At 36.8% G+C, this 58,073-nt stretch overlaps 3 protein-coding genes across 4 annotated transcripts in view; 2 read left to right on the top strand and 1 right to left on the bottom strand.

Annotated features, from left to right (window-relative positions):
- The first annotated feature begins 4,151 nt into the window (after positions 1 to 4,151).
- Positions 4,152 to 8,589, top strand: LOC132111573 (NIPA-like protein 3). Its single transcript, XM_059518988.1, has 11 exons — positions 4,152 to 4,367; positions 4,611 to 4,679; positions 4,919 to 5,090; positions 5,511 to 5,570; positions 5,809 to 5,954; positions 6,155 to 6,251; positions 6,419 to 6,554; positions 6,656 to 6,744; positions 6,870 to 6,933; positions 7,494 to 7,588; positions 7,671 to 8,589. Exons 1-11 carry the CDS (start codon positions 4,296 to 4,298, stop codon positions 7,850 to 7,852), a joined length of 1,182 nt encoding a protein of 393 aa, XP_059374971.1. The 5' UTR covers positions 4,152 to 4,295; the 3' UTR covers positions 7,853 to 8,589.
- Positions 8,590 to 9,366: 777 nt separating this feature from the next.
- Positions 9,367 to 37,094, top strand: rcan3 (regulator of calcineurin 3). 2 transcript variants are annotated; one of them, XM_059518985.1, is made up of 5 exons: positions 9,367 to 9,570; positions 10,873 to 11,074; positions 31,618 to 31,791; positions 32,527 to 32,698; positions 34,754 to 37,094. In XM_059518985.1, the coding sequence occupies exons 2-5, from the start codon at positions 10,877 to 10,879 to the stop codon at positions 34,906 to 34,908; spliced, it is 699 nt and encodes a 232-aa protein (XP_059374968.1). In that variant the 5' UTR covers positions 9,367 to 9,570; positions 10,873 to 10,876; the 3' UTR covers positions 34,909 to 37,094. The 2 variants fall into 2 exon arrangements, with proteins under 2 accessions (XP_059374968.1, XP_059374969.1); XM_059518986.1 differs by lacking the exons at positions 9,367 to 9,570; positions 10,873 to 11,074 and adding an exon at positions 15,777 to 16,044.
- Positions 37,095 to 47,649: 10,555 nt separating this feature from the next.
- The window catches only part of LOC132111571 (protein Jade-1-like), a 14,978-nt gene continuing 4,554 nt past the window's right edge, over positions 47,650 to 58,073 (bottom strand). Inside the window, exons 3-11 of the mRNA XM_059518984.1 lie at positions 56,228 to 56,298; positions 55,933 to 56,090; positions 55,654 to 55,838; positions 55,338 to 55,549; positions 55,074 to 55,241; positions 54,860 to 54,976; positions 53,711 to 54,244; positions 50,671 to 50,788; positions 47,650 to 50,528 (exon numbers count right to left, since the gene is read on the bottom strand). Of these exons, the coding sequence (XP_059374967.1) occupies positions 49,612 to 50,528; positions 50,671 to 50,788; positions 53,711 to 54,244; positions 54,860 to 54,976; positions 55,074 to 55,241; positions 55,338 to 55,549; positions 55,654 to 55,838; positions 55,933 to 56,090; positions 56,228 to 56,298 (2,480 nt within the window). The 3' untranslated portion in view covers positions 47,650 to 49,611. The remainder of the gene's footprint in view (positions 50,529 to 50,670; positions 50,789 to 53,710; positions 54,245 to 54,859; positions 54,977 to 55,073; positions 55,242 to 55,337; positions 55,550 to 55,653; positions 55,839 to 55,932; positions 56,091 to 56,227; positions 56,299 to 58,073) is intronic.

Genomic DNA, 58,073 nt, shown 5'->3' with positions numbered 1-58,073 from the left:
TGCGCGGCACTCAGGTATACGATGCGTAAGCATGCGTAGGACGGTGCCCAGCGCTATTTGGCCAATAGGATTGGCGGGATGGTATAGGGCTTCAGACATTCGTCACACCGAAAGGTGTTCCCGTACGGTGACGTCACCGCAGCATCTCGTTCCCTATTCAGGGAGCCGTGGTTACATACATAACCGAGATGTTTTACCACTTCCCCTCACCGCTGTCAGACGTGATCAAACGTTATATTGAACTAACGTAATAGGGTATAAAGTTAGCTAACTCTGCAAAATATATATATATATATGTTAAGACTTCTTTTTTCTAATTCCAAACACGATGGATGAAACTGAATTAAGAGAACAGATTTTACAATTAATAGGGTGTTCGTTACTAGCTTTATTCACCTCCAATCCTAGCCTAATCTGTTATCTGATAAATATCTGATAAAATCTGATAAAATCCCTTAAATCTATTCACTTAATGAGAAATAATCTACTAGAAGGTTTTAATGTACAATTTATTGTTATTAAGATTCACTGATAATATACAATCTTATTATTTAAACGGTTTGTCCTGCTGCATCTCTACGGCGCGGCATCGGTTTACTGCTACTTCCGGGAACTATTTAGAGGCTCCACGAGCCGCCATTACTGTAAAAAAAAAAGCGTTCCATTGGAGTCAATGGAGTTGTCGCAACTCTCTCTCTATATGGCTCTGCTCCCCATGTAGGGGTGGAAGGAAATGAAGTTGTGGATATGCTAGCAAAAAAACTCTACAAAGCATGAAACCATAGATGTACGAGTACCAATAAGTAGAGCAAAGGTCAAAACCATCATAAAGCAACAAAGCAATTTTTCTTTTCTTTTTTCTCCACCTCTCCTTTGATGTCAGTCTACTCACACTCCAGGCTAGTAGGTGGTAGTGATGGCAAAATCGAGGCCTCGTGAACCAATGAAACAGTTGAACCAAATGTGCCATTTTGTTTCGAGGCTTCGAATCAATCCGACACCTGTCTCAACGGTGACACCTAGTGGTCACTTGCAGGTGTTGATCTGAAACAACCTTGACGAGCCATTAAAAAAATGTGTTGTTTTTTTATTATTATAATGTTCTAATATGTGAAGCTTGTAACCTATAGGCTCCTCACTGTGCATGATGTTATTTTGGTCATGAAAAATGAATATTAATAAAAGAAATCAAGCCACAATGTCTCACTTTTTTAGAGATTTTTATTCAAAAATATTAATTTATCTGCTGTGGAAGGACTTAGCCTACTTCTTTTTTTACAGATAATTTCTCCAGCCTTTGAAAAAATCCTCTCACAAGGGACACTTGTTGCTGGCATACAAAGATATTTTTTTGCAAGGACATACAAATGAGGAAAGATTACTGCTCTCTCTTTCCAGTAAGTTAGTGGATCATGGGCAAATTCTGGGCAAATACGCATCGTTGATGTATTTTTTCACTTCCACTGTGGCATCAGCTGTAGCATTGTGTATCATCTTGGTTTGATGGATGCGAGTATCAAAAAGTTCCCATAAACTGTCCTGTGTTTCTACTGGTGTTGCTGTTGATGGTGATGGTGATGATGATGATGATGGGTGTGATGTTGACATTTCTGGGTCTGAATAAAAATGAAAACAGCAATTAGTAACAAATCCTAAACTGACGGCATATATGAAGGATATATTATATTACATGATTCAGATTACATAACATAACACAGACTGAAACTGCTCACCAGGATTTGTGTTTGAACGCATCAGTGAAGCACACTCCAGTGTGATATGCTTTTCAGCTTCCTGGGCTTTGGCAGCATTTCCAAATGCCACATTTTTGAACCTTGGGTCCAGCAGTGTAGCCAGTGCCAAGGATCTAAAACTCTCATAACCTCCACATCTGGAGTGCAGACCTTCTTGCAGATGTGAGCCTATGAGCCAAAACAGGAGAAACACATATTTATAATAATGACAATAATATGACAGTTATGGCCAATCACATGGGTAGTATGGTCATTGTGGCCTACCTAATTGAACAGTTGATTCCTGCGTTGCATTTCCTTTTTTCTGTGCAAGCTTGTGTTGCAACATCCTGTACAGTGGTATAAGCTTTGAAGCAGACACTCTCTTTTCCTCTGACATCTCTGTTGTTGCGAGTTTGAATGGTTGCAGTATTGACAATGATTATTCAATAATGTCATAATCAATACTTGTCAGGGGAGCAGTATCATTGTTTAAGTTGTAAAGTGCAGCAGCCACTGGTTCACGTTGGTCATACAAGCGCTGTAGCATGTCAAAAGTGCTGTTCTATCTCGTGTCAACCTCCTGTATCAGTTTCAGAGTTGGTCTTCCCATCAAGCTCTGCATCTCCACAAGCTTGTCCTTTGCTTTGCAGCTGGATCTGAACAACCCCACTATCTTTCTGGCCTTCTGGCGTATTTCATTGATGACTGGGGTTTGATCTAGTGCCTTTTTCACAATCAAATTTAAAGTATGAGCAAAACATGGGACATGGCGAAGGTGGAGTAGCTGGGCACTTAGGATCATGTTAGATGCATTGTCAGTCACCATGCACTGAACTTTGGAGGTTATTCCCCACTCAGCCATTAGCAAGGCTTTAGCCTCCATGAGATGCTGGGCTGTGTGGGTTTGGTAAAACCTCCTTACACCCAGTACAACAGTTGCCATTTTTGCCTCTGGTGTTATGTAATGGCAAGTCACACCAAGATATCCATCCATATTAATGGAGGACCACATGTCAGCTGTAAGGCTAACAAATTCGGCCTTTTGTAGGTCCTCCATTGTCTTCTCCTTGGCTTTGTTGTACTTTTCGCTGACCATTATTTTAAGCACCTTCCAGGATGGGAGGACATAGCTTGGATCAAGCTTGTTCACAAATGCCCTGAATCCCTCATCGTCCACGATGGTGAAGGGCTGCAGATCCTTCACCACCATGTTTATAAGAGCCTCATCCAATTCCCTCTGTCTGACTTTTAAAAGAGAAGACAAAACATACTTTCAGACAAATACATTGGAAAAATACAGCTTCAATTAGTGCACATCTATTAAAAGTATAGCCTACTGGTTCATTATTTGGAAACCTTCCAGTGTTTATAATCAGTGCTTTATATAACTTATAAACTTTATAAACAGTGTCCCAAAAGGTTGTAATTATATTTCAATTATAATTATATCCCAAACAATGCATACCTTGCTTAGATGGCCCAGCAGTGTCAGTAGCAGGCCTAGGTACAGGGGGAATGCCATCCTCTGCACCCTGCAAAATGGCAGGATGAGTGCTCCTCAAATGGCGCATCATGGATGATGTATTGTTGCAGTAGGCTAGCTGCCGATCACAATACACACATCTCACTTTATTTGGGGTTTCTAAATGGAAATGCTCCCACACCACAGATGTACGGCATCTCTTCTGGGGAGCTTCCATTTTATCTATCTATCCAAATCTATCTATCTATATATGAATCGATCTATGTATCTAGATATGTATCTATAATCTATGTATCTATATATGTATCTATCTATAATATATGTATTTATATATGTATCTATAATCTATCTATATATGTATCTATCTATAATATATGTATTTATATATGTATCTGTAATCTATCTATATATGTATCTATCTATTAATCTAGCTGTCTATATATATTTATATCTATGTATCTATTAATGTGTCACTATATGTATACTCTGTCTGTCTCTAGCCTCTCAGTCAATGTGTTGTGTAAATTTAAATGTAAGTCTAAATTGCCTATAACTAATCAAATCGCACTATGTCACTATATCACCAAAAATCCGCTATCTCAAAGTCAAACTCCTCTCACAAAAACCCACGAGGTCAAAATGCGTTTATTTCACTTTTATACAGATGTGCGATTGTGTGGTCTGTTGCCGACCGTTCCAATCAAACGCTGATTCGGCGGACCACACCTGATGAAACAATTAGTGAAACACTTCGAGGCTTCGTTTGGTCATAGTCACGTGACATGGGTGTTTCGAATCACGCTTCGGATCAGTGTTTCGACACATCTGCGCTTCGGGATCTCGCAAAGCTTCGGAACGACTGTTTCGCTTCAGCCATCCTTAGTAGGTGGCGGTAATGCACATTTGAGATGAGTTACCAACCGTCATTAAACCTGAAAGAAGAAGAAGAAGAAGGAACGGGGTTTCGAAAATGGCGATCCACGTAAACCGCAGCCAAAACAGAGGAAAGTAGAGCTATCTTTCGTCCAGACTGGACCGAGCTGTGAGACGGGCTCGGTGATGCGTGTGTAACGGAAATGTCATCTGATTTAAGGATGAACGGGGTGAGGATAGCGCGAGAGGAGGGTGTGACGGCAGACTCTTACACCGTGAGTTTATGACGATATGTTTTCAATAAAACTCAAAGTAGAATAAACATAAACATACTCACACATGTCCTGGAAGGTTTCAGTTACAATAAACATCTATAAATTTTAACAGGACTTTCCCGATGGTTTACGGGATGATTACGTGACCTGTGTTTTGTTTTTATGCACTGAATGTTGTAAACAATTATCCTGTCTCTGGGTGACACTTCAAAGTCGTAACGTATCTTTGTGATTTATCCACAGGAAAACCTCATTGGAACATTATTAGCTATCTTTGGAAACCTGTTGGTCAGCATCTCAGTCAGCATTCAGGTAACGTTAACGTTAAGTGTATATTTGCAGCCTACACTTATAATTGCATTGTGATTCAGGGTCAGGGTGTGTTCGTTACACCCTGTCAGGTGAAAGTCAGACACTTGTATTTACTTCTCAACACCTTGTTTTATAACTCAGCTGTTGTTTGTTACCGTATCCAAGGGAGTGGGTTTGATAAGAAGGTGTAAAAGACAAACACATGTCATCATGACTGATGTTTTTTTTTTTCCTTGCAGAAACAAAGTCACGTGACGTTGGCAGGAAATAAAGACCCCAGTCAGTACTACTACAGTAAGAGCTGGTGGTCTGGTCTGGTGCTGATGGTTCTGGGGGAGGCTGCCCTGTTTGTGTCTTACGCATTTGCACCGCTCTCTCTCATAGCACCACTTAATGCCGTGTCTGTCATATGTAGGTATTCATCATCTGTAATTCTGTTATGTTGCCTTTACTTCCTTACACTGTTTTTACTGTTTCACATATTCGATATAACCCAAACATTAATTGTATTTTATAGGTAATAAAGCTCTGAAGGAGTATTATTTTATTATCATGCTATTATATATCTATTATAGTTTTTATAAATATTTAGAATTAGTTTCTTTTTACATTGTCAGTTTAAGTGTATTTTTGACTTTATTTAATTCTTTTTTTCTTTAAATATTGTCTGCGTATTTTTTTATTCTTTTTTTTTTCAGTTGTAGTTTTAGTAAATCAAGTTAAATTAAACGAAAGTGAGAAATTTCTTTAGCAACTAGTTGAAATAAGATATTTGTTTACACTTTCTTTTATTTCAAGTAACAAGAATGATTTGTATTTTGGTCTACACAGCAAGCTCCATCTTGGGTTTCCTGTTTTTGCGGGAAAAGTGGAAGGCACGGGAATTCTTGAGTGAGTCATGCTCATCTCTCTGAGTACATGTATAGGAATAAAAGAAACGAATTTCTGAAAAATCATACTGATTGCTTTCAGTTGCATAACTTTTGTAAAATGCTAGCCTTTTTGAACTCTAGGGATAATGGCATAGCAGTAAGCCTAAGCAACAAGTAACTACTTTTTAATAAATTGTATTGGTAATACAATAACTCAAATACATAGCACTAAAACATCCCTATGCTTGTCTTTGTAGAGCGCTACATCTTGACTTTCCTGGGCTGTGCCTTGACGGCAGGCGGTACTTACCTCTTTGTGACGTTTGGACCAAACTCTCACGAGAAGCTGAATGCGGAGAACATTGTAAAACATGTTATTGGTTGGCCCTTCCTCTTATACTTGGTAATACACACCCTCATGATTAGAAAGTTGTTGTGTGATTACAAATGGCCAATATCAAACCAAAATTATTTTACAAAGATATCGCTTTGAAATACAGTGCACGTTATTTTTGACGGGTAGAATTGGAATTTGTTTTGAAGACTGATAGATAACTTGCCAAAGTCATTTTATTTGAACAGTTAATTTGTTTTTTTTTCTAGCTTCTAGGTATCATCACGTTCTGTCTGGTGCTGTATTTCTATAAACAGCGCGATGCCAACTACCTCGTCCTGATTCTGCTGCTGGTGGCACTTCTTGGTAGGACAATAACAGATTTGTTGTTTGCAGAGCCCATTGTGTGCATGAAACATTACTCCACAAGCAGCAAAGTAGTTCTTTTGACATGAAAGTAATGCACTGATAAACAAGTCATTGTCTTTTTTTTACCTTATAAATGTACCATTCCCTTGACCTTTACCCTTTAGGTTCAGTGACTGTAATCACAGTGAAGGCAGTTTCAGGGATGATAGTGCTTAGCATCTTGGGTCCTTTACAGCTGTCTTATCCCATTTTCTATGTCATGTTTGTCTGCATGGTGGCAACTATCGTCTTTCAAGCATCGTAAGTTCTCTTTGTTGTTGATATTCTGTTGTAGGACAGTGAGCTTGGAGTGAAATACTGTATTTTTAATCTGACTTTTTTTTTTTTTTTTTTTTTATCAGATTCCTAGCACAGGCGTCTCACCTATATGATTCCTCTCTCATTGCCTGTGTGAATTACATTTTCTGCACAACATTTGCAGTCGTGGCAGGTAGAACTGTATGAAATGTATTTCTCTATCCCTGTCTTGATTAAGCCGACAAGATTTTCATTTTCTTCTTTCAAGTCTTCATTTTGTGTTCGCAGTCTCATTCTCATCTGTTTCCTTTAAAACAGGGGCCATATTTTATCAGGAATTTAACCACGAAGATGTTCTGCACATATGCATGTTTCTTTTGGGGTAGGTTTTATGATGCATTCTAGGCACATACACCACCATTTAACAGTTTGGGGGAGGTGTTGTGTTGTTGAAAGAAGTCCATGTTCACCAATGTTACATTAATATAATCAAAAATACAGTAAAACCATAATACTGTAAAAAATCTTTTACGTTTTTTTTTATAGTGTAAAAGTCTTTACTGTCTCTTTTGATCAATTTAATGCATCCTTCCAGAATAAAAAATAAATTCTGAATTTAATAATATTTGAAAAGGCTTATTTTGTATTATTTCTACGAAACCATGAAAAAATAAACTACGAACTATGAAAAAAAGAGAAATATTTATATCCATTGACAGACTAAATTTTAGATTCAGTTCATCAAGGTGGAAAATGCTCACTATATTACTACTAAGTGAGTACTATATAGTACAATGTATCACATCCGTGTGAGGAAGAGAATTATTTGGTCATGAAATTCCACACAAGTTTGTTTCCTTAGCAGTAGCAGTGACACAGACTAGCAGTGAGACCTTTGGAATCTAAGATTTGTTAACATTTGTCTTTATAATATTCCTGCAGATGCGCTATATGCTTTCTTGGAGTGTTCCTGATCACTAAAAACAAGAGGAATGTCAAAGCCTTTGAGCCATATGTCACTATGGACATGGCAAGAGGTATGGCTTGTGATATTTCATCAAGCTAAACAAATAATCATCCTATTAGATTAAACACCTTTTCTGTTTTCTGTTAACACAGGCATTCCAACCATTCACAATAAAGGCTGGGCTGTGCAGCTCGATTATAATGGCTCTTTTTCTTACGGAGCACTTGAGAACAATGATAGTGTGGCTCCTGTACCGCTTTCAGTGGACCAAGAGCTGTCCGTCTCTTGCAGCCCTGTTAGCCCACACCAACCATCAGAGCTGAAAAAAGACTGAGGGGAAATGTTTGAAGTGCAATTAAGACTAATGCTACCGTGTGCATTACTGATTTGATTGTTGAAAGCACTCATAGAACACAGTTTCAGAATATTGGACCATTTTAGAACTTCTGTATTTCTCTTGTCTGATCCTGAGCCAGGAAACCAAGCTATAAGCCTTTCATTGGTGGCGTTGATTTTAACCTGAGGTACTGGTATGTTATCTTTGTTTGATACTCGTATCTGTAATCAAAGCTAATATTACTAACTTGAGAACCTAAATATACCTCAGAAGATGTTTTGGATTCTGCTACTGCTTTGTACCAGATATACTATAGTCCAGCTTTATCAACCAAAGGCCAATGACTAATATAGATTGCACAAATCTCAGCTAGTTATATACAAATATATATTTGGTACTGGCTCAAATTACTGTTTTCTCAAGCTCATGAAAACTGCTCTCTTTCATTTCATTTCCAAGTCTTCAGGCCTGAATATCTGCTGTGCCTATTATTTATTTCCTGTGCTTTTATGAAGTGTACCAAATAGCCTTTTTTTGTACAAGTCTGCATGTTTGTGGGTAATACATTATATATCAGAACACTGCTGGTGGTTGAAATGTACAGATGCCTTCTGTAAAAAGTTAAGAAACACTGGCTGATATTTCCTCATACATACCAGTGTTTTGACTAATGTGGTAAAATATGTTGTTGGTTTGATGTCTTTTAACACAAGTAATCATTAATGACGTTTTTTATTATACCATTGATCATTGTTAAAAAGATGGGGGGGAAACTTGACTGTCTAAACACTGAGTTGAGAGGTAATTTTGAGTTTTAATTAATTTTTATTGTTTTTACGTAATGTTTATGTTATTATAGCCGTTCCACAAGGAAAATAATAATGCCTTAAATCAAAATAAATAATGAAAAAAAGACCAAACTTGTTTTTAGTTAGCATGGTCCAAATCATGTTGAACCAATAATACATGCCTTATCATAACTGCTTGTTCTTTGCTCTGTAATTAACACTGGAGTATACAGGTAGTTTATAGCTGACAAATATATTAAAGCATTAATTCTCAGTTCTATTGCTGTGGACTGCTGTGTAGTAGAGTATTTAACTGGAAGTTTAATGTTAGTATCACGAGGACTGACTTAAAATTCGAAAGCTAATCACTAATAATCGTTGTTTGTGTACTATGTATTAAGAAACATTTATGTACAGTAAAGCCTTGGAGTCTGCTTGTGCAAGTCAAGATAACAGGCGGTGAAATTATCAGTGGTCTCGACATTGAAAATGTTGCAATGACCATGTGACAGTAATTTTCATCTGATATACTGCTATATGAAGGATTTGTAATTACAAACATTCAAAATGAGTTAATTAATGTGGTAAAAATGAATATGTCAAAGATAATCCATAACGCTCTCTGATGTGATACACCAAACAGGGCAGGTTAAATCCTCTGTCACACGTCATCGATCCCTGCTGTCAATCTTCCGCGAACTCGAAGCCGATTGGCTGATCATGAGATAAACCTAAATGTCATTGGTGCTCACTGTCACTTTTGTCGTTTTGATAGCATACAACGAATTTACTGTTTAAATGAAAAGACGTATTTCTAATTCAGATTAACAATATTCCATCGTTGTATTAAAGTGTATGTGCCGCGGATCTAAAAGTGTATGGCCTCTTGCCCAGGCATCGATTTCGAAACAGTTGCAAAGATTACTGGTAAGTGAGCTATAAAGCTTACATTATCATGGTATTATATTTGACTCTGATTGACTTGTTTTGAAATTTACGTCAAATAAAAGTGCAGAATTAATAGACATATATGTTTACTACAATAATGCTGTCAATGTCATCTTTACTATTTAAGCATGCTAACGTTAATCGGTTTGTTATGAAATGTAGAGCAGCAGCGATGTTCTGTTATTATGTGTATATTATTAATTTTTATCTCTATGAATATGCAATACGCATCACACCTTTGCATCCTGTCCAAGTTAGCGAACACACTTTCTATTTTAGACACGATTATAATAAGATTACACCCATAATATACACAATGTAGTCGTGTAACGGCCAGTAGATGGCGCTATAGCACCCAGCATCTGAAATCTGAAAGTTAGGCACGTTCACTTGTTAAAGATATTGTGTATCAAGTCACCTTTCATGACATTCCCAAACATTATGACTTTCTTTCTGTCAAACACAAAATGAGGCAAGATGTTCACGCTGATAGTTTTATAAATGAAGCATTTTTCTGAACAAAAAATAAATAAATAATAATAATTACTATCATACATTTTTACCATGATTTACTGAAGACACCCAACAAATGTCATTCAGTGTATATAACAAAAAAATCTTATCAGGTATATTTAGAACAAGAATCATTAAATGGCATTAAAAGACTGTATTCAAGGATCACTTTACAGCCCCAAAAACCATTAACTGTAATTTATTTTATCTTTTCCTATCTTTGCCACTATATATATATATCAAATGATTAAAAACTTCTGGCTGACAAATACGTAAAACCTAGTGGTTTCATGGATAGTGGAAAGACCCACAAGAAAATTATATATAAAAAATATATATATATGTGTGTGTGTGTGTGTGTATATATATATAAATATATATATATATATATAAATATATATATATATATATATATATATATATATATATATATATATATATATATATATATATATATATATATATATATTTAATTTATTGCCACATGGTCATTGTTATTAATAATCACCTTCCTGTCAGATTATCAGTCATCAGATCTTTAGTAAACGCTGCAAGTGTATTGCAAAAACCAGCACTCACAGATCATGGTTTCACGTCATGAACGATATCACACAGATCACATGGAATACTTTTATGATGTTTTTATGGCATTTTCTCTTTTATAAGTGTTTTTCCCATACCAAAAAATATATCCTTGATTGCCTCAACATTTCGAATGACTTGTGTCATTTGTTCTATTTGTTCTAATGCTGTCTTCTGGTTGGGCAGTGGAATGATGCGTGAGGGTTGGAAATTGTGGAGCAACAGCTCAGAGGGTCACAGCAGCGATCCCGAAGAGGATGATGAAGAAGAGATGGCATTCGGAGAGATTGAGGAAGACTCCGAGGAGATGATGGACTTGAGTGATCTACCTACAGCTCTGTTTGCCTGCAGCGTGCATGAGGCCGTGTTCGAGGAGGACAGGCAGAGGGTGAGAACAATTTTTTTTTTAATATTTCTGTTCCCATTTGCATAGTAAAAAAAAAAAAACAGCTTATGGAGAAGCAGTACGTTTATACAAAAGTTCACCCCAAAATTAAAATTCTGTTACCAAAAGTGTTTTTCTTTTTTCCATTATCAAGTCATCATCGTTTTGGACCTCACTAACATTGTATGTACAAAAACAGTTCTACAAAATATATTTTCCAAGGAAGACAATTCATACATGTTTGGAAAGATGTTTTTGCTTGAATTCCTTTAAGGGTCTATCTGAGCTTGAGATGAGGCATTGTGGGATAAAAGGCTTTCTCTCCCACTCAACACACTCCGTTCCACAGGCTTTGAGTGCTTGCTAGGTGTCTTGGTCTTTGTCAGGAAACTCTAGTTTTCCAAATCGGGCATGTTCAAAGCTAATGGAGGTCTTGTGAGCAGTACATTTTAACCTACATTCAGAAGCCAGCACTTTAAGGCCCCGAGGACAACATCTGACATTCACACTACATTGCCTCAGTGTTCATGGAATATTTTTGCTGCCTGTTGAAGCTGTAACCTTTTACCTGAGGAGTGGCAGGGACTGAGAAGAGCTTTTACTTCCCCTGTGGTAGAGGAGATAAGCAGAGATGTGATTTCCCAGCAGCGAGAGAGAGAGAGAAGCAGAGTCACTCAGGTCACTGGCTTAAAATAGAGCGTACCTGCTTCCTTCTGAAAACCTCTTGTGCTTCTCTGAAAATATTAAACCTGAATACTTAATTGTTGTGTTGGGAACATAAATGAATATCTTGTTTGTGAACACACTCAGCAGTAGAACTAAAACCTGCTTCCTTATTTTCAGCTTAGTCTCTACTTGTTCTTTGTCTTGATCTCTTGGCATCATATCATGCATTTGATACTTTCCCCCCCGAGGTCCATTTATAATATTAGTTAAGGTTTTTATTTTTCAATATAATTTCTTAATCCCATGTTTTAAACAACTGCATCATTATAAAGCATTATGTTGTGACACAAGGCAACTTGTTCTGAAATGTGCTGTACAAAATGTGAAGGTCAGACTGAAATGATCGGGGACTGGTTTTCTGACATATAGAGGAGGGTTTGGTTGACCTCTCCACATTTTTATCTTGAGAAATAATACTATTTTTCCTCCCTACATGTCCTTGCATACTGATCTTGCATGCCCAGCCATCATTTTGTGTGATGAATGTTAATTATTTCAGGGTTCTGAGACCAGAAATCCAAGAATTTAGGAACAGGTTGTTTTTGCTTAGATTACTGTTCAAAGGTTTTTTTTTTTGTTTTGTTTTTTTTTATACAGTGTCACATGATCCTTCAGAAGTCATTCTCATATCCCGATTTTCTGCTCAAAAAATTATTTATGTTCAATAGAACAGCATTTATTTGAAATATAAATCTTTTTTAACTGTGACACAGTTACACTCATCACCGTAACATTCTAAATGTCTTTACGGTCACTTATTTTTTTATAATCTTGCCCTCTACTGAAGCTCGTGACTAGCTCTTATTCACATCTACACTTCCAAAATCGCACATTCAAAAGAAATAAAAGTCTTTACTCTGTATTATTAAAAAAATAATTATTAATTTCTTACTTAATCTCTTTTTGACCCGGACTTTTAAATGGTAGTATAAATACAACCTAAAAATAACCATAAGCAAATATTTTGTATAGGTTCCTATTAGGCTGTCACACAAACATCCCTTCAACATTCTTGGAATGTTTTGTCTTGTTTTGAAGAAGTAAGGAACCATTTAGTAAAATATTTTCCATGTACAGTAGGTTTAATAAATGGTCTTTTTACACTGCCATACATTTGTTAGTTCATATTTTTTCATATAATTATTTTTCTTTTTTTTTTTATGAAAATTAAATTTTTTCTATGACATAATTACTTTGTAAGTTCAGTAAGTTCATTTTGTGTATTTGAATAGTATATTTGGTTCTTTGTCCTGAGGGTAAAAAAGATGGATAAAACAGTGAGGGCTAGAGGTTACCCATAATGCCTTTCACTCTGTGACCCTGTGTACTGCCCTGAAGATTGTGTGTGTCTTGTAGTAATGAGTGCAGTTATCCAGAGCAGCCATGAAACTGTGAGTGACAGTGAAATGATATTTTGGCAATCACTTTGTACCATTTATCTAGAGATGGGTATTTGAAATCACACTTCTCTCTTGTCAAAACACCTCACAGTTGAAGTGAATGTATTGTACACATCCCTGAGGACTAAAAAGGGCTCTGTCTCTCTTTCTGTTTGAAAAGCACAGAAACGCTCTTTACCTTCAGCTCTTGAGATAGACTGAATGTGATCTGTGTCTTTGGGTGGAACTGTGAGCATCTATGTTGGCAAACAGCTGCTTCAGAAACCAGAGCTTTCACAGACACACCGAACCCACCCACTCACAAATTCTTGTTTACTTTGTGTGACTGGCACAAGAGAAGCTTTCTTTCCCTTCTTGTCTGTTTTTCTCTCACGCACATATGCATACACACACACACACACACACACAAAAACACATTTCATGAGTCTTTCATTTGGTTGCGTCTGGCAGTCTGGCGTTGTTGTTTCATTAAGACTGTTGACCTGCTTTGGTGGCACGTGCCTCAACTCGACTTGCGACCTCTCCTCCCCTCTCTGTCCACTGTGCTGTGCAGGGTCAAAATCCTGCTGCCTGCCTCAGCATTGAGACTCTTCAAGTGAGAGTCAAAACAATGGATCTGCCACGTATCCTTAGATTAGAGTCTATAAATAATCTCTTTAAAAACTCACCCAAGAGATCAGGTTGTTGAGAATGATAGATTTGATAGATAAATGCATGATACATAAAGGATCATTTAAATTCAGCAGTCATACAAAATCATCCATGCTGAATTTAATATATTTTAAAGTTTAATTTATTCTTGTGATGGCAAAGCTATATTTTTGGTCTTGTGTCACATGAATCTTCAGAAATCATTCTAATATGCTGATTTGATTCTCAGGAAACATTTCTTATTATTATCTATGTTGAAAACCGTTGTGCTGCTTAATATTTTTTGTGTAAACCCTAATACATTTGTTTCAGGATTCTTTCTTTAAGTTACAGTTGATAATAAAACAACATTTGGCCCAGTATTTGTTCCATGTTGCATGTTGTCTTATCCTTTTTTTGATCATGTTAATAGTTTTGCTTATTGTTGGGCCATTGCACTTCACTTTGATTTTAACAACATTTTTGTTAATTTTGTACAATAAACAGTTTTGCTTCTGTGTTGAGTCACCACTTGATGTCCAATGTAAAACTTGGGTCCTAAAGCAAAACCACCTCCTTAAATGACACGTCCACAGATTATTTATTATATAATAAGATCATAAATAGATATACTGCATTGCTCATTTCAGTGCTGTTGTGAGCAGTCCATGGACCTGCTGCTGACCCATTGATGAAAAAGAATTTGCGAATAGCGTAATGAGAATATCATGCTGTTATTATTCAGGACATTATGTGGCTCGTTGACATAGGGGATATTTTGGTGTTGTGTATAAATGAGTTCCAGAGTGGAAAACTCCAGTGCATTGGAAATACTGTAAACTGATCTGTTTTGTATCCTTTTTACCTTTATTTTCTACATACTGCTTTTGATTATTTATCTTTTCAGTTATCCTTTTATTTCAGCCTGTCTGTCATATTACCTGACTTGCAGCTTTCTTTTAAATCCATCTCTTCTGCATCCACCCCATATCTGCTGCATCACTTTTTACTCCTCCTTAGTGCCTGCACTCTCCTGCACCTGAACTCTCTCTCTCATCTTTCTCTGAATCTCTCTCTATCATTTTTCTCTTTGTGCTATAAATAGCTTGCCCTAGTTTGTGATAGCTGCAGAAGTGCCAGGGGCTGGTATGGCAACACATGAGTGAGGTAGACTGGCAGTCTTTACACATGTACAATTGTAAGTCATGATGGTGCAGTGTCTCTGCAATGCTGTGTGTGTCTGTGTGTTTTGAGACTGACCATTCAAAGCATAGTCTCTTGCACAAATTGTCATCTAGAATATTCCTTCACTGCACTTAAGTGAGTTTCATCATGTTTTGTTTGAAATACAAGTGTGGGAGTGCTTTGATGTATATGTGATTGAATAATAACAATGGTTTAGTGTTTTATGTCTGAAAGCAATTTATGGTGCACTCTTAAAGAGACAGTGTAAGAAAAAGTCAGTGAAAAGGGAAAAGGGTGATGGTAATTTTCTGCAGGACATTGGATTTATGGATATTTCCTTTAAAACACAACATTATGTTGCAAAGGATGCGACTTTTGGTAACGTTAAATTTCAAAACACTATTAGATATATTATGATGACATTGACATAATACTTAGAATTAACTTATTTAAAATTTTCAAGAATCCCAAACCCTTTGTTTTGTCTTCCTTAAGAGTCTTTAGAGGTCTCTGTGGCACCTGGAACTATTTCCCGTACTGTAATGTTAAGTTACAAATCAGAAAAAGCAAGACAACAATGACTGCATAGTTTGTTGGCAAACCCAACCGATCTGCGGCGTTCTGAGTTCGCTTCTCCGAAGAGCGCGCCGTCTGCTCATCAGAGAATCAAGCGAAGATGGTGACGTCAATGTGGCGGATGAGCGCTCTGATTGGTCAGTAGGGTTGAACCTGAGCACTGAGCAGCCTTCACGCGCTCACAGAACAGCATCTCACAGTCAGAGTCAGCCGGAGAGTTAGAGTCAGTCAGCTCTCCAGCACACCAAAGACTTTCAGTCTCAAACAGCCGCACAGATACAAAAGGAAGGCGTTAGAGAAAGAAACGAAGAATAGGGTATAAAAGACCAAATTTCTTTCTTTATCTTTTTACAAGCAGCAAAAGAGGGAATGCCATCGATAAACATGAAACTGAAGATGTTGACGCTCATCGCCTGCGATGTAGACACTGAGGTGTTTACGTCCGACAAAATGCAGGTACTCCAAGTTTATCTATAAATAAACGAATACAGAAGAAAATAGGCTAATAGATGCACGCTGTTTATGAACGGTCTGTGTCTGTGCGCGAGGAGCGCTTTCACTGCATGAGCGCGGTCTGTGTGACGTTGCAAGCAACAATTCATTGCTTCTCATCGCTGGAATTTCTCTCAATGAATCCGCAGTTCACATTAACATTCTGCTGCATGCGCACCGATGGCGTCAATGCTCTGAACGACCCTCGATGCGGAGCAGCTCCAGACGGGCTGCGCCACCCGTTTGTATGGACACTTTAAGTTACATGCTTAAAGGGTTAGTTCAAACCATAAATTACAATTCTGTAATCATTTACTCACCTTCATGTTGTTCCAAACCCTGTATGACTTTCTTTTGTCTTCTCTGGAGCAGAATGAGAGCTGTTTCACTTTCATTGTAATGCTCAAAATCTGTCAGTCCATTACATTATTCCTAACATCTCCCTTTCATTTGGGGGGGGGGGGGGTGTACACATCCACCCATCATACTGTGATAATCAATGATAAAACTTAGTTTGTTTTGTAATTGATATTGGCACTTAAATTGCATATAGTATTTGTTAGAATTTATCATTTGGAATTTGTCCAGAAGTAGGGCACTCAGACACACTCTATGTATTCTAGCATGAGCCAGTGCAGTTTTCTGTGCAGTGTGCAGCATCGAAAATGCAAAGAGGCATTTTTATGTCAGGAATCGTAGATTTAATATTTAGGATTATATTGGTAGGTACATATAAGTCTGCACCTTTCTAGCAATAAAGATGTTTTTTTTTTCTTTCTGTTACACCTTGACTCACTGAAACAAGCGAGCAAATGCTCAAATGTTTTGGATGGAAATGCATGTATGGTGTTTCTGACAATTGCTCAAATGAGTGGCAAAGGAGGCATATGATACTAAAATTAAATAAGTGCCAATAAGCGTGCAGTGTCAAATTGTCAACCTAGTTTATGTGTTTTCCATATTTGGTCCGTGTTTCTGTGCCGTAAACTGCAAATAGAGACCTGCAAACAGGTGTTTGTGCAGTTACTGCAGAGGCTGCAATGGCTCTGCTTTCCCTGCAGTGTGCTGCTCTGAGTGAGAAAAGACAGGAGGGAGAGAAGACAATTAAAAAAATGTATTAAGAAAATCAGTGTCTGAAAATTTCACCATGTGTGTATTGGTTCTAATCTGGGTTTTTGGCTCGATTTGAGTGCACAAGAGATTATAAAATACAGCACGTGGGCTACAGTCACTGATTACACTGATCTCTGCACAACAGCTTGGTTTTGTTTTTTTCTTTTTCTTTTTTATCTGGTGCTCAATTTTTATTCATTTAGTCTTTGCTCGGGAATTCTCATTGGACAGGAGCATTGAAAATTCACTGAATGTGTGTTAGAAACAGATAATGTAGTCATCTGAAGCTTTAACTGGTTTCAATAGTGGATAAATTAAGGAATTAGAAATTATTCTCTGATAGGTTTATGGATACATGTCGCTTTTGGTTTACAGTAGATAAAATGACGGATAGGTTCACACAGTCAGTTAACTTTTCATCTACATTTGTCAGACTTGTTAGTGGAACAACTGGGATCTGAGTGCATTCATTGGAACAGGTGTGGCCTACAATGTGTGTGTCTGTGTGTGTGTGTGTGTGTGTGTGTGTGTGTGTGTGTGTGTGTGTTCAGTGGAAAATGATGTGCTATGGAAAATATGCAGTACATTCAATCTGAAGGTTATGGGCAGGACTCTCAACATTCACGCATAACCGCACACATACACGTCCCCTCTAACACATTGATGGCATGTTTATTGAAGCGATAAACGCATGACTTTTAAAGTTTTACAGGATTTTTGCGTGTTTGTATTTTACTTTGCACTGATTCCCATAAGCAGGAGTGAATATCCACCAGGCATGATCAGTAGAGTTAATGTGCATTGCAGCTGTCAGAACTTGCCACCATTCAATGCTTTTTATTTGTTTATTCTGGCTTTTTAGCCATCTGTGATCTGTATGTCACTGGAAGGTGGTGACACAGGAATCGAAGAGTTCTGAAGTGACAGATCTACTCCATGTGCCATTAAGCAAAGCATTTAACCCCAGTGGCTCCCATGAGAGGCTTTCCTTACAATAAGTAGGCTGCCCTTTGCAAGAAAGCAAAATGACAGGTAATAATGTTCCTGTAGCTCAATTGGTAGGGCACTGCGCTATCAAGCGCAAGGTTGGGGGTTCGATTCCCCGGGAACACATGATATGTAAAAATTGATAGCTTGAATGCACTGTAAGTTGCTTTGGATAAAAGTGTCTGCTAAATGCTTAAATTTAATTTAATTTAATTTAATAATGGTCACGACTAAAGTCTTTCAACTGATGAGCCTTTCCAGCTTTGAATAAAAAAGTTCTATTTGCTGGAATGATTGGTCCTGTCACAAGCAGTAGATCTAGAGAGAGAAATCTCTCTAATATCTAGAAACCAGGCCCAGGGTTAATCAATAGGTCAGTAACATGATGCTAATTTTATTGTGCCTTGTCAATGTTTTGAATACACCTAATTTGTAATGAGCATATTGTTAATTTCTGAATTATATTTTTTAGGGAGAAATAAAATAAAAAAATGGTGATACAACTATTCTGGTATCATAATGAAAAAAGCAGTATTTAATTTTTTTTTCAAAAAACAAAAACAACAACAAAAACATAAAACAATTAAAAAAATAAATAAAGGGATATACATAAACACAAAAATGCAATAGTTTTTATGAAAGAATAATTCCTTATTACTGTCAAAAATAAAAAAAAAACATTTATAACTTTTAAATTAATGATTAGGATGCATATACTCAAATGTATGTGTTCAAGAGCTAGGAAAATGAAACATTTTTTCACAGATTTTGATTTTGGACAAACTAAAATCAAATTCTAGTATTCTCAAATTGGCGAATGAATGCCCAATTTATCGACCTAGCAGATTCATCTCTGTCTAGAGTAGATGTTGGAACAAATGGCACACTAGCTGCAAGAATGAGTGACAGGTAAAACTGAAGGTAGCACAGGACTAAAGCATAGCTGGATCAGGTTCTGCTCAGGTAGGTAACAGGATCTGACCTTTGGCAGGTGGGGAGGCTGAAGCCTGCAGCCTGAGATATAGCCCTGCAATAGCCATGCTAGGACTGTATGACTCTCTCTCACTCTTTCTCTCTCTCTTCACTCATCTTAGATGGACTGATAGATGGATGAAACCAAAAGATGGATGGAGGAGGGAGGTTAGATACATCTGTAACCCAAGAGCACAAGCAGAGCTCAGATGTCACTCTGAAAGGTTAAAGGCATTCATAGGTAATGATGACGTTAGACAAAAGGCTGCTGGCCACCCACTTGTGTCTGTTTTCCTGTGGGTCGGGTTACCAGCCGACACAGTCTGCACATTCTCCTAGCACTTCAAACAACCTTCCTGAATCCTCAGCGCATGGGGACATTAGAGCCAGCCCCTTTGTGGGAATAAACATCTACTGTTGTGACAATGCGCTATATTATGTAACGGTGGTCAAAGAATAAAAGCTATATTCTATAGGGTGGCAAATAGTGTTGCTGACACTTGTATATTGGGGTTTGTATGTATGTATGTAAAAGGCTCCTTAAGCATCTCCTAACAAGGTCACATGTGAAGGTCAGTACATGTAATCAGTGTGTTGGTGCAGAAGAAACAGGCAGGAATAAAGATCTGAGTGACTTTGACAAGACCCGAAAACTGGGTCAGAGCATCTCTGAAACAGCTAGGCTTGTGGGGTGCTCCTGATCAGCATTTGTGAGAACCTATCAAAACTCAAAAATGGCCCGAAGAGGGACAAACCACAAATTAGTGACAGCATGTAGGGTGTCCAAGGCTCATCGATGGTGGCAACAATTTTAATAATGTGCCTGAGTAGGTGCAGACTACTCACATTTTCAGGAATGGTTTCAAGAAAGAAAATGAAGAGTTCCAGGTGAGCTCCAAATTCTTAAGATGCTAATCTGATTGAGATTCTGTGGGATGTGTTGAACCAACCAGTCTAATCCATGGTGACTCGACTTAGCAATTTAAGGACATGAAGGATCTGCTGTTAACGTCTTGGTGCCAAATATCACAGGACACTTTCAGGGGTCTTGTAAAGTCCATGACTTGGTAAGCCAGTGCAGTTTTGGTAGTATACAAGGAGAATCATCACAAAAATAATAGTAAGGCAAGCGTTTCATATTCATCATTTGTCAGATACCATTCTATAAATATCTTGATTGAATTCCATATTGAAGGAAAATCAGTCTGCTTAGTCAACACAGGTTTTACAGATATCAGAAATTCCCATAAGGGCATGGAATTCTGGGATGAATATCACAGCCCCCATCTCTGAGGTCTGGAAAATCCTCCGGGTCTTTTTCATCAGGTCTGTAAATTGGATTTGTTCCCTACCATTGATTCTAGTATAAAACCACAACAGACCTGAATGATGGCACCAATTCCACCAGAGCCAATCAGGGTGACAGCATTTGTTGTTGTTTAACTCAGTGCTGATAACACTGAGGGAAAACACCGTTCCCTCTGCATTTATAGCAGTTGTGATGAATTGCTTCTGCCACTTACAGAGATTTCCTGTCACTGAAGGTCAGGGATCAGCTTCTTTTGTGCAAAACTGTTTTGTGCCTGGCGAGTTTGCACCCCATGCACAGAGCGGTTGCTTAGATGAATGAATGACTCGTGTGACATTATGATAACATTTAGATTATGTTTTCTGGGTTGGTCCTCCTGTTTCCAGACTTTTTGGACAAAGCCTTGATTTAAGGCAGCAAAGGTTCACTCATTATTTACTGACAGGCCAAACAATGAGCAGCTGAATTATGGGAAACCAGATGTGAGACAATGTAATGAAATTTGTCCATCTGTCGAGTTTAGTGTGTGTTTTTGTCTATATTTAGGAATTTGTAGTTGTAGTACAGTGATTCTTTTAATCCTGCTCCCGTCTGTATCACCCAAGGGCTTTTTGATTGGCGGCTAGTCATCAGGGTTGTGTAACATCAGCAGGGTAATTAAAAACATCACCCACTCGTTTAACGGATTAATCTTCTTAATTATTTATGGTTCTATTCTCAGGCCAAAATCATGCTAGCATCCTAGTGCAACATATGCCCCAGATTCTTGGGACATTCCTAGCTTTTTAGTGGCTTTCTATATTAAGTACATGTGTGGAGCTTGTCCTAAAATCACTTTCTGAGGAGACTAGTATGAGATCAAGAAGATAAGTACACTGAGCAGTGCAGTGTACTAGGGCTGGTGATCACATACAAATCATTGTGATGTAAGGGAAACAGGTCAATTTAGCTCAAAGGGAATAATTTAAGATTTTAAAGGGAATTTGAACAGAATCACTGTTTCACGGCTGATCACTGAGACACCCTGCGTTTCACTGAACGAGCCGTTTAACATCAAATCTGCGCTGGATATTAATATCCAAACTATAGTGAAAACACTATCAATTAGCACAGTAACAAGATCGGCAGTTTAAGACATTAACTTGTAAGCACAAAACACAAGATACTTCTCTTTTCAATATGAATAAGGCTTTATTAGATAAATCTAAGACATATAAACTAATCTAACACATAAACGCACGCACTCACACATTCACACAAGTTGCAGGAAGATCGAAAGTTAGGGAAAGATGAGTTTAAGAGAATGGAAATATGGAATCCCAAGTTTACAGCAATACGTTAAATTGCATAAACATGAACAACCATCAATCACTTAATCAACCCTCGCATTGAGTTCCTCAATGAGGTTAAAATTATATCAGATACACCAGTACAAATCAGAGTCTGGAGGTACATTGCCTGTGTAAAGTTGTCGCTGATTGGCTGGAAGTTCAGTAGCCGTTGAAGTGACGTCTTGGGAAGCTCGTGGTTGGACGTTGGCTGAAGATGGAGTTGTGTGGCTGGTTGAAGTTGAACGGGCACCCGAGGTCAGCTGCGGAGACTCGACGTTACAAAACTTAACTCAGAATACGAAACTCTCAAACGGAAAAGAAAAGAAGTAAAGTTTGGCAAGACTAGGTGGTGTTCCTTCTCATCGTGGCTAAGTAGCAACAGGCGTGCAGGCTGAAGCACGCTGGGACCGCGCTCAAAGAACAGTGATGACAAACAGCATGGCTAAAAGCTAAAGCTAAGAAGCAAAGCTAAAAGCAGGCATGACTGATAGCAGAAGCATAGCTAGAGACTAAAAGCCGACATGACTAATAGCAGAAGCATAGCTAGAGACTAAAAGCAAGACTTTATGGTGTCCTGAGTATTTAAACTGGCCTGTTGGCCACACCTCAAATGTTGTCTTGACCAATCAGATATTGTCTTGGCTCGGGGGTACCATAAATCATATGTTTATCTTACCAAGCATGTGGTCCGAATTTTCCCGCTCTTGCAGGGTATAATTTTGGACATGATTCCTATAACACGAATATGATAGATTTAACAAATATTTGATTGTCTGGACTAATTCAAGCAAACAGATTCGATTACGTAGATACTAGACATGACTATGTTTCCTTAAGCTATCCCATAGTTATTAAAAGACATACACAATAAGTGATTATAACATGATAGTCAAATGTGTGGGTTACACATAAATTAATATGGAGTGAAGCGATGGACTGATTCATTTATAAGTCATTTTGGAGTTCATTTTGGTCCATATACATGTAGAAAAGACAGGTTCTTTGCCATTCTCTTGGCAAAGATTTCTGTGGAGACCAGAGGTTCAAAGCCCCTTCCCCCTTAGGAATTTCAGTCTGTGTCTGCTAGGTGGGGGGAAGTCAATGGAAGTGTTTAACTCTCATGGGTTTACATGTGATGTCCAGCGTTGCATTTCCATTACGAACACCAAATTTCTCTCCTTCGAATTGAAATTGTAAATAATTGTTCTAGTGGTGTTAATGTTGAAAGCTGTTGTGTGAACAAGTTGGTTGCTCATCTTGCTTGGGACTTGTGGCACAGAATGTTTTATGACTTCCTGAGGAATTCGGCTCATGTTTCAAACACAGCCCTGATCGACTCTTTAATTTTTCTGGTTCGAGTCATTTCTGCTACAGTGATATATTTACAATAATTTAGCTGACTATATTTATTTAGGCAGTAGTCTCTTGACTAGTATTTTTAGTATTTTCATATACACATGCATACATAAATACAGTATGGAAAATATATATTGTTGCATTGGTGAACATTTTTGATTTAGTGAAAAACAGCATGAAAAAAATGGCTGGATTATTTTTTCAACTATTTTTGTACAGTTGCAATCAAAATTACTCAACCCCTGAGAGACTGCAAACTACTTTACAAATACAAGCTTTTCTGAAGATCCAGGATAAAATAAAAATTGCATCTATAACAGTTCACTGGCATATTAAAAGTGATGTTGTTAATATAATGTTATATTTTTGAGTTATAAGATTTTATTATAATACTGCTATGTCATAATTATTCAACATTGCTGTTTTTAAATCACTTATTTGCATGGTGGGGAATAAAACAGTCTCAAAACACAATTAAGCCTTTAGAAACTATTAAAAACCGAATTAGCTTGAGATTTTACACATACAGTATGGCCCATGCATGTGCTAAAGTTGAGTAGCAAAAATGTCAACAGAGATCTCACAAAAGCTAAAGAGAATAAATATTGTATTACTTTAGAAAGTCTAAGGCTAAATGAAGATTTCCAAGACATTGAAAGTTCCTAGAGACACAGCTCTCAGCCTTATTCCTAAATTTACAGTGTGTTTTACCAGAAAACCATTGAGGGTGTTGAAGAAAAAGCACAATATCATAAAATGTTTAATCAGAGCAACTGAGAAAAACCTGCAATGTACAGCCAAAGACTTGCAAGATGACCCGATGAAAGGAGGAAAACCATTTCAATGCAGTGTGTAAGAAAAACACTAGACAAGTATGGCCTACATGTTGAGACATCTTGATGAATACAACTCTTGATCAAGAAGAACAAAGGGCTTGATAAAATTCATTTGTGTGGACCTGTGGAGCTCTGGAGGAATGTTTTATGGAGTGATGTGACCAAACAGGAATTTTTTGGGCCCATGGATCAGCGGTATGTCTGCTGCAAAAAAGGCAAAGCTCATAAGCAGAAGAACACCATCTCCATCCTCAAACTTGGAGGTGGATCAGTCCTGTTATGGGGTTATTTACTGTCGCCGGAAGTGGAAATCATGACTGTATGAAGGACATCATGGGTTCTTTAAAGTATCAGGCCATTTTGACAAGAATTGTGATGCCTTTGGTGCAAAGACTGAAGCTGATGATCAATGGACTTTCCTGCAGGACAGTCATCCCAAAGTACACATCAAAATCTACTTCTGCTTGGTTCAGGGATCAGTCATAGAATGTTCTTGAGTGGCCTGTTCAGTCTCCCGGCTTAATTCTCATTGCAAATATCTGGTTGAATTTGAAGAAAGCAGTGGCAATGTGAAAACCAAAGATTATCAGTGATCTGGAAGCTTTTTCAGGCGAGGAATGGGCCAATACTGTAGTAGAGAGGTGACAAAAGCTTCTAAACACTTACAGACAGCATTTATTGATGATTTTAAAGAATAAAAGATTCGGCACAAAGGAGGTTGAATAATTTAGAACCAATTTGAATTTCATCATGATTCATCAATGTTCCATTCTCATAATCACTCAAAGTGTATTAACAAACTTTCTCTAATACTTTACTGATGCCTTTGTTGAATTGTTTTCATAAAATGTTGTTCTCCGCAGCAAAATGTCTTGCAGGTCAAGGGGGTTGAATCATTTTGATTGCAACTGTATGTCTTTTGCTCTTTCTAATTTATAATAAGTCCACTTCGCAACAATGGCTGTAATCAAAAAAAGAGCTTCCTCTGTTTAGAAAACAATCACAGTAACCATCTCAGTAGTTTACATTATTAATATTCAGTGCTAAAACTATACTAAACTATACTATATAATTTATTATATTTATAAGTCTTTGAGAATTATAAAGATAGTAGAAATGAACTCTGACACGTCAGATGTTTCACCATTGATTACATATTGAATGCAGCATTAGTAGAAATTAGTGAATTTGGTCAGCTGTATAAACAACTGTACGTTGTATATCACAGACAGAAAAATATATAATGTGCTTTTGCATGCAGTTTACAAAGAATTCAATAGATTTCAGTCGGATAGTCCACATATGTTTTACTCTCCTCTGTCTCTCTCTACTGACTCTCTCAAATAATTCTCTCATTCTAAGGCTGATGATACACAGGACATCTTTTTAAGCAATGTTGCCGCCAACAGGTGAACAGATGAAACACAGGGCCCATGACCAATCTAACATGTTTTTTCACAGAGGAATAGAAACATCTTCAAAACATTCCATCTAAAATGACTACAGGCTTCGGAGAAATAATAGAAAGTTTTTATTTTGCTCTCACTTGGCTGCATTCAAATAAAAAAAGCTAAATGAATTAGATGGTTCTTTTAATTTTGAAGTGATAAAAAGGAATAACATATTGTAATTTTAATCAGCCTAATGAAGTATTTTAACTCTTGCTTTTTCTGTTCTGTTGGGGTGTGAAAGTCTGCAAGTTGTTTTTTTTCCTTCCAGATTGCGGTTTTCCATCAGTAGTTATAAATGTTTCTCTCTGCCCTCCATCAGAGCAGACCACAATGATCTCATGTGTCGCCACCTGTTTATTCTTTCCAGGCAGGTAAAAGGTGTTAAATACATGTGATTGGAAGTGGTGTGAAGTGAACCAACACACACACACACACACACACACACACACACCTGTGCTGTTTCATAACAGAGTTACATAGGCCTTACATCACACCAGTGTCCTGAACACTTATCTGCGATGCTGCTTTGAAAAGGGGCCTGTCTCCTGCCTGTGAACTGTTTGTATCTGGTGTTTACTGGATGCTGATGTGGTCTTTGAAGTTTTGCTGTAGTGTCTGACTGTCCATCAACCAGCAGCACATTGAGAGAAAAAACCTCAGATCTTCTCTTTTGATGCTGGGCCATCATAATTAGATAAATAACATATTTATATATTTTATATGTAATTTCTTACTGAATTTGCATGAGGGATGCACAACATATCAATACCATACAAAAGAAATAAAATCTTTAAAAACAAGTTGTTAATTAATTTAGTAATTAAATCAATTAATTTTTAACTAATACTATTAAATGTAATCAAAATACTCCAAATACTTATTCATTGTTCATACTGTGCATTTGAATTTTGCTTTTAGTTATTATTTTTAATTTCTTTTCTCAAAGTAGTATATCTTTTTAATATCCACCACGCAATTAATATAATTATCTTCTTATTTGTATAGGCAAGAATTGTAATATTATGATTCCCTTGCATCAATACTTTTATCAGTATTTGTTTTATTTTTGTTTATTTATTTATTTTAATTCATTTATGCATGTATGCATTCATATTTGACAGTTTAATGTAAAAGCAGGTCATCACGGTATGTGTCCTTATCTCCACAAATCTGATTTCAACATCACTAAAACTACTTTGCACAGGTCAGCATGTTAATCTTTATTATTTTTCATTCTTCTTGAAAGGCATTTTACATGCCACACACGCTCTCCCTTATACACACAAACACACAAAAAGCTGGCGTGTCATGAAGGCGGATGTCCACTCCTTCCACCCGGGTAGTGTGTAAGTCTACACCGCCTGCAGGAAACACTCAAGAGCTGTGCATGAATTAGTGATTGACACATCCCCTCTTGATACACAACAAACCTTCTCTGTGTGTGGGAACAGAAGCACGGAAATGCAAACATAAACTGGACAATGCTGCATATGTGCAGCAAAAATTCTTCTTCTTAAAATGTCATATTCAGTTTATTCAGATTGTAGTTTTATTCATAGAAATTAAACATCATCAGATCTTTTGTCTTATTATGAATTTTTGTTTTGTGTTTTTTTTTATTTTTTTTTTTATTTTTTTTTTATTTTCAAGCATACAGTGAAAAAGTGTACAGTATGTACAACATAAAACAATAATTGAAAAAACACTGATGATCCAACAAATAAAATTCACCGCTGCTTGAAAAAGGAGTGGGCTGAAGTTTAACACTTGTTAATTCCCACCCCTCTTTCAAACTCTTAATACATTAGTTTTTTTTTTTTTTTTTTTTTTTTACAAAACACAAACACATAAATCTTCATACATTTATACAAAATGTTAGCAACAGACATTCTGGCTTAACCAACTCAATTTCCTTCATTTTTATAACGTTCAAAAATCATTTCTTTAAATCTTTTCCTGAATTGTTTTATATTTGGACATTTCTTAAGCTTCTCATTTAGGTTATTCCACAGTTTCACCCCTTGTATGGAAACACAAAAACTTTTCTTCCTACTGTGTACCATTGGTAATATGAAATTTAGTTTTCCTCTCAACACATACCCTCCTTCTCTCCAAGTAAATAACTTTTGTACATTTTGAGGTAAATCATTACACTTTGCCCTATATAGAATTTGCACAGTCTGTAAATCCACCAAATCTTTAAATTTTAGTAATTTGGACTCCATAAAAAATATATTAGTATGTTCCCTATAACCCGCCCCGTGAATGATCCTTAAAGCTCTCTTCTGTAAAATGACAAGTGGCTGAACTGTTGTTGTATAATTATTTCCCCACATTTCTACACAATAAGTAAAGTATGGCAAAACTAATGAACAATAAAGCATACGTAAAGACTTCTGATTTAAAACTGGTCTTGCTCTGCCAATTATTGCTATACTCCTTGAAACCTTACTCCTAACATAACTAATGTGTGGTTTCCAGTTCGCTTTATTGTCAATGATAACTCCTAAAAATTTTATTTCATTAACCTTTTCAATGACCACTCCATCCATCTTAATTTCAATTTGCAAATTATTTCGACCATTACCAAACATCATTAATTTTGTTTTCTTTAAATTTAGTGATAATTTGTTTGTATCAAACCATAATTTAATCTTCTCTAATTCCTTATTTGTCTCCTGCACTAGCAACTGTAGATCACTGCCTGAACAAAAAATATTAGTGTCATCAGCAAACAACACTAATTTCAATACATCTGACACTTGGCATAAATCATTGATGTAAATAAGAAACAATATCGGGCCTAACACTGCCCCCTGTGGGACTCCACAAGAAATTTCCAAGCATTCAGAAAAATAATCTCCCAGCTTCACAAACTGCTTTCGCTGAGTCAAATAACTTCTTATCCAGTTTAATACCTTTCCTCGGATCCCATATCGCTCTAATTTTCCTAACAAAATTTCATGATTGATGGTATCAAACGCCTTCTGTAAATCAACAAATATTCCAATAGTATGCATTTTGTTATCTACTGAACTTGATATTTCTTCTATAAAATCTAACAATGCAAGTGATGTTGCCCTTTTTGCTCTAAATCCATACTGACATTCATTAAATATATTATTTTTTTCCAAAAAGTTGTCAAGACGAGTGATAAAAAGTTTTTCCAGAATTTTTGAAAATTGTGGAAGCAGAGAAACCGGTCTATAGTTTGTAAATTGATGTTTGTCTCCTGATTTATAGAGTGGAATGACCTTTGCTATTTTCATTTGATTAGGGAATGTGCCAGATTGAAATGATGAGTTATAAATATAGGTAAGAGGTTTTGAAATGGCATCAATAACATTTCTCACCACCGTCATATCAACATTGTTACAATCATTTGAAGTTTTATTCTTACATTTTGAAACAATTTGAATTATCTCACTTTCCTCCACCGGAGAAAGGAACATTGAATTTACATTTCTTTCAATAGAGCAATAACCATATTGATCATTTCTGGGGTCAGGAATATTCTCTGCCAGCTCTTTCCCAATATTGACAAAAAATGTATTGAAAGTATTTGCCACCTCTATCATATTATAATTGTCTTTGTCTCCCATATTAAAATATTTAGGATAACTTAACTGGCCAGAAGATTTTTTTATTACTTTATTCAATATTTTCCACATTTCCCTCACATCAGATTTCTTAGTTTCTATTAATTTATTGTAATAATCTTTCTTAGTTTTCCTCAAGATATTAGTCAATTTATTTTTATATTTCTTGTACTTATTTTCCGCCTCTTTGGTTCTTTGTTTAAAAAACTCCTTATAAAGCAAGTTCTTCTTTTTGATTGCATTTTTCAATCCCTTTGTAATCCAGGGATGACCTTTTTTATTTGAAATTGTACATATTTTCTTCAATGGACAATTTTTGTCATATAGTTGTTTAAATATTCTCATAAACTCATCATAGGCATCATGTACATTGCTCTTGTCATATACACCGTCCCAATTTTGTACAAATAAATCATTCTTAAAAACATTCAAGGACTCTTCTGATCTTAATCTTTTGAATTTACTTAGTGGTTCCTGATGAGGCTTACAATCGCTATCAAACACTGTAAATACGGGCAAATGATCACTGATGTCACTTATTAATATTCCACTTATTGCATCATTAAAGATTTCATTTGTTAGAATATTATCAATTAGTGTAGCGCTATGGGTCGTTATCCTCGTAGGTCTAGTGATTTTAGGGTACAAATTCAAGCTATAGATTGTGCTAATGAAATTTTCTATCAATTTATGCTTATTTGGATTGAGCATATCTATGTTGAAGTCTCCACAAACAATGATTGTTTTACTAGCTTTTTTGATATACATTTCCTCCATATATTCACTAAATTTTTCAACACATGAGCCTGGTTTTCTATAAATACAACTTAGAATCACATTCTTCCTATGTTCTCTATGTAACTCAATTGTTAAACATTCAAATATATTTTCAACAATGAGACTCATATCCTCCACAACACTAAATCTCAAGTTAGTGTCCACAAATAATGCAACACCTCCTCCTGCTCCATGTTTTCGGTCCATGTGTACAAAATCATATCCATCCAACTCAAAATTTTCTTTTTTCTCCTTATGCATCCATGTTTCAGATAAAGCAATTATACTAAATGGTTGTGCCAAACCATGCAAATAGTTCTTAATATTTTCAAAGTTTGCATAGAGACTTCTACTGTTTATATGTATAACGGAGAGTCTGCCATCTTTATTAATTTGATTGTGCATTTCATCTGTATAGTAGCCACAGTTTTTATTGGCACAAGTAAAAAAGTTCTTGTCCGGATCAATATCATATTCCATATCAAAACTTATGTAATCAGTATGTTCAAATATTTGCAACTCCAGACTGGTTGTATCTTCTGCTTCAGATGAGTGTCTTATTTGAGTATGTATGTCAGTCAGCTTACCTCGTATTCCAGTAGCCTGACAACCTTGTTTACTCATACTCAGTCAGCTCTTCCAAACCCCTCACCACCAATACCTTCGCATCTTCTGGGCTTCCATTTAGTTTTATAAACACTTTACAGTTGGCAGTCCATGTATGTTGTATTTTCTTCATTTTTCTCAGGTACCTGGCTTTCTTTGCGATATCTGCATTGTGCTTTGTGAGGTGCTCATTGATATAAACGTTTGTTCCTTTGAGCTTTTTTCCTTCCTTCAAAATCGCAATCTTGTGTTTTCTGTTTGCAAATCTCATGATGACAGTAGATTTATCGCTGGCTTTCCTCCTCGGCAACACATGGCAAGCCTCAACATTATTGCAATCCAGATCAATTCCTTTTGATTGTAAAAAGCTCGCCACTTGTTGCTCTGTCGAGCTGGTATCAATCTCAGCTGCTGGATCTCTGATGTTTACATCCACCGCGCGAGCATACGATCGGGGTTTCACCGTGAACCCGGTTATTATGATGTCGTTCATCCTCGAATTTTGTTCGAGGTCTGCAACCCGATTCTCCAGCTGCACTATTTTCATGTCTTTCTCCGCGTTCTGGATGCGAAGAGACTGGACCTCCTTCACCAAATCCAAAATACGGATCTGTTGCTCCTTTACCTCCGTGAGCTGTGTTTTGAGGAAGTCCAACGTGACTTTAATGTCATCGATTTCCTCAGCCACATCACTTAACTTCTTCGGCGGCATTTTCACTGCTGAATCAATGTAATTTTCTGTTATCAAATTAATATTAGATTTTGCACTTTGGCACAAGAGCTGCTGACTTAAAATCTAATTTATATCAAAACAAACATACAGTATCAAACAATACACATTTATAACAACAGTTAATAAGCCACACTAACTAATCACATCAGTATAATGAATATAGATGATGTGTGGTGTAAATCTAGAACTTGTTCTAGTATCCTTGAATTAACATTTTGTTTTATTTGCTTCCTGTCACCGTTGTCTCTTTATTTGCTCCATCAGCACAGTAAAGGTCACACTTCATATTTCAACTGCCCCCTTTCTATTCAGGCCGTCCAAATCAGCACCATGCTTCTAGAGCACAGGAGAGCACAATGCTAGTTTTATAATAACACAGATGCTAAAAACATCTGCAGAATCATGAAAGTTATTTCATGCAAAACCAGAGCCGTTCTGAATTGTGTTTTGTTTGTAATTCTCCTCAGGAGCGGTTTGAGGCTCTGTTCAGGATCTATGATGATCAGACGACCTTCCAGATGTTCAAGAGTTTCAGAAGAGTTCGGATCAGCTTTAGCACTCCAGAGGCCGCTGCACGCGCACGCATCGAGCTCCATGAATCTGATTTCAATGGCACTAAACTAAAACTGTACTTCGCACAGGTCAGTGCTTTACTTTTTATTGTGTTTAATTCTTCATTAAAGGAATAGTTCATCCAGAAATTCAAATTCTGCCCTCATTTTTTCACCCTGATGTTGTTCCAAACCTGTATGCAGGAGCGGTCAAACTCCAAAAAAACATCATAAAATTAGTCCATATGACTTGGGCTCTATATTCAAACGCTATAAAGATATATTTCCAATACAGACTGAAATATACAATTCTGTTCAAAAGTTTGGTGTCAGTAAGAATTTTTTGAAATCTCATTTTAAGGCTGGATTTATTTAATCGTAAGAACAGTAATATTGTGAAATATATATATTTATATAATATATATTTTTTTTCTTAAATTTTTATATTAATGCATTTTAAAATGTAATTTATTCCTGTCATGGCAAAGCTGAATTTTCAGCAGATGTTGTTCAAATAAACTTTTTTGTAACATTGTAAATGCCTTGGATGTCGCTTTTGATAGATTTAATGCATACATTCGAAATAAAAAAAATTTCTTCTTTTTTTTACTTACTGACACAAAACTTTTGAACGGCAATGTCTTTATTCCTTCATATTCATTTATTAATTTTCATAACTATGGTGAGAGTATCCCTTCAAATCAATTAGATCTGGGACTGAACTGTGCTGTATTTAGGATGTATTTAATTTAGAGCAGTTTTTTCTTTTATTGTTTAGTCTTGTTTTGTGCTTTACCACCCCATCTTTTTTCTCTCTGGCCACAGGTGCAAAACTCAGGGGACGATGTGGACAAGACATACCTTGCCCCACCTCAACCTGTCAAGCAGTACCTCATCTCTCCACCTGCGTCCCCACCTGTGGGATGGAGCCAGAGTGAAGATGCCACACCAGTGATCAACTACGACCTGCTGTGTGCTGTGGCCAAACTGGGACCAGGTACAAGACACACACACAGTCATCATACAAGCATATGCCACTTACTCCCATCCGTACAAACAAGCTGTGCTGAGTGTACGTTCTCTAACCATCCTCACTGACTCAAACATTCATTTTCACACCAACAGTGGATAAAGTGACCCAAAAGCATTTGGAGTTATTATATTTTCTTGAAAAGTGTGCCTGTGCTTTTTTGTGAAGAGTGTTTTTTGTTTATTTATTTACCGATATATTTATCATTTCCCAAATGTGGTAAGTGTCTTCTATAGGTTTATTTAGAGTGTATAGATCTTAAAATGTTCATTTCTGTCAGGCACTGGACGCAATGAATCTAGGATATGTAATGATAAACTGAGAATCAGTGTAAGAATTTTTTATGTATTTGAAAGAAATGTCTTGACCGAGTCTGCATTTATTTGATACAGTAAAAAAGGTGATCTATTGAAATATTATTACAATTTTAAATAACTCTTTTTTTTATTTTCATATATGTTAAAATTGAATGTTAAAATGCATTTATTTGAAATAAGAAAGTAACTATTAAAAAGTCTTTACTGTGTCAACTGAATGTGTTCTCACTGAATACGATCAACCTCATTGACTAGTTGTATTTAGTGTTTGTTTGTGCTTTCATGAAAGCTATTATGCAGTGTTACTGAGAAGTTGAAGCATTTTATCAATGACAATGATACATTTTTAAATGTGACTTCATATCCCATCTTCTTCACCATCTCCTGAAATCTCTCTACTGTATTATGAATGAAAGTGGCAAGAAGGCTACAATTATATTAAAAGGATGCTGAATTGTAAAAGATAATATTATATGTTATCAACTAATGTGTAAATGCGTGGTTGGTGATCAAATATTGTGTTTAAAATCTGAACTGTAATGGGTGGCAGCAGTAAACAGATAAAGGGTGTTCCTCCCCATGTGTGTGTCTGCTCCCCCTGCTGGTATACATCACATCACACACACTGACTTCATGCCATGACAAAGCTCTTATCAACTCTCATTGGTTGGCTCGTTACTATAGCAACCCTCATTCTGTTTCTCGGTGTTTGTGTGTTCTCAATGGTGGTGCTCTCTTTTTTACTAACAGTTATAATCTTTTAATGGCTTTCAAATATATTATTTCTTAGTGAGAGGACATTTATCTGGACATTGATTTATATAATGTCCAACTGATGCAGAAGAGATGGCAAAAACAATAACACAAAATCTTATTCTTCATATCTGGATTAAGTTATCTGGCTTGATATGACTTAATCCTGGATTGTTCCGCTCTTTGAAGGTCATAAGAGTTGTCTTATAGCAACAAGCCCATAGGATAAAACATGCTTAGTATTATGTTTATTTAACGTAAATGGGATCAAATCACAAGGAGGTGAAGTCTGTCCCACTGGATAATTGTAACTAGTTAAATGTACTGTTTTCTAAGGTTATATTATTGTTTTTAATGATAGATAGATAGATAGATAGATAGATAGATAGATAGATAGATAGACAGACAGACAGACAGACAGACAGACAGACAGACAGACAGACAAAAAAAAGTATATTATTATTAATAATAGATTTATTAGTATTATATAGCCTGTGTTGAACTAGAGGCAAAAATAATTTTGTATACCATTATTACTATTATTATTATTATTATTATTATTATTAATTACAGACAATTTTCTTATGGCTTTAGGGTTAATTTTACATCATAATTTACATTAGGTGTACAGTTTGTCCATGCAATGAAAAGTTGTTCTTGGGTAGTTCTTGTTTAACAAATTTTTGCGATTGTTGTCAGTATTTAATAGGTCAACATTTGGTTCAATAGACAATGCAAACATGACGTGTGTAGAAGGTCCGGGAAAATATTTGTACAAGTTAAAAATGTCCTACCCACAGAATGGATTTCACCAATGATAAAAAAAAAGTTGATAGCTAAATTCCGGACATATTTGGCTGGGAAGGAAGTCTTGAGTTCTGAAACAAACTGCACGGTTGTTTAGTGTGTCAATTAAATTCAAAAGTTCTTTATCTTTTATCTGTCTCTCAAGGTGAGAAGTACGAGCTGCATGCGGGTACAGAGTCCACTCCTAGCGTGGTGGTCCATGTGTGTGAGAGTGAAAATGAGGAAGAGGAAGAAGCCCGGCCAAAAACCAAGATTGTCCAGACCCGACGCCCTGATGGTCCCCCGAAAGTCTACAACTAAAAACTTTGGCACATTTTACACGGTTTTCTCTCTCTGTGTCTCTTTCTCTCATCCAGGGAGAGACAAGCTTTATTTCAATAACAAAAAAAGCTAAACTAAGAAATGGATGGATTTGGAGGGGTGCCCCGTGCACAGGTGACGTGTGGTGTTCTGAACCGGACTCATGGACTGAACTCACGGGACAGCCAGGGGCCGATGAGCTTGTAACCCCCCTCTCACAATCATGGCACTTTCATTCCCTCATTTAGAGTCTTTGTACTGTATCACAGAAGAGCAGTAATTGTATTTAACAGTCGTAGAAGTAGGCTACATTTAAACTTTGTTACTGTTTGTCAAATGATCATCAAAGAAAATGCTTTAAAAAGGGAGCAGACCCATTCTGTTTCTCCGTTTCTCTCTCGACAGCCGTGTCCGTGTTTATCTCCATAACGGTCAGGTTGGCACACCTGCAGAGGTGCCGCGCGGCTCGCTGGGATTGTGACCCGTGTGTGTATTTATGCCTGTTCATACCATGCTAGAATGGGATGACAAGTTGTTTAATGGAAATGGTAAGAACGAAGGTGTCGACTGAAGTGTTTCTGTCATGTTGGTTTTGACGAGAAGGTGTTTACTAAGTTAGATGTGTATTATTCTTACTGTGTATTTAATACTACAAATTTTTGCATGCTTACTGGTGTATTTTACACTCTATGTTAAAGCAACTTTAAGCATATCTGATCGCTGTCTTTCAGAGTGAGTGGCCTTGAAAAGGGAAGAAACAGTTGTCAGGTGTAAAGTTCAACATTTTGTACTTGTAGAGCGCATCATTCACTTGCAGGCCAGACAAACAATTAGGAAAAAGCACATGGTTTGGGTCTTGGTTTTACATCATCTCTGTTTGGTGTGCTTCTCACTTTGTATTGTTAAGCACTGAGAATGTTTAGTGTTGTTCATATCTTCGTAGATTGACCTGTTTGTTTGGAAATGAAAGCAATGTGCCGAGTGACTTGGCCCAGAACCACTGTGTCAACACTTGACTACTGTCATGTCAATGTTAATTGTTAAGTTGTGTATTTTGCATTGACAGATCAAATCATAAAGGGATTGTCCACTGAAAAATGAAAATTCTGTCATCACTTACTCATTTACTCAAACCTCCACTGTGTTCATTCATACCAGAATGGTAAAAATAGATGAAAATGGATGGATGAAAATGTCATTTTAAGGTGTGTTTTAGTAATAATGTACAGTCAATGAAGTATAATGCAATGTTTGACCATCAGATTGAGGATTGCAGAGAGGCTTGTCATGATGGTGGTTAAATTAGCCTTATAAAAAAAAGTCACATTTTAGTCTCAAAAAAAAGAAAAGAAAGAAAAAAGTTAAATATTGAGTGATATTCAGTCATATTTTGAAATGTGATATCATGATGATGTAATCACATTAAAAAGAAATAACTGTGATGTTCATGTGACTTTATAAATTGCTTTGCTCCCTTGCTTACATGTGAGAAAAAGATTTCAAGTGTTTTGTTTAAAAGCCAACCCTTCAGCGATGAAGGACTCGTTTAGCAAATAACGTAATAAAGAAAAAAAATCTATCAGAATTGAACTTTTTTTATTTTGTACTTCTGCATGCTGTGACTTTCCATAGATGCAGTCTTTCCTTTTTGTATCTCACTCTGAATGCAGCCCTTTTTGTCTTGCCGTTTCATCCTGTTGTGTTTTCAGGTGTTTAGTCAATGTAGGGGTGAGAAACATGGTGAACAACGCTCTTTTGAGTTCTTGATAACCAGCATGAACAAATGTTTTGGACTCTTTGAGTTTTGTGTGTGTTAGCCTTTAAGACAAAAGGAAGAAGTGACGTATATGAACACAACAAGCAAATTTGTAAGATAAGCCTGTCATTGGCAGCATAATGTATTGTTATTTTAACTGTCTTTGAGGCTGTTGTTGCAGTTCCTTTGTGTCAGTAAAATGATTTTGTTTCTTCTTTTCTTTTTTTAAGGAAGTATACAGATAGTTCTATTACTGTTGCTGTTCTGTTTAGATATAGATATTGTCTAGTACTGTAACTGTAGTTCATAACCCATGAACATGAAGCAATAATTTACAGTTATATGTCTGTGTCCCTGTATGGTATGGTGTTTTTTTTTTTGGTAACTTTATTTTAAGGTGTCCTTGTTACACGTTATATATACCAACTATTATAATAACAATTAATTATGCATAATTACATGCAAGTTATTCTAACCCTAACCATATAGTAAGTACATGTAGTTAATTAATATTACTCAGTACTTAAATGTATAATTACACTGTAACAAGGACACCTTAAAATAGTGTAACCTTTGTTTAGTTTTTTTGCAGAGCTCTTCTCTGACTCTTAGCTTGCTTTTGTGCAAAATATGATTGTTATTCATTTCTCATTTGCATATATATATATATATATAAAGACTGATTCTTAAAAAAAAGGAAAAAAGTGTTGTAATGTGTTTATTTCAACCACGTCAAGTACCTCCCAAATGTGCATTAAGTCTATTATGATTCAATACCGTTAAGGGTGTGAACAACGTTTATCGGACCCATATTTCATTAATCATAAATTAAAACCAGGTTATATTTACATAATTGTGTGTCCTTTTCCTCATTCCATCTGTGAAGGAGTGGTCATGCGTGGGCAAAAACTTTAATTCTGAATAGACATTGTCCGTGTGAAAAATTTTACCTCATTAATGTAAAAAGAATTTAGAATTCAGATTGTGCCAGGCTTTATAAATATCGCAGTTGTACTTATTGACTTTTTCTGCCTTTTTTTTAAAACCCAAGGAAGGTTTAATTGTCTCAGCCTACTTTCCACTATCCACTTTTTCTTTATCTGACAATACAAGTGGGTTCCTCGCCAGGGGAAATGGGACACACCTGATTTTTGTTTTTACCTGTCAGTGAGGAGATCCCAGCCCAGTCTCCTGGGATACAAATACTGATACAAAGATAATAGTTATACACGCTCTCACATGTCCTGTTGGGAATTATTCTTTGAGGGAAATAATAAACAGCTTGTGAATCACATCTAATAGCTTTGAACAAAATGTATAGAACTAGTTCTGCCTGAAATTGTAACATTTTCCGCCTTGTATCTGATAATACTCAAGATTGGATCACATATCACTTATACTGTATAATCTGAGCATGAATACTATTGACTGATTCAATTATAAATATTACATAAAATGGCCCCAAAAAGTATTTGAACACTTAATTGCAAATCACACTTAAAATAATTAATTAGTGTTCCTGTAGCTCAATTGGTAGAGCATTGTGTTATCAAGCGCAATGTTGGGGGTTCGATTCCCAGGGAACACATGATAGGTAAAAATTGATAGCCTGAATGCACTGTAAGTTGCTTTGGATAAAAGCGTCTGCAAAATGTGTAAATTTAATTTAAAATCTGTAAATGTCATTGTAAAATATTACAAAATATCAAAATAAACACACACACACACACACAAATATATATATATATATAAAAATCATGCCATTTTAAGTGTGACTTAAGTGTTCAAACTCTTGGGGACCACTGTATTAATTTAAAGTTTTTGCAGTATCTATTTTGAGGAAGAAAAAAAGTAGCCACAATGTATGAACAAATGAAAGTAGCTTAAACTATGTAAACAGTGTGATCTTGGGGCCGGATGTTTAATGATCTGAGATGGGTGACTGATTGCTGTGTGCAGTGTGTACCTACGCTCGTCAGGTGTTTGCTGATGACCAATGGACACAGCCTGACTTCAGCACTTATCTTGTGTACGTGTAAAGCAGATAGTCTATGCAAGATAATCTGTAGGCCAGGTTAAGTAAGAGTGAGTTATTAATTAGTGTTTTAAGCATGCAAGTCTATCAAGTCTACAATCATCAGGGTGAGAATAATGGTGCTGAGTATATTTAATTAACATCAAAACTAAAGGTTTGCGAGATATTCTCCATGCTCCGCCGTTCCCCTGGTACTCCAAGGAAAGAAAATAGGACTCAGTTACTCAGATAAACCCCGCTAACCCCTGCTACTCCCCGAATTCTCACCTGGACTCTTTGCCTTGTTTTCTCGTATTTGCTTATGTTAAAATAAACCAGCTTTTGTTTACACTTACCACTGTGTCCCCTTGTATATCTGCTGACAGAAGACCAGACCGACTAACTGCTAGTGGTGCCAAATTACAGTTTGTTTCACAAAAAAACTCAACAGATTGCGTCCTGAAAATTACCTGTACATTTAAATGTTTAATAAGTAAGGAAAAGTTAAAATATCCTTTAAAAGCTCACATTTCTGCAAAATGGTCAGTCCCTCAGAATTATTTGTTTATATCCCAAAATGAGGAACAGCCCTTCCCATGGCTTTGTAAAATACCAGTTTATCAATCTTACCAGATGATGTAAAACTGGACAATAGAGTCCCTTCTGTAAGTCTTCCTTCTCCTCCAGTTGTTTGTGAAAGCTGAGCAGGACCTTTAAAAGTGTTCTACATTTTCCCACTGGGACAAACTGTATCAAGGACAATGAAGTTTAGTTACACCTCAATAAACAAGAGACAGAAAAGAGTTTAAAGATCTGATCAAAAGAAAGTGCAAAGGAAAGTTAAAAAGTTATTGTTCATCAGATTCTCAGAGGATGTACAAAACAGAATGTCTTCTTGAGTTAATTTAAAATTAAATTTAAATTAATAAAAAAAGGAGGAAAGAAGGAAAGAAAACACTTTTGCTCTTCACAGGTAACTTGATTCCCGCTGAGGCATTGCACTGGCTGGTCGACTGGAAAACCCATGATTGAAACTCTATCATGAGATCCCTTAGAGGAAGGCATCCCTCAAGAAGAACAAACATCCCCTTTCTTTTATTGACACATTTCTGTTACAAAACAGGTGTGTGTGTGTGTGTGTGTGTGTGTGTGTGTGTGTGTGTGTGTGTGTGTGTGTGTGTGTGTGTGTGTGTGTGTGTGTGTGTGTGTGTGTGTGTGTGTGTTTTAGGGTGGAGAACATACACTTTTCTGAAAGAAGTTGCTTTCAATAAAAAAGAGTTGCAGAAAACACCAAGGTGTGACTCATCCTAATTATGAGGTTCTAGTAATATTCATGTAAATTATGGTTGAATTGAAATGCAAGTTAGTTAATTTCACAGTTTGTGAACACAATTTTTAAAACTTTATTTCAAAATAAAAAGTGATTGGGTTCTTTGTGTCTGAAAATTAAATTAGAATAGGTTAATTGACTTAAATGATGCACAAAAAAGGATATTCATCAATCAAGTCAACCCCAACATGTCAGTTGTTCTGGTGTCTGCTCAAATCCATTTGCAACTGATTGTGTGTTAAGGATGCATTTGAAGTGAATTTGATTGAATATTTAAATGTGGCTGATAAGACATCATCTGTAAACCACATCAGCTCTCTCTGTGGCCCTTGATTCGCATGGGTACAGCACAAGTGCTAATCTTGTAATGATTTTCTACTATTCTACATTTTGTCACAGAGAAAGTCAATGAGAAATGCAGTGTGTTGGTACATGTGTGTTTAATTAAAGGAGAGCACCGACTGAGAATGGAGTGTGTCAACTGCGTTGTGAATGTGGCACGCCTTGGGGGCCAGGCCAGACCTGAAAAACCAGCTACCGCTTTCAGTCTAGAGAGCTGAAATGGCATATCGTGTCTACCTCTCTGCCAAAGGCTGAAACCATCCCTCGCTTTCAACTTCTTCAGTTTTTAATCACACCTGAAGTGAACATTCAATCATTTCATCTGTTCAGACTCATTTCAGACAGGCTTTCCATTTTGTTTTTCTGTCCCAGCTCTGTTAGCGGCAGCGTGTGTGTGTGTGTGAGGGAAGGAGCGTGTGGACTATGCTCACTTCAGTCGACTGAAGGAGGGGGAGTGGAAGAATCGATACTGTGGAGAGAGAACTCCACGACAGGGAACTCATCGTACAGGTAAGCCAATATGCAACCAAACTATACCCATTATCACCTTCAATTTTGTGTTTGATTCATCACGTGTCATCTTAGGACCTCTGAGGGTCCCTGGATGCATGCCTCCAGGTGTGTGTAGGAAAGATATTAAGATGGACAGATTGTATATATTTAAAGCGGGTTGAATAAGTAGCTATTTCTTATTCTCTGTTGTACAGCTAAACAGGTGCAAACCAGACAGGATAGTTGTAAATAACATATTATCACGTTTTACAATGCAATACAATACAACACAATATCATGTCTTTCTACTTCAAAATTCATCCATGTTATTTGCAGTTACATGGAAATTGTAAGTGAAATTTACTAGCAATTCCCAAATGGAATTGTTTCTACATCAAACATTTTTTTAAGTACAATTGCCTAAAGTAAACAAACTCGGCTCAGTCAGAATGTCTTGGCAGAAACACTGTAAAAAGTGAACATTTGCAGCGAAAGATGAAATGTATTCCTGACCAGATCCTTAAAAATGACTTTTGTTGGTGTTATGCAACGTATTCTGGTGGATTTAGTCCATTTTAATCATACTTTGGACATTTTCCAAGTTTCAAAATGAAGCTACCACGTGAAGCACCTGAGATTTTAGTCCTGATACTGAACAATAAGCAGTATATGATGTTATGATTTATAATATCTGATGTTAAGCCATGATGTTAGTTTCCTTCCTTTTCCTTTGTGTTTCTGACTATTGTGTGATATCATGATGAAGATATTTAACTAATAATGTTCCTTGTAGGAACTATCGCAGAATTGTTTTTCCTTTTATTGAGAGGACTCAAGAAGACATTCTGTTTTGTACATCCTCTGAGAATCTGATGAACAATAACTTTTTAACTTTCCTTTGCACTTTCTTTTGATCTGATTTTAGACTGACATTGCAGACAAAGCTCTGGCAGGGCAGTGAATGCTTATTGTGTTCATGGCATTCAGGAACAGTACAGAAGATTCCTGTAAACAATCAGGTTGATTTCATTTAGATTTAGTTGAAATTTGGTACTATGTATTTCGAAGTTGTTGTTTTTATTTTTAGCGAGCGTGTAAGAAGTGGGAGTGGGGTTTAAGAGTGAGGCTGCAGACGGACACATACCTGTAGCAGAAAGTGATGAATGAACCATTGTTTAAGTCTCGGGAACTGAGGACTGATCTGGTGTGTATAGAAAGACTGTGACGTGCACTGGAGGCCAGACGTACGTGAGCGCACCTGTGATCTAATCATTTAAATATTGACCCATGATCTTAACCCAAATCCATCACATTTATACTTGTATAATTGATTGTTTCACCAAATCGACAACAGTGACACACACACAAGTTTATGAAACTCATTTAGTTAAAGATAGATTGGTGGATTTACATTACATTAGAAACTGGCCGTTATGTTTTAATCAGAAGCAATCATAACAGCTTATTTAAAATGACTGAATGAATAAATATATAATTATGAGCCAGTTGTTAGTAATAGATTAAGCAGAAAATTTTGCAACAAGTTATGACCACACCTTTATTTTGCCAGCAGCGAAGTGATTAAAAAGCACTTCAAGGGAGAGAGGGAGAAAGATCACAGTCAATGCTTTCTAGAATTGTGGTTTTCTCCACAATTTGTTTATTTTATTTCTAAACCAGAGACGGCATCTTTCATGGAAAAATGTATACTTTTTTCTTTGAATTATTATGTTAATAAGGTGGTATTGATAAATATGATTAATACATTGTGTTAGTTTTTAGAATTTGTATTTCTGTGTGCAATGATATATCAGCTTCGTGTTCTGTTTTCAGCCGAGTTGAATTTAGCACAATTGTGGCTCTGGCAGGATTGAAGGTTTGTCTTGTTCTGTCCCAGCTGCTCTGTTCATCTGTGAGTTTAAAATGGCTGTACATTAAATCAAGTGGCACAGGCTGACACTTGAAACCTCAGAGTGTATTATGGTCTGTTTTATGGTGGTGTGAAACTGAGCTCCATACTGATGACCTGTGATTCACCTTGTAGCTCAGGCAACAGAATTTACAATTATTTGCTGTTCTTCGGTGGTACAGGCGCTGTATTTTTCTTTCCATCAGCACCAATTGCTTCTGTCAGAAATACTCATAAGAGCTAGTCCTCAGACATTATGGCCTGTCTGGGATCGGAAGAGGCCGTTTCACAAAGTTTAGATGAAAATAACAAAGATGAGCTTGGCAACTGAGTAAATGCAGGTTATTAAGGCCTAAATGCTAGACACAAAAGTAAAGATTTTTATTCTTGTTTCAAATCTAGATGATTAAGTTTACTTCCGCTTCCTTAAGGTGATAAATCTGTTGATAAATACATATCATATCCAATATTACCTATAATACAAACACCATATTATAGACTCATTCAGACTACCTGAGCGCTGCTGTGAAGCCCACGCTGTCAGAATGTGTGAAGCTGTTATGAAACTGGAGGTTTTGCATGTTTTGTAGTTGCTGGTCTATTTGAATATAACCAGCAGGTGAAAAATAGACTTCATGTGTGTTTAAAAGTGAGAGAGTCTGCAGGACTTGAATGCATTTGGCTTAGTGATTTGGGGGGATATTGATGCAATCATGTGTAAGCTTTTTATAGCCAGTGCCATTTTCTTTTGAAGCAGCTCTGATTGTATCATTGAGGATACTCAACAGTAAATGAAATCTAAAGCTGTATAATTTTGAGGCTGCGGTGAGCATTGGTAGTGCACCATGGCTGAAGGTTCACCGGGTAAAAACCCCTGTAGTAAATCAAACTTCTTGTTTGAACCGTGCCTCTAATTCATCCCCAGAAACATGCTGGACAGTCTGTGCTGTGTTTTGATTGTGCTGAAATTATGACAGATAAGCAATTTAAAAAGGGAAGTTGATGGGCATGAGATTTCTTGCTGACAGATATATGGAGGAGTGATATACTCCTTTCAGGCTTTTTCTTCAACAGATTGACTTAAACCATTTAAACACAATCACTCTGTCAAGTACCGGGAGACCTGACATGAAATCGAATCTAATGAAATCTTTAAACTGGTGCCGGATTAGCCATGTAGAATTAGCAGAACTGCTTAAAAGCCATAAAATATTACAACCGTTTTGAGACTACAATGTACAAAAATGTCTCTAATCAAATTAGTGGTTCGGTAAACATAATAAAGAATCATGTATTCAATCTGGTTAAATTCCCCAAAACAGCAATTCAGCCTAATTAGCATCTTGTTTTTTACAAAGCAAACAGCTTTTTCAAAATCTTTAGAGCTAAAGGCACAGCACGAAAGAAAGAGAACATAAAATGATGTTGTAGCGTAAAATGTTAATATTAAATCATTCCTTCTTTATGAATTTTTATTTAAATCTGTAAATCAAAGTGGCATTGTATGTTTAAACTTTTTTTTCCCTATTGTCTTTTTTTTTTTTTTTCAGGACAAATCTAAAGATGCAAAGAGCCGGCACAGCATCCGTGACCCAGTCCACAAGCACACAGAACACCACAGTTGTCACCAAGTCTAGAGAACAAATCCTCACGCAGAGTAAGTTTCAAATCTGTGCTTCATACAAAAAAAGTCTGACACCCTGTTTACATTACAGATTTTTTCGATTGCTAAATGACAGTGGGCACAACTGGAGTCACATGTGCAAAACTAACTACAGTCTGCACAGCAGCAGTTCATGTGGACCAAACTTATGGGACACTTATCCCATGACTTTAACCACAACCTTCACAAGACTGTGGATTTACAGCACTTTGTTCAAATGCAAACACACTGCTGTCAAAACTGTGAACCACACATTCAAAACAGAAGAGATTTCAGCCTTGTGCCTTTCAAACACTGCTGACTGCAATTTCAGGATTAGCCCTGAAAATTATTTGTTCGAATCACAGTATGTACTTTTAGTTTCTACCTTTTTTTCTCATTACTGTAATTCTGTAAATTGCAGACTATTGAAGCAAACTGCTAATTTTCATTTACCTTAAAGAATTAGGTTCTAAAAATGTAAATAAATCATGTGAAAGAATGTCAGTCTTTTCTTTGAAGAAAATATTACTTTGTATGAAGTCACTGAAATAGTTCAAACTGTAAAGATGGAAAGCTTGTATTTTCTGTATTGGTGTTTGATGCTAGTGTTTTTCCTCTCAGTGTGTTCTGAGTGACAGTGTGTGTTATCACAGTGAGGGTTGTGTGTAGTGTTTGGCTGCACTGAGCCTGTTTTGAGCCATGTGTTAAGAGTTGTGTTGCTTGGAATAAGTTTTGCAGGTGATGTGAACTGTTTAGCTCAGGTGACTGTTGGTAGTGCAGACTGTAGTTAGAGTTTTGCACATGGAGCTCCAGTTGTGCTTACTGTCGTTTAGCAATCGAAAAAAACTGTAAATGAAGTAATGCCACATGGCAAAGGCAAATAGAACCCATTATAATCTGTGATTCTGTCTACACTGGATTCTATTTCTGTCATACTCCATGTGTTTGCTAGAAATCAAGCAGCATGAGCATTCTGAACGCCTCACTTCCTGGAACCTGTTCTACAAAATATTTTCAATAATTCACATTAAATTTTGTATTGCATATTCTACTATCGTTTTCCACGATTTGTGAAACAATTAACTTTAAATGTGTCCTTGTTAATGTGTGGTCTTCCCAACCCCTTATATATCTAATAAAACATTCCCTATTTATTGTGTTCACAGGCTCAGGAGCCATGATAGCTGTAATCGTCATTGGTATAATCCTCATTCTCACATTTTTGCTGATAGTCCTCAAGACGTACAACAGGTATAGCAACATTTTGATGTGAACTTAAATGAATGAGTTACATACCATGAGATGAACACCTTTTCCATCTTGACTCAGCAGGACATTTTTTTTTTCAATTTCATTGTAATGAGGCCTAAAAATAGATACAAGACCAGGCTCACCCTGCATTCTCCAAAACTATTAGAGGACACACTTAAAAATGTTCTCAGGTCTGAAGGACTTCACAGCTGTTTCATAATGAGTTGATTGATGTTGTTTATCATTTAAATTATGCACCAGTATTTAAATCATTATTTATAGGGAGATCCCCTTTTTCATGTTATGGCCAATAATTAAACAAATATCAATATTAAAATGAGTGTTTTGCAATGTGAATGCTTTTTCTAAATGTAAACAAAGGAAATGAGCATGAACAATTAAATATCCAATAGCTATGCCACTAAATTCTGATCATCAGTATGCTACCCGTCAATTTCATTTAAACATTTTTTATTTATCAATCCATTTTTATAATCACTTATCTGACAGGAGGACTCATGCAAGCAGGATGTTGTCTGGAGGCTCCAACAAACCACGAAAGAAGGTGTCCTCAACAACCACAAACACAAACCTGGCCATGAGCAATGTGGGTGCGAGCTCAGTCTCTGGAAGCTTTGTGCAGTCTACCGCATCCTCAGAGAACGGGTACCGTATTCCTCGAGTCGACCTGGCAAACGTGGACCAGAGTAATGGGGAGCATTTCAGCACCAACAGCGGCTCAACTATTGTGACGACCCATGACAAGCCATCAGTAGATAACACATAGCAGACATTGTCTGGACTTACAAGTGCGAAGATACTAACATACCAACATGAACAAAGAACCAGTGGAAGAGGCCCGGTCATGTTTAAGCACCTGCCATTAACTGAATATTCACTACCTGTGATTTCTCATTTTATGGAACTTTGATAAAAGTCCAAAAAAAAAAAAAAACCTAAAACAAAAAGCCTGTATATGATAATGAAGAACCCGAGGAACACTTCAGACATGTGTCCTACCACTTGACATGATTATAGTTTTATTTTTAGCATTGGATTTGGTTATGAAATGTAGGTTAAAGCATATTTCACTGCCTTGAGCTGGAAACTCTTTTCTTAAAAATGGAATTGGTAGGAGCTAGAATTCAGTTAGAAATGTTAATGATGCCCATCAACTTCTGTATTACCATGACATTTGCACTATAATAGTCTAGTCTCTCTTAGAAAATAGTTAAAACAAATGCTTTACATTTATGCATTTGACAGACTTTGAAATACAGCTTAGGTTGCATTAAAAAGTATGTATTTTGTGTTTATACAGTCCCTGGGACTCAAACCCATGACCTTGACATTGATAGCGATTTTAGGCGTCCAGACTAAAATGCTGTTGACGAGTCGGGAAAACTGCATATATATGAAGTATCTTGTGAGCTAGTGGTTATTACATCTTTAGATGTGCTGGGATTTCCTGCATGAAACAACCACAATGCACAAATGTTGTTTTTATAGAGTCAATTGAAAATATTTAATTCTGCTTGTTTGTGGGTTTGCAGTTTGAATCATACTCAGTCAGTGAATCTTTCAGAACTATTAATGACTTCGAAGCTGATTACATCAATGAATCTGGAATCATTAATCAGTTAATTTAAAACGAACCAGGAGGAAGCACTGCTTGTTTTTAAACATAAATATATATATTTTTTTCTTCTAATAAACATTATTATAAAAGTTATTCAAATATATATATATATATATATATATACAAATCAAAAATTTAAAACGTGGAATGTGTTTAACATTCAGATTCACTACAATGACAGCGTCAAATGGGAACTGAACCACTTTTGTAATTTATCAACAATGAAAAAAAATACGATTTCCAAATATGGTTTAATTGTATAAGTCAATGTCTACCGTTTGCCAATTGTTAGTCTGATGCCTTGTTTGAAATAGAAAACCTGTAGAAAACCTTCCTCTCAAGGAATCCAGACATCTCCAAAAGTAACCTCAAGATAATTTATTCACAATCTGCAACAAAACTAAAGTATTGCATAAGAATAAAAGAAAAAGAAACATTTCTGTGAACAGTTATACCAAGCTCTCTGGCTAATGTTCTAGTGCAACATCTCAACAAAAACACTCAGGCACAAGATTAACTTTTTCTTAAGGAGATCAACTCACATTTTGCACGAGAATATACATTTACAGCTATAAAGGAAAGATGCAAGAACACACTGAGTACTACTCCAAGGCAACCATGTCAAGAAGATCAGTCCTTTCAATGCAACAGTGTCTTCATTAGAACTATGATAGTGTCTTGTGTTGTTTAATATCAAGTGCAAACATGAATTCAAAGTAATGGATACTGGAAGTAAATGATTGTTAAAAGCCTTCCTGAACAGACCTGTGAATGGTGTTCACTATATGTGTCAATGTCATCATACTGGCTGTGGATTTGTCTGTCTGCATCTACAGAGTCCATCTATTGCTGAAGAATATGGTTAAGTGAAGAGTTAATAATCTTTTTTGTTTGTATTTTTCTGGAAAGGAATTACTTCGAGACCAAAGAGAGTACATATAAGGCCATTAACCTGTTACACACTAAGTTTGTTTGAAAGAAAAACAAGAAATAATACTATAAATTACATACAAATATAAGATTTTACCTGAGAAGGAAAAGGTGCCACAACTTAAGTATGGCACGAGTCACATACACACAACATGATGGCCATTTAAGTTAGTAGAATACTGAGAAATCAATTTAAAAGTCTTAAAGGGATAGTTCACCCAAAAATGAAAATTTGATGTTTATCTGCTTACCCCCAGGGCATCCAAGATGTATGTGACTTTGTTTCTTCAGTAGAACACAAATAAAGATATTTAACTCAAACCGTTGCAGTCTGTCAGTCATATAATCTAAGTGAATGGGAATAACAGCTTTGAGAGTCATAAAAACATACACAAACAAAACCAAATTAAGCCCTGCAGCTTGTGACGATACATTGATGTGTAAAGACATGAAACTATTGGTCTGTGCAAGAAACTGAACGTATTTATATATTTTTTTAACCTTTTTCAGCACAATGTCTTAACTGTCCCAAGTGGTTCTCAACAGCCTGCGTGACACGTCTTCTTGCATTACGGTGGATCGCAGAATTTATAAGTGCATTACTGCCACCTATCTCTCAAGTGGACACTGACACTCCCAACTGAGACTGTAGATAGAGTGTCAATGGTGCATTTGAGAGATAGGTGGTGGTAATGCACTTATAAGTCTGAGATCAGGACAGTTCATACATTGCGCTGAATCAGAGGTAAAAATGATATAAATACCGTTCGGTTTTTTGCACAGACCGATTGTTTCGTGTCTTCACACATCAATATATCGTCAAGAGCCGCAGGGTTTTAGTTTGTGTTTTTTTGACTCTCAAAGCCATGATTCCCATTCACTTCCATTATATGACTGACAGACTGAAAGAGTCTGAGTTAAAAAAAATGTTGGTGTTCTACTGAAGAAACAAATTCACATATAGATAAACATCAAGTTTTTATTTTTGGGTGAACTATTCATTTAACAAAATTTTGGACACTGGTTAGAGTTGTGGTCAGATATGATATCCTTTCAAACAGTTAAGTGCAGTAATTCTGTGGGACTTAAGACAGTTGGGCTGTACTGGCTTTGTTTCACGCTGGTAACATATGTTATAAATGCTCATAACTCATCTAAAAACTGTGCCAGTTAATTTAACCTGATTTTAAGTTTCATTCATTAAGAAGACTTTTTTTCTTCGTCATCAGCCAATCGTTTGGTCTTTGACACCTCTCTGCGTATGTTTTTGACGAACACTCAAAAAAATTGTTTCAGCAACAGCAGAAAATTACAGAATAGAAAAATAAATATTCCACCTGTTCACCTTTCATTGAAGAGCAAATGAAAATGAGAAATATAATATATTTAGACACTTCATGATGCAAGAACTCCACGTTGGATCACATCTGAACCGTAACGTCTAGTCATCGGGCTTCGAAGTCTTTGAGCATGACACTTCTTGCCCTGTTCTGATTGGCCAAGATCAGACTCTTCCAGATGGCTTCGGTTCTCACTTCCTGTCCGCAGCCGGGTCCTAATTTGAGGGGAGGTGGCGGCGGTGGGACTTGTATTAAAAATTAAGGAATCCACGTCATTTCTGTCCTGTCCATCTTTCCCCGATGACGTTCTTTCACTCCGTTTAGGAATTCTGAAACTGCCCCAGTTTTTCAGATTCCGCCTATTTGTTCCATTTGGCACAATTTTTTCTTGATGATGGCTTGAGTTGGTCTTCCTTGGCGATACATTATAAGTGGTCGAAGCAGTGACTACAGAACTAGCAGTGGTTCTGCTGTGAGACAGCAGTAATCTGTCATCCAAGTTGTCATGCTCAGTCTCATTCTTCACCGTGTCCTCCATAGACTTTGACTGTCTCAGTTTGTCTTTTATAGACACCTGTTTCCACAGCTTGCTCCTCCTCCTCCTGTCCTCCAGGGGGCACTCGCTCTCCTCATCTCTTCTATGAGATTCACAGCCCCTCAGTCTGCCCTCTGAACGTGTCACCATAGCTGATGCTGCCGTCTTACAACCTGCAGAGCCTGAATCAACGACCTCAGAACTGGGAACATTGTCCATGACCAGGCTTTCCAATCTGGGCATCTTTGCAGACTTGTCTGCTTCAATATGCTTTGAGACTCTATAGGTGTTGCTCCCATTCTCGTGATTTTGAATAGTGGTGCCCAGGGCGCTGTTGTGGCCACAGTGACCCTTCAAAGGCTGAGGGGATGCAGGTACAGGAGGTGCTGTCCGAAAGTAAAACATAGCCTCCTCCAAACGTCTAGTAGAAGATATACCTGACCAGGAGAGAAGGTAATGGTTTAAAAAAATAAAAATAAAGGAAAAACAGACAAGACAGATGAAATGTTCTCATATTTGTATATATTCTCATATTTGAAATATACTCATTCAAGTGAGTGCAGTGAGCATCATACTGACCAGCGACACGTCCCTGCTCGAGCAGCCTGATGTGGTGATGAAAGATCTGCTCTTGAACTCGGCACAAGGTTCGTTTAATTCTTTCCCGGCGACTGACCATGTATGTCAAATTACGCACCTGAACACACATATATGTAGGTGAGACATATGAATTCTACCAACAAAAAAAAGTGATAATTCACTCAAAAATGAAAATCATTTACTCAGTCTCATTCATTCATCTTGAGAACACAAATGAAGATATTTTTAATATTTTCTCATCTTTCTTGATAAGGTTTGTTCTTGCATGTCAAGCAAGCATGACTGAGCTTTTGTTTACAGTTGATTTGCTCCATGCATGTGCAATGTTAATGTATGAACAAAGGCCTAAATGAAATCTGTTCATTATTTAAAGCAATAGTCTCTTGGTTGAAACCCCTTGATTCATTTTCAATGTATTTTTCGACTTTTAATGAGTGATTCGATTGCATGGAGATTAAATGGTAAAACAGTAAGAGAATATGAAAAATATCTTAATTTGCGTTTCGAAGATGAACAGGTTTGGAACAACATGAGGGTTAATAAATAACAGTTTTTCATTTTTTGGGTGAACTTACCATTGTGTGGAGTTTCTAAACATGAAAGATACTCTCAGCAGCTGTGGCAATACAGCACATAATAATCTAGATAGAGACTTACCTACTCTGTAAAAATGGTTTGTTTGTCTAAAACTTCCTTTGTGCAGTGGGAATAGTTTTTAGGGTACCAATCTAAAATTCTTGTAGCTGGAGTTCACGGATAGTTATATTACATTTCCATAAAATAAATTAAAATTCCTTCACTTCTGACGTCTTGACTCAGCCTATTATTTGAAAAAAGGGCTATTGTGTATTTTCTTTTTGGGTTTGGCCAAGCAACATATTTTATGGTCTAATGATAGAGATACAGGTGTTGTAATGACTGTGGCGTGACAGAACGACACAGGGATAGAAACGTTGTCAAATGTTAGTGATGACAGTAATTTAAAACCTTGAGAAAACACAGATTTTAGTCACAATATTGAATAAAAAAAAAACCATTAAAGGGAATCCAACAATTGATGACTGGACGATGGTTATTTTCATACTAATCCACCAAAAACCCACACTGAAATATCTGCAACTCACTAACACAGTGTCTACACCCGCTGCAACAGTTGTCACACCGTGTCATGGACGCGACAAAGTGACCGTTGCAAATCATTTGAACTTTGTGCCAGTACGCCATAGATGGAATGAGGGAGCAGTTTACTGTCGGTTATTTGTCTGTTGAGCCAAGCCGCGTCCAGTATAGACAGCATCACTGATTATAATGGGTTCTATAGGGTTTTTTTCACAACGCACCATGCCACTCGCATACGGTGTAGACACGGTGTAACTGTTTTTTTTTTTATCAAGGGCAGGGAATGGAACCTGCTGTCTAAAGCCCAAAGTAGACTTTGGTTTTAACGTGTATGCCAGGGACAGTGTGCGAGATGCAAGTTTCGTCACTGACTTGGTTTTGCACTAATCAGTTGTTCCAAAAGGTGTCAACACAAGACTGCACCCAGTGGCGAATTGACCATCTGGATCACCAGGAGTTTTCCTGGTGGGCAGCTGTACAATGTGGGCCGGCCCACTGTGTAAATACATATAAAGGATGAATCATAGCAAGTGTATGTAGCCTATATCCCTCCATCGGCCCAGACGAATGGCCCTTGCAGCTCACTTGAGTCAAACATTTTAATTAATTTAATGCACTCTGGATCAGTGCAACGGCTCAAAAGAGCTCTTCAAGCAAACTACTACTGGCCTTTTTGCATTTCTTAATTCCATTTACATTATTCGTCACAATATAAGATAAGAGTAAATGTTTGTAAATCTATATCCAGGCTTTATTCTGTAATTTCACGTGTCTAAGAAAACATTTTTAAAAAATATGTAAAATATCATTCTTAAACTTACTTTAAGACGTAATTCTGAAGAATTTCGCTTTTAAGTGCTGCGTTTAGAAAAGTGATATATCATAATAAAAATATAATTTGCTATTTATAGCACATTCATTATTTTATATTTACACTGGTGGTCAAATGTTTGAAATAATTAAGATTTTAATTTTTTTATTTATTTTGAGTTAAAATATTGCTTTTCTATTAAATATATTTTAAAATGTAACTTATTTCTAAGCTTATTTCATTGTGTCATATGAACTGATGTTATGGTAGAAATTTAACTTGTGATATTAAACTGTTCCTCTAAAAGAGAATTCATCTAAATTATTTACTATTTGTCATATACACCACGAAAGACAAATTACAATGTAAAGAAATAAGAATTTCAATATATATAAAAAAAATAGATATAATTTTTCTCTCTGTATTGTGTTATATTTTTATGTTACTAAGTGGTGTTAAAAATAGCTCTGTAATGAGCTTGTGGGTTTATGGTTTGATGACTGGGTGTGTGGTGGGCCGTTCTATGCCAGAAAGTCCAGGGCCACTTTTTAGCACCGGTCCGCCCTGACCTGAGCTAAACATCAAGTTGTTTTTATTGGGGTCGCTTCGAGCCCCGGACATGAAAAACAACTGCAGACTTGGCAACACTGGTTGGCCTTTACTACACAGAGCCGTAGTCAACTGACAATCTACACAAAATCGATTTTAAAATCGCAGGAGATTCATTTGCTGATTTTGAAAGCGATTTTGTGTAGATTGTCAGTGAAATTTTATTTTGCACAGCCCTAAACAACAGACTGATAAGTGCTTGTGTGAGAGGGTTTTGAAAGAAGTGCAAAGACATTTTAATTGGTCATAACTTCCAGAGATAAACAGAGCACTGGTCTAAGGTTAAGCTTTCTAGAGAGCCTGTGTTCACAAACTCAATCAAATGGAGTATACTTTGAAAAGCTGTGCATTCTACTGCATGTAAAAAAAACTGAAGAATACTTTAGGCTCAACAGTCTTGAGCTGTGACTGGTGGCTCTTGTCTTCCTTTATATTGTGCCAAGTGGTAATGTGGCTACAGAATGGCTTTGCAAAACTTACCCTCTCTAGATCCTGTCGTAAATGCGTGAAGAGGCGGAGTCGTCGCAAAAGCACTTCCTGTTCCCGACGAGCAAGGCTTTCTTCTTCCTCTTTCTTCGGCATGATGAGAGGCTGGTTAAAGTTCACCTTCCTTTTCAATTTCCAGTATTGGAACAGGAAGTCCACAGTTTCCAGGGGCAACTGCAGGTGCTCTGCGACTTCATCAGCGGTGACGAAGCGATAGAACTCGTCCTCCAACTGCTGAACTCGAAGTTTACGCTCACTGAGTCTGGTTTCTTCTGGGTTTTGTGCTAGCCTGGGCTGTGAAGAGGATGAGATGTCCACTCCTCTATTTCTCCCTCTCTCTTCGCTGGTCTGGACCTTCACTGGCCTGTCATCATCTCCCTCTTCCTCATTCCAGTCCATTCCTGAGTGCTTGGGACAAAAAGACTTAAACTTGACTTCATCTGCCTCTGTGAGGATTGTGTTCATCTTCAACCCACACTGCAGACCGCAGGTCACATGGAATGCCACACGGCAACTTTTGGCAGAACACTAGGGGGATTTGGAAAGAGAGAATGCTAGGATTAAAGCATAGAAGATGTGGAAAATGTGAAGTAGATTTTTTTTAAATCATTATTAATAAATTCTACTATTATTAACAAAATTCTACATTTAAACCAAGTAGCATGGATGCAGCATCTTGCAAAGACCAAACTGAATAAATAAAACTACTTTTAGCAGTCAGCAACTATTAATTTATTCCGAGAGTGAAAGTGTCCAATACCTGAGGGGGATTACAGAAATATCAGAAAAGTCATGTGATCTCAACATGTTGGCCCCAATGAGGTGACTCAGTCCATGGAAAATTAAACAGCCTTTATCAGAATACTGATATGACCTCAACCGATGTGAATGTACATTATTTCAAACATTTTTCAAAAATACTATTCAGTTTGTATGTGTCACTTTTTTATTTAGTGAAAGGTAACTAGGTGCTTCAACCTTAAATTACTGATGATATCAGTTGATGATATTTTATTCTCCAGAGCTCAAATTGAGAGAAAATATTCAGGTTTAAAATGCACTTTAGGCCCTCTGGAAGATTTTGAATATCTAAATGAACTACATAAACCATCTGTATATTAGTTAAACATCAGCACTGTGTACCTGAATACAAGCTCCTGTTTTCTCTTTACACAGGCAGCATATTAGAGCCCATCTGTTGCTGGGTATATGGGACACATTAGTGATAGGCTCCATCTTCTCAGGGTTACCAATGCTTACCTAGAGGTAAAGAGCACACAACAAAAACCAGTCTGAGCTCACACACTACTCTTAACAAAATGACTTTATAAGTCTTAAGTTTTGCATGCATCCTTACTTCTGGTATCCAGAGGGCACAGCTGACGTGAACCCACTTGGTGCCACTGCGAGTGGGTTTCATGGCCCCACCTGTTTTAGGACACAGATGACATTTTGGAAAGATGCCCAGTGCGCAGCTACGACAAAGCCAGCTGCCCTCGGGAACCTTCAGTATACCGTAACATGCCTGTGGGGAGGTACATTGTTCTATAATGTTATATATATGTGCTTGCACATGCATTCATACACTCAGGTGCACAAACACATACATACACACACACACCTGATGCACACAGATGTTGCACTTGTCACAGAACACCATTTCATTGCCATCCTCGCCGTCAGGGGACTGACAGACGTCACACACCACGTCTTCATCGTACTCTATGCCAAGCCCCTCCTCCGTTTCCATGGCGTGGCTCATGTTGTCATAGCAACGGTGCTCAAACTCCTCCATGACCAGCTCCATTGTCAGCTCATCCAGGAGTTGCATGCCTACAAGCAAATCAGTTAGTCACACGTGGCATTTGTTTCAACACTGTGTAAGAAATTTGAGTGCATAATGGGTCAAATGAAAACTCCAGACTGTATCTGCTCACCCATCTTGTTGAACTCCTCGTTAGCAATTTGCAGCCAAGCTACGTCCTCCTCATTCAGGTCATAACGACACATGCCATCAGCCAGCGTCTGAATACCCACGTATCCCAGCATCGATGACTCAGATGAGCGAATCAGCTTCTTCGGTCTGATGAACAGAGGAGCGGGGGATTTCTCAGCTACAGTGCTGCAGGGAAAAAAGAAAACAGGAATAAATCAATGGCATCCATTAAAGAAGAATAATTTGACTTGTTAAAAAAAAAAAAAAAAAAAACTCATACCGCACTATACACTGCGGTATGGAGTTGGGACTAACAGGGACTTGAACCCCTTTCTCCCACTCCTGCCGCCAGGGATCTGCCAGCTCATAATAATCCTCTGGATTCAGCTGGTATGAATCATGTAGCTTCATAGCAGTGATCAGGTCTGTCCTGAACACCTGAAGGAGAAAGAAAAGTGTGGGGGTTGACTATCAGAATATGCATGAAAAGATTTGACAAAAATGTACCACATTATCTTTTAGCCTGTTAAGGTCGTATGTGAGGTGGTTCTGAGTGTGAAGGCAGATCTGTGTACCTCTGAGGGTCTTTTTCCATTCTGTTTCCTGTGCTTTGAGTTGGAATGCTGAGAGAAGGATGTGGAGTTACCTAAAAGAGACAGTAACAAATGCATGCAATGTGTTGTGCTAAAGATTCTGAGAAAGAGGGATACTTCATATTATTAGCAGCACTAATGGTTAGTGTTATGATATATATATTTTATATATATATATATATATATTTTATATATATATATATATATATATATATATATATATATATATATATATATATATATATATATATATATATATATATATATATATATATATATATATATATATATACACACACACATATATTTATATCAGAGGTGGGTAGTAACGAGTTACATTTACTTCGTTACATTTACTTGAGTGAATTTTTTGGGTAACTAATACTTTGAGTATATTTAAAGATGGGTACTTTTACTCTTACTTGAGTAATTTTTTTGGAAAAAATCTGTACTTTTACTTCGTTACTGTGGGCGACGCTCCTCTCGTTACTTTATCTTACTGCAATAAATGTTATAGATGCTTCAGTTTGATCCAAACGCGCCGTCTACTTTTCTCTGGACAATGAGCGATGCCCATTCACGAATGATTCATTCCTTTGAGTCAATTCTGTTTATAGGCTTGATAAAACCAGTTGGCAAACGAGTGAATTGGTTCATGAATCAGTTTGAATGATTCGTTCAGTTCCCTGCAGCGTGCGCTGAGCGACTGAAGTGGTTCACTCAGAGTTGTAACGTTTAACATCAGCAGCGTTGAAAACGTGGCCATGGAACTGCACTGAATTGAAAGCAAATCTGCAAAGACAATTTGCTAGCGATGATGATCTTTAGTAGATGAACACCGCGGTGCTGTCTACTGTTCTACAGGTAATAACTTGGGCTACATTCGATTACAGTACACGATACCACTGTGACATTAGTTTGTTGTACGTGTGACTTATAACAGAAGGGAACCAAGTTGAATGCAGCTTCCAAAAGACAAAAAAATAGCCGATTAATATTCTATTAATATTAATACAATCACACCGGCGTCACAACGTTCAGCGAGTCAGCTGCTAAATTCAGATATGTGTTCGCTGGCTGGCGCTGAGCCAGAGATGTGTTTTTACAGCGTTGCACATTATAACCAATCACACAAGATTCTGTTGAGCTTTTGAATGCAATGGCCAATCAGAGGCGTTCAGATGAGTCATCGCTAAAATGCCGGTGCTTCCTTCACTCACTCACTGACTGAATACCTCTTTCTGGCAAATTCTCTCGTCAGAAACAACTAAGTGCAGATGTGTGTACGAATGGGTAAATAAGATATTGATTTCACAGTGTTAACAGTTTCAGTGATTTTAATGGGAGTTTTTGAGAGTGATTGAACTCTAGACTGACAGTGAAAATGGTTTTTGATAATGTAAATGTTATTTGCTCTCTTTATTAACAATGAAAGATTAGTAGTAGTTTTTATTTATAAAAAGAACATCATTGATGGTAAATCAACATATTGGAATGATTTTTGAAGGATTATGTGACACTGAAGACTTGAAGGCTGATGAAATATATATATTTATACACACACACATACATTTTATCTATGTATCTAAATAAAAATAGGCTAAGTATATATGACCCAAAGTAACTAGTAACTAACTACTTGAGCAGATTTCTTATCCGATACTTTTTTACTCTTACTCAAGTAACTATTCAGACGTTTTTCAGTACTTTTACTTGAGTAAATATTTCTATAAGTACTTTTACTTGAGTACAGTTTTTGGGTACTCTACCCACCTCTGAGATATATATATATATATATATATATATATATACACACACACACACATAT

This window comes from Carassius carassius, chromosome 31 (assembly GCF_963082965.1).
Source record: "Carassius carassius chromosome 31, fCarCar2.1, whole genome shotgun sequence".
Lineage (NCBI taxonomy): Eukaryota > Metazoa > Chordata > Actinopteri > Cypriniformes > Cyprinidae > Carassius > Carassius carassius.
Note: the sequence above shows the minus strand (reverse complement) of the source record. Positions and strands in the feature narration are given on the sequence as shown.

What these genes read in the sequence shown, in the direction of transcription:
- LOC132111573 (XM_059518988.1), top strand. Translation starts at nt 4,296, where the DNA reads ATGTCATCTGATTTAAGGATGAACGGGGTGAGGATAGCGCGAGAGGAG. An exon ending in TGACGGCAGACTCTTACACC is followed by an intron (nt 4,368 to 4,610) that starts GTGAGTTTATGA and finishes ATTTATCCACAG; the next exon opens with GAAAACCTCATTGGAACATT. An exon ending in ATATGCATGTTTCTTTTGGG is followed by an intron (nt 6,934 to 7,493) that starts GTAGGTTTTATG and finishes ATATTCCTGCAG; the next exon opens with ATGCGCTATATGCTTTCTTG.
- rcan3 (XM_059518985.1), top strand. Translation starts at nt 10,877, where the DNA reads ATGATGCGTGAGGGTTGGAAATTGTGGAGCAACAGCTCAGAGGGTCAC. An exon ending in TCGAGGAGGACAGGCAGAGG is followed by an intron (nt 11,075 to 31,617) that starts GTGAGAACAATT and finishes AATTCTCCTCAG; the next exon opens with GAGCGGTTTGAGGCTCTGTT. An exon ending in TGTGGCCAAACTGGGACCAG is followed by an intron (nt 32,699 to 34,753) that starts GTACAAGACACA and finishes CTGTCTCTCAAG; the next exon opens with GTGAGAAGTACGAGCTGCAT.